Below are 72,089 nucleotides of genomic sequence, written 5' to 3' on the forward strand. Positions count from 1 at the left end.
TGCTTTAGGCACCTCAGGGGCGCAGAGTGGGGCCTCATGCTTGGCCAGGGCTGGCTGTGGGTCTCTGGTGCAGCTTGCAGACTGTTATGACCGTGCTTGAGCAATTTCAACCAGCTGGAGTGGTTCTGATCCTTCAAAAGAGAACTGGGCTTAAACCACGGCAGTGTCCCCGTGTGTATGTCTGCTGACCCCTTGACCAAAGGGAAACCAAGAGTGGTCAGAAGGGGATTCTATCTCCACTGTGCTCTCATCATCCGCCCTCATTCTTTCACATTTTGGAACATTTTCCAATATAATGGAGCATAGCAAGAGTGACAATAGGTAGCGATCTCTTCACAAGTGTTATTCTTTCTAACTGTCCATCTAACAACTGAACATATTTGCATGCTATTATAAAGTCATTATATGAGTATATATACACACAGACTCACACAGTTATATACCAAGAGTAACCAACTTAGAGTTGAATTTTTTTTAAACATCAATTTTCCAAAAAGTTATGATAGGGTGCTTTGTAAAACATGGGGAAAATTCCTAGATCTTACGATTCTAAAACATAACAAGTAGAAATTAAGACCAAGGAAAAAAACTTGCATGAGATCCACAAGTAACATGAAAGTTATTTCGCTTTGGAAATTAACAATTTAACAGATAACCACTTGGGTTTAGGATATGCACTAGCACATAACACAACACTCAAAATATTATATGGCACCAGTGCAGGTCAGATTTGCAGATTCTACTCTCAGTCTAGGGGTCTGAAAGATAAGAAAATTCCAGTTTTCCCCAATTTCAGATTTACCTCTGTGAACCAGAGACTGGAATCTGGTCTGGCACACTTGTCCGTTACAGAAGTTAGAGAAATGCTAACGCAGCCTGATCCCTCATGCTTGTTTCTGCTCTTGGTCTTAAATGTGACAGCAGGGAATTCTCTGCCAGCGCAGAGAAAATTAGGAACACTGGGCTGTACTATGGGTTGAGTGAATAGCCCACCAGAAGAGAAGCTGTGCCCCTGCAAAGGGTTTTCTGGGCTTGGGACAGACAAACTTTCCCATTGCCGTACACACATGTGTGCATGCACACACACAAAGCCGGCCAAAGCCTCAGGGACTTTTACCACCATCCTGTTAATTATTATCAAAGCAGAGCTGTATTTTTTGAGATCTCTGACCTGTTTTGCAGCCCTGAAGGGTTTATTGCAGTCAGTGCAGCCTTGGACAATGTTTGGATTGTGTGCTGACAGCCAGCCAGCTGGCTGTGGTTCAGAGCTCAGCAATACGGAGCGTTGCAGGACTGCCCATTTGTACTTCTTGGCCTCTTGGGAAAATGGAGCAATTCCTGCTTCCATCAGCCAAGGGCGAGTGGGCGGCCCGAGGATGCAGGGCAAGGAGGAAGAAGCCGGGTGAATTTTCCTTGGGTGATAATGAGGTCACATGGATGTTATGGTTGCAAGAACGTGGATTCAGGACTGAGGAGCAGTCAGGTGAAACGGGATGGTCCAAGGAGATCCTCTGTCTTCAGTGGACAGCTCCAAACACATGAAATCTCAGCCTCAAATCTTAACAAGATTCATGCATTTAGAAACTACTTCTCCTAGAGGTCTTTTTTTAAAGCCCATTTATTTTCTTTCTTTTTTTTTTTTTTCCAGGACTCTGGAAGCTTTTCCTGAAGTCTTTGCTGGTTTGTTAAAGCCTTGAACTTCAGCAAAAAGTTCATTCAACCTTGAATTCATTCAAGAATTTAGGTACTGTCCTATTCCTGCTCTCCTAAATAGGAAATAATTTCAAACAAAGGGGAGTCAGAACCATTTTGTCAATCGTTTCGGTTAGCCAGTATCTTGCTGGCTCCTGCATATCCTTTCTGGTTGGTGACTCTCAGGGCAGAAATCTGCTTCAAATCCCATGAAAGTGAGACAGTAAAAAATCCATAAAGAAGTAGAATTAGGAGCACAAACTCAGTAGCCTTGCTGGGTAAGGGGCCTGTGACTAGATAATCTTTAAAGGTCTCTTTCAACCCAAACTGTCCTATGGGTCTGTGAGTCTACAATAAGTGCATGACCATGCAGTCTATTCAGGGAAGCTCCTCTTTGGAACACGTTCCCAAGAGTACATAAATAAAGAGATTGGTTCCTTCTTCTCAGTACAGGAAACTCATGAAAATAATCTGCACCGATTATAAGAAAGGGCACCAGCCATGCCACGTAGAAAGCATCTTCATGGGGTCAAAAGGAGGGAGCAGAGATAGCTGTCTCCAACAGAAGAGTCTGTCTGCCCTTCTGAACAGCATGTTCCCTCTGACTAGCAACAAAGCTGTGCAGGCCAAGAGATTTATTCTTTATATTTATCAAGAAGATGTTAGGAAATGGAAGGATATTTATTTCCCACCATCTCCCCAGTAAAGTTTCAGACAGTTATGTCATATCTCCATACATTCAGATTTTATGGTCCACTGCCTTATGTGCTGCCTACATAAGGCACAGAGTTATGGGTAAGCAAGAGCATGTAAGAACAGCCAGCAAACCCACTATCAACGCCAGCCAGACCTCAGTGAGACCAGACAGACTCACTTGCTGCTCCCATTAGTTAGATTGTTGTAGGAGCTTCCAGAGAGCACAGGGGGTTGCAGAGGGCCTGATCCCGGCTGCTGAGGTTCACGGTTCTGTGGGGCTGGAGCTGATTAAAGGAGTTTGTTTGGTTCCGGGAGGCTGAGTCGCTGCAGAAAACTGTGTGCTGCAATCAGGATGCTATCTACTGTAATCCTTCTTTCTTCAAAACATAGAAAAGTATGTCTTTTTCATGAGACCAGGAAGGGGCTCTATTGATTTTTTGTGTGTGTGTGAAACAGCAGTACAATTTTGAGTCTCCCCTGCTGTCTCAACAGTTCAGATCCCAACGCTTTGCAGAAATGGCAATTCTGTGCAGGATGAAATCACTCGGAACTAACTGGTACAAAGAAGGCTGCACAGTATTGACAAATGCCTCCTCATCAGTTACAGCCAGCTGTCTGGGTGCGTACTCTGAAAACCTTTGAAATTCCGGGGGCTGAGTCACTTTGGTTACATTTATCCATAATCTTCCTCAGCATTACTCAGGAGTCTGCAGTAAGCAAGTTTTACTCATTAGAGATAATGAACATAATTCACATGTAGTTCCGCTCCATTTTACCAACTACATCACAGGCAGTCATCCTTAAGGTATAAAATAAACATGTTCAGTAACAGTTTATTTTACTGCAGTCAATAAGATATGAAGGCACCGTGTGTCCAGGAAAGAACAATTCGGGGAAATTAAGAGCTATTTCATGAATGCAAGAACAAAGCTCACTCCCAGCATCTCTGCTCTGTGGCTCCTCTGGTGCCTAAAAACAGGCAGCATATGTCCAGTGGGGACATGAGGGGTATGGAACCTTCCCCCAGCTGTCACTGGAGCCATGTTTAGACCTTGGAGATGGAGTTGCTTGATGAGTGGAGAGGGGACATCAGTGTGCACTGAGGGTGGTCAGTGGCCACGCACTTCTCTGTGGGTTGTCGTTTTGGGGTCTTCCTGAAGACCAGCAACCCTCCTCTTAGAGGGAAAATGTCCAGTTTGCTCCAATGGGACAGAAAGGTGAAATCCTTGTGAAAAAAAAATCTCTATGGGGGCTGTTCTGCTGTTCTGACTGGAGGAGAGGGTTGTTTTTTTCCAGTAACAGCTGATCTCCTAATCTTCATCCTGTGCAACAGCTCGTGTGTCCTTGTCAAGCTGGTCTAAACAGACAGCTCTGCATCCTTGGCAAATGTCTTCAAATTTTGCTTTTAAACGAACCAGTCCTGGAAGCTGTGTAAACCCTGACTCACCTGGGCTAATGTCTGGAAGGATAACACACCAGCCTGATTCCAGGTACCTTAGCCATTTGCCTTCAGCTTTCACTAGGTTTTGGCACAGAGTCCCTCTTGGCTTGTAGCAAAGCAGAAGATGATCTACACTGCTCTGAACTTCAGAGTGCATGGGGAAAGCAGCTTTACTCTTCCTTTGATATCGATCTGTATGGATGCAATGATGCCACCGGTACATTTTATTAGAGGAGGGGATAGCACAGGATGCTGCATGTGCTTTTCTCCGCCCCCTGAAGGGAGCACTGTAGGTATATCCCCCAGTACACAACATTTCTCCTGTATCTACCCAGCTTAGTTATTGTGCCCACCACGGTGACTAAGGCCAAGAAGGTGACGAGCAATCCAGACAGCTCTCCGGAGCTGCCAGACATTACCTCCTTCATCTGTTGATGGCAAGGCTTAAATGAGGCACTTTGACCAAGCAGCCGAAATGTAGCCCACAGTGTAGAAAGACGGGATAGAGGCAAGTAGGAGTATAAAGGGTGTAAGGGCAGAAAGTAGGAGAACTCATACCAGAGACAAAGGCCTGCTGGGAGAATGTAGGGTTGCAAAGAGCAGCAGAAGATCATGAATGTGAAATATAGAAGTGGAAAAGTCTGGAAGAGAGTGAAAGAAACAGAAGAAAGCACAAGGATTAACTCTGGCAGCAGTTTCCTTTGAACAGGCGGGGTGGAGAAGAGCTGAAAAGAACAGAGAAATGAAGAAGAGATAGCAGAGTCTCTGGCCCTCTGATTTATAGGACCCATATAAATGCTTAGTCACACAGCGCTTTCATTTTCCAAAACGGCCCAGTCACGGTGCAGAAGGCGCTCGTGCCATCGCTGCACAGCCTCGTGCAGGATCCCTCTCGTCTCCAGTGTGGGGTGCAGCGCTCCGGCAGGTACCTCTGCAGACCCTGCCCCACAGCCCCTGCACCGCCTGTTCTCCTGCGGTCAGAGGACACGCTGTAGGCACATGCGGTGCAGAATTTGTACCTATTTAAATTAAGTTTTCCAGACATCTTGCTCTGCATGCAGCTCTTTGTGTATGTCTCGTTGCTAAGGTGCACAGGATTCTTCATGCAGATAATGTAACACAAGGTTGTGGTCCCACATACTACATCTCCCCAGTGGAGATGGTCCCTGGTTGGAGTCATGGTGTTTGAAGCGGGAGGTTCCTGTCCTCCTTATTAGTTTAGTTGACTCAAATCTTTCTTTCAAATTCAAAAGCAAGCCCTGGAAGAGCAATTTCGTGACCTGTGGTCACCTTCAGAGTGCTGAGGCTCACTAGAAGGCCACCCACACAGGATGCTGGACACTGACTTTGCACCAGTATGTGCAAAATGCCATGATTGTCACATTTTCTGTAAACTACCATATGACAGAGTGAGTGCATTGCCTTTGAATGGTGTTAGATAATGTGTGAACATTTAAAAGGCCATTTTTTTTTCCTGAGAGTAACATAACCTGATACAAGAACAACGAAGGTTCACACAATTAAGACATGCTACAAAGTGACAATGGTTGATCAAGCAACTGACTAATTGCATCTGACTGCGGCAAGTAGAGATTCTTCTGTCCTGAGTTGCTTGTAACGAAGCAAGAAAGAGAACTGGGTCACCTAAATGGCGTGAGGCTCAGGCTAGCCAACGCAATCAGTCGCTTCACTCAGTCACCTTCACGGGTGGGAAAATACAGACAGCTCTCTGGTACCCCTGGCATCTTTATCCAAGATGTTGCATGCAAAAAACATATTTAGGATTAGAAGCATTTGGTATTTTGGATGTATTTCTAAAGAGCAATTTTGTCACCTAATCAAGGTATATAGTAGTGTTTTATTACCAAATCTGAAATTTATTACAGTTGTTTTGTGGTTATACACAAGGGCTGAATTAGTGTTTTATTACAATAAGTAACTCATAACAGATATCTAATTAAGGTATCTTTCTATCTCTCTCTTTTGTTTGGAATTGTTCCAACACCAATTTCTTGCTAGCACTGAACAATTGTTACTATTAGTGACTTCAATGCCCTGAAACAAGACCGAATTAACAGGTGGAGAAAACATGATTGCACCACTAATCTTCTAAGTAAGTGGTTTGATCGGTAAATAATACAATAATACCAGTTGGAACATCACAGCTGCTTATCTCATAGACATTACACGATAAAATAAATATGTAGCTGTAAATATATCTTATTATGGTACAGTGTAGTCTGCATGATTTAAATTATCTATAAGAAACAATTAAGCTTCTTTATGAAGTCAGATGTCAGGACCAACAGTGGTCTGTACCCCAACTTTGTGAATACATCATCACAGAAAACACAAGCAAATAAAAGAAAAACATAAGCTAGGTGATTGACCAGATATTATTTTGTGTTTCTGAGTTCCAAGTAATATTTTGTGTGTTATTTTGTGTCTCTGCTGAAAAAAAAATCCTGAAGATAGCTGGAATATGCATGTAAAAGGTGGCCTCACGGCACCAAACAAGAAGGATTTGATCTTGGTGCTAACCAAATGCAGGGCTTTAAGTTGTGAACATAGGCTTTTTTCATTGCCCTTTCTGTGCATTCAGAAAATCACTGGTTTGGATCGTCTTTGTAAATAACAAGGCTGCAACATGTACAAACCCAATCCTAGCAGCAGGTTCCTTTTCCAGCTGCATCTCCCAGGCCAAAACTCTTCCAAAGAACAAGAAATATCCCAACAAGAGCTTGAAATAGTCCCCTGCATAGTACAGCTATTAAATTTCGAGCTCAGGAAGATCATGGTGCTACTATGGACATTGTGCTTCTGAGAGGTGTTCCGTGCTGCTGAAGTAAGTGGGAATCACTGCACAGCACTGCAGCGTGGTCATGTTCTCAACAAGGGGCCTCAGAGTGGACATTGGAGACACTTCATTTTCTATTAGGGATTTAGTCTTCTGGAAAAAAATTCAAAAGAAAATATATGCTCAGAGAACATACAAGGCAGGTCAATTTGATTTTCTTATAAAGAAAGTAAGGAAGAGGCAGGCACTGTGGCATGTCTGGAGTCATAGCTGCAGTAACTGGGGAAGGTGAGAACAGAAGGTGGGTTTCACCCCACGCTCAGACATGGGACCAAACCCAGAGAATCTCTCAAAATTCATTAAGACTAGAAATAAAAGCACCAAAGAATATTTAATCTCAAACTTCTGTTTCTTCCTTATTCTGGAAACAGTCCCACCATCCACTTGTAGATAACTTTTTCCTTCTTCAGTTATAATTGTATTCAATTCCTCTCTTCCTCATCTCTCCTCCCTCCTACCCTAGGACTGGCGAGTGGGTAAGGCAAATGGTGAAGGCCAGTACCTGTCACACAAACTCAGCAGGCACCAGGGCTGGTGAAAATTCCCTGCTCCCAGCTTTTATGGCAGGGTGCAATCGGTGGCTTGTGTTTGCTGTTTAAACAAAGGAGCCGTGGAGTTAGAGAGAAGATCTTCCCCAAGAAGCTGCTGACTCCTGAAACCCAATGTTCTGCTCCTTATCGGGTCAGTTTATGACAGGTTTCATAAATGTTTTACGAGACCCTGATGACTGCATCACTGAGCAGGGTGGTGGCAGCTGCCTCCAACTTTGTGAGTTGTTGACAAAAGATCAAAGACCAGATTTACCATTCTGATAAGATCAGATGGCTAAGAATCCCGAACTGACTTTTTCCCCATTTCCTGCACGGACAAGCACGTTGCAGGAATTATTGACAGAGGCTCAATCCTTAAGACCTTGTTTGGACAAATCTCCTACCAATTTCTACACTCCTTCCCCTAAGCTTAGTGGAGATTCCTTGAAATGAGCAGTAAAGATTGAGAGCATTGTTGATTTAGGGTGAGCCACTGCTTTGCCTGAAAACTCTTCTTTACAGAGTCCCTGGACAGAGGAGGGCCGAGGGGATCATTGGTCTTGGTGGAGTCAGGTTGATGGGAACCTCCGTGCATTGCCAACTGCCCAATTTTTTAAAGCTCTGGTGCACGAGGCCTCCCTCCAGCTGTTGCAGAGCTCTTGCTCCCTCCCATTTGTAGTCCTCTGGGCTGGGATCTGCTGACCAGTGGTGTCCCCAGTGGGACAGCAGCTGGGAAAGTGTGGGCTGTGCGACAGGGGCTGGCCAAGCCCATCATGCCCAATGCCTCTGATTTTAACACATCTGATTTTCTGACAGTCCATTCCCAGGAGGATCCTGGAGTTGATCCGAGCCGAGCCTTGAGGTGGTCCTTGTCCTGCAGAAGCAGACATCTCTCCTGAGCATGTCCACCAGCACCTCCTGCACCAGGAGCACTGATTCCTGGGCTGGACGCTGAGGTCCCAGGACCTAAAGGCTGCAAGGTGAGGGGGCCACTCAGTGCTATCAGCAGAACATCATATCTGCCATGATGTAGGATATTAGATGTGTCAGCAAGCTAAAGGAAGCAGAGGATAAGGCAGGGCTGCAGTGTGTTTCAAACATAACCAGTGATCAGAAGAGTTGACTTCTGTTACTATTTTTTTCTGTAAAATTTATGGGAAAATTGTCAAAGAAATCTTTGCCTCTTTTCCTTGCCTAGGAAGAGAAATATGTTTAGTTTCTTGTCAGAGGATTATTTCATTATTAGTAGAAAAACTTTTTGAGATAGCTAAAAATAAGATACTGTAGAAACACTGGGCTCAGTCATTCTGTGTTTGTGGACTTTCTTAAGCAATGCATGAGCAGAACAACTGCACTGCAATGACACAGAGCATGCCTGTGCCCTGAGGTTTGTTTTCCAGGAAGCCTGACTCCTCACTCAAAAAATGCCCAGTAACACGGGTTAGCGAGACCAAAATATCTCAGAAATTGCCTTCAGAGCCACTTGACCAGCAGAAAGGATGGCTCAAAGGATAGGCTGGCCCACAGCACTTACATACAGGCAACAGCATGAAATAAAGAAAGATAAAGTGGGATCTAAATTTCCATCACTTAGTTCTCAGAGCCAGAGCCCACAGTAAATCAGAGATAATCCATTTCTTCACAGCCTGGCCAGAGAGAGACTGGTGTTCCTTTGCTTGGAGAGCAGGGAAGGAGAACCTGATCTTATTAGGAAAGGTTTAGATTTTTCTCGAGCTGCTAAGTGTCAAACAACAGTTGGGCAAACAAGTGACTCCCCAGGTTTTGCTGGGAGCTGCCATCTGCTTTGTGAGTTACATTTTCTTCAGTTTCACTGAAAATAAAAGATATTACAAAAGCAAATATAGGCATTTTTCTTCTGTCCCTGATGCCAGAAACTTGCTTCTCTGTTGCTCCAAGAGAGATACTTCTGTGGAAAGGTAGGTCTTGGCTGCCATGAAGCAGCCTGTCAAGTGGAGACGGCTGGGCTTTACACCCTCTTTGTGAAAGTATAAGTAAGTCCACAAATTTTGGAGAGTGAAAAATCAAGCCTAGTGACCTGAAATACCCGAGGGACTTTGTGTTTAAAAACAGCACGTGGAAAATTAACATATATAATCTGTCATGGTTTCGCAGGAGGTAATAAGAATAAATATCCTGTTATTCACATAGGTAATCTTTGGCTTCCAAATACTGAATCCCCATGCTTGTTTGCTGTTATGAGAAGTAGAGGTAAGGCTCTGCGTGGGGTTTGGCGGTGCAGTTACCACCTCTGTGCCAGCAGTGGCATTGGCGGAGCAGAGCTGATGGGGCCACCACCAGACCCTGCTCTGCCCCAGGGATCCATCAAAAAGTGATGCCCAGGAGAACCGCTGCTCCCTATGGGCCCTGGGATCCCATTGTCCCGGGCTGCAGAGCACCTCGTGCTAAAAAATATGTCAAGCCCTGATGTTGCTTGGGTCTGCTGCTCCTCCACATGATGTAAAAGCTGAATCCCAGGGGAAAAGCAGTCCGGGGCAGGCGGCAGAGCCAGTGCAGAGGCAGGCAGTGCCGCCTTTTATAGCGAGCGCAGGCAGGTGGACGCGGATCTTTATCTTCTCTGAACTTGTTTTCTAAACATTATCAACTCAGATTACTGTCCACAAATTTCACTCCAAAACTCGAGAGTAATAGGCTTTTACAATGCAGTAAAGAAAGATATTAACTGGTTCGGGGATTGACTAGACAACCGTTTACACCACTCTTTTATCAATATTGCCATAATTTGACACTTCTGAATGGAGGAGGATTGTAAAGCGCCTGCAGACCCTGTAAAACATGTTAAGTGGAGATTAGTCTTACTGCTTAGTTTAAGCCTAGTAAAAGATAATTAAATTGACTGATGCAGCTGTAAATCTCACTTTTATCAAATCGTGCCTCTCTTTGTCCTTATGATTTTACAGCATCATTAATGTTGTTGTGACAATATCATTAATCTCCTCCTGCCATTCAGAAAATGAAAGGCAACAAGCAAACACTATATAAATCTCTCTCCCCTTGCTGGCGTTATCTTTTCTCCCCTCTTGACTCTCCTACAACTCAGACACACATTTCATTCATGAGAAGATTTCATAAGCTGGAAACTAATTGTAAATATACAGTACTGCTTCTTTCACTGCTGCTTATGTGAAAAGGTTTTATAAGATTTTTTTTTTTTGTGAAGAAAAAGGGGATTAGGAATAATTCTTCAGTGTTCTTCAGTGTTTTATTTTGAGGGGTTTTTTTAAATTTAACTCTTTGTTTCAGCAGAACAACATGAGAGACAATCAGGCCCACAAGCAGAGGTAGACTGCTGTTTTGGAAATGCTGGGAACTCCAGCTTACATCACCAGTGATGTATTTTTTTTATTTTTCCAGATTGGGGAGAATTAATTAGACAGGGATGGTTGACTTTGTTCCACTTCTGGTTTCCAGGTGAGGACTGGGACTGAGCTGGGCATAGGGAGAAGGCGATGTGACAGGGAGTTTAGCTATATGGATTCAGGCCAGCCATGCTGCTTGCTCTCCAGGCCCAAGGACCCATCATGGTCCTTTTTATATGCTAGTCTAGATGGAGCCACTGCATATCCCAGGTTCAGGCTCACCAAAGGGAATCTGTCCTGCTGGGCATAGCTACAGAAAGCTGGGGTGGAGACAGGTATGGGACCTCCAAATTCCTATGATGCAGTGAAGAACCAGCAGGCTTTTCAGAGATGATTGATAAAAAGTACTCGTAGAAGTGACCAAAACACCTGTCGTGGTGTTTCACAGCAGTCACCAGAGGCTTTGGGAAGACCCTGGAGTCATGCAATCCTCATGACTGCCTGGGCAGTGTCACGCTGCCTCACCACTGTATCTCAGCTCAGCATCTCCCCAGAACTATTTCATCTTTCTTTCCCCTGTGTGCTTCTCTCCTTCATGATTGCATATGAGCTGTGCAGCCTGAATCATACAGGCTTTTAATTTCTAAACCACTTTGCTCTCCAGAGGAAAGTCACTTGCCTTCCCAAGATGTAACTGTGGACTCTGGGTCATGTGCCTTAGGTTGGTGGGGGCACAGAAAATTCCCCCTCTCAGTGTGAGCTGGACGACATAATCCCACCTTAAACAACAGGAGACTTCAGACAAGTGAAGTTCAGATAACCACCCTGTCTGCCTTCCCCAGGGTCAGCTGGCTCAGCAGGGTTCTGTCTGCATTGTTTTATCTAAGGCATTTACCCGCGACCTGGGACTAAATCCCTTCAAATCTAGATTTCCACTCAGGCACTTCACCTTGGTGGTGGGTCTCACATGACTGAAATTTTGTGGGGTCTTTCTGAAGCAAAAACCAACAAACTCCACAGTCTGAATGCTGTTTGAAGCCAAGTGGCTCCTCCTAACAAAGGATATCAGCAGGCAAACTATGACATTTGCAGCTAGGATATTCTCACTGGCCATTTTCCCTGGCTATCTGTATTTTCCTGGTTAATTCAAGGTTTGAGGCTGTCCTCCAGGTCTAATGTATAACCAGAATTGTGCTGTACTTGGCTGAAGCCAATGGAACACGTTGGGTCTTTTAGCTCACTGTTTATAGGGGAAGAGTTTATGTAAAAAATATTTCAGCGTTCCTAACCGATGTTTAAGTTACAGTGAGGCCTAAATATAGTGCTTTAATCATCAGCAGCTATAATTTCACTCCAGTATTTCTTTAAACTCTGTGGTTTGAAAGTCCAAAAGATAAGCAGCATTTCTCAGCAATGCAAACAGATGCAGAGCACGGGGTTCACCCAGAGGCCATTCCTCCAGCCAGGGCTGTGCTTACCTTTCCAACTCCCAGGTGACTGGGAGGAAGAAAACAAGGAGCTCCTTCCAACCTCAGCTCTTTCAGATCCTTGGGGTGGGCAACGTTTGCCCCTCTGCAAAGATCTAGGGCAGCAGCAGCATCTCTTTTCTGTGCCAACCCTGTAGATAAGCAGCGAGGGCAGTTCAGACGTGGTCCCCAAGCTCTGCAAAGGGGAGGAATTATACAGCAAGAGTACAACAGGTAGCAGTGGTGTGGGATGAAGGGGTGGTGGGAGTAAACAAATAGTTTTGTTTGGGTATGCTGTGTGCTGCGCTTAGCTATGTTCTTACACAAGTATGTATAAAGGGGGATAAACAGTTTATTTCTAGGAGCTGTGTAGTTGCTGCCTGTCAGGGAGTGTTCTCCATGGTTGTGGAGAATTCATCTCACTAGGTGGCTGACTTCAGTCTTGCAAAGTCTTCAGCAAAGACTTCAGTCTTGCAGTCTTTCCCCCTCTACTCTGCCCTGGTGAGACCCCACCTGGAGTACTGTGTCCAGTTCTGGAGCCCCCAACACAAGAAGGACATGGACCAGTTGGAGAGGGTCCAGAGGAGGGCCACAAAGATGATAAAAGGGCTGGAGCACCTCTCTTATGAGGACAAGCTGAGAGAGTTGGGGCTGTTCAGCCTGGAGAAGAGGAGGCTCCAGGGAGACCTGATAGCGGTCTTCCAGTACCTCAAGGGGGCCTACAAGAAAGATGGGGAAAGGCTGTTTAGTAGGGCCTGTTGCAATAGGATGAGGGGTAATGGTTTTAAAATAGAGGGGGGTAGATTTAGATTAGAAATTAGGAAAAAATTTTTTACGATGCAAGTTATAGAACACTGGAACAGGTTGCCCAGAGAGGTGGTGGAGGCCCCATCCCTGGCAACGTTCAAGGCCAGGCTGGATGAGGCTCTGAGCAACCTGATCTAGTTGGGGATGTCCCTGCTCCTTGCAGGGGGGCTGGACTAGATGACCTTTGAAGGTCCCTTCCAACCCTAACGATTCTATGATTCTATGATTCTAAAATGTAGATGTTTAGCCTTAAGCTGATCATCTGAGCTGTCTGAGCAAGCAAGGAAGATAGACAGGCATCTCCTGAGGACAGTCCATCAGAAAGGAGGTTTGATAACCCCCTGGAGGAACCGAACTCTCCCCATTGACTATGCAGGTGGACATCTGGCTTGGACTAGATGCGTGACGTACTCTGGGTTCTGTTCGGTAATGAAACCACCAGGAAAGAGAAACTTGCCTGAGCAAACACAAGCATGACCATGGCGGAGTCCCAGGCGTGGCACAGGCAGGTCCCTTCCTTCTGCTACCTGACAGCGATTTTGATCACACAGACAAGGCCCTGGCTCCCACTGCCTGGGGCAGGCTGGGAAGGGGCCTCCTGTGGGGCAGGTCATTGGGACAGGAGATGGCTTCTTCAAGGCAGGGGTTGGGTGTCCTCACAAAGCTCTCACTGCTCAGAGCTGTCCCCCAAATTCTGGGGGGACCCTCCAGCCAGGTTTGTTTCACAGCTGTTATGATTTCAAAAAATCTCTTAGGCGGGTGAGTAGGTACATAAGCGTGAAAGTCCAAGGGCAAGGTTTTGCCAAAGTTCACCCCTTTATAGGGCACAAAGGTCTGCTGCCACGGCCGGGCCCAGGGGTGAGGCCCTGGGAGCCGTGGGCTGCCCTGGCTCCAGGTGGGTGGTGAGAGCAGAGCCCTCTCTGCTCTGGAAAACATTTATGCCCAAGTAAAGCATTGCATTTTTCAAAACCTACTATAAACCAAGCACCCCTCCACAGCGCTGGGTCCTGATGGCACCGGCGATGCTCAAGGCACAGTCTTGGGGCTCCAGCATCTGGTCCCAAACTAATGACTCAGATTATCTGGAAGCAAAAATTAGCAGAAGATACTGAGTGTTATTACTCCTTAATAAAATTCTCATCATATTTATTTCAAGTTGCTTCCTAATGATTAGCATTTGAAAGAGATGTCAATATTTTTCACTTTCTTTAAACAAAGGGTGATAGGCTTTTATAGCAGAGTATAAAGATATCAGCTGGGAAATCTATGGCCATCAATGGCTTTATTTTTTCCCTTTATCTATTGATATAGCCCTAATTTGACACTTGTCTGTAGAGGAAGCTTGTAAAGATACTGCCGACCCTGTAATGGGAATTAAATTAAATTAGTCTTACAGCTCACTTAAAGCCCAGTAAAGTGATAATTAAATCCACTGTTGTGGCTATAAACCCTCAAGTACCTGGTGTTAGCTCTATTCCTGCCACCGACAATACAGCTTCATTAGGGTTTATGCCCTTCATTAGGGTTTATGCCATCCCCTGCCCTGCGGACTTTCCAGATGTGGGGTGGAGGTGGGCATCTGTCAGACCACACTGCCCATATCCTGCAGCCTCATCAGGCCCATCCAGCCTCGTGAAATGCCCCATCGTCACTGCCACGAGTTGCCTCTCAGCCTTGGCACAAGGCTGATAGGACCACACTTACCTCTAAATTCAAATAAGAGGTTATAATCTGGGCCAAAACCATTCAGTTTGTCAGAAAGAAAAGGTAGCCCTGCCCTGCTATTGGGGCAGACAACAAATAGTTTTATGTTATTCTATCTTGCTTTCTACTTTTAAGCAGCATTAGTTACTTGGGAACTGAAGCTATCAGACTTTGGCCGAGGTTTCATCGCGTCTGTGCTGAGCTCTATAGCGAGGGAGAGCACAGATGCCCCTGGGCTCGTGTTGCCCATGGGCCAAGCATGCCACAGCCCCACAGAGATGGGGCAGGGTGAGCTCAGCCCCAGAGAAAGGGAGCTGAAGGACAGTGTGGCAGTCTGTCCTTCTGTAATAACCAGTTTCTTGGGGCATTTCATTCTGTCTATATCTCTGGCATTGGATTAAGAAACTTGGAGCAGGGAGACCTGGAGGCTGGGAGACAGAGAACCTCACATGTGCCCCCTGGTTTGGAAGGATGCTTCAGCTTGTTTCTTTGGTAGGGAAAGGGATCTAAAATACCTCAAAACTGTTTTCACGGATACCAAAAGGTAAGAATTGCACATCAAAGTCCTTCATGCAAAGGAGAACAGGTTTCGGGTTTGGTCACTGTGACTCAATGGGCGGCTTATGATGAAAATGCTTAAAACACATTCAGTGCCCTTTGCTGTCTCAGTTCAAGTTTTGTCTGATACCTTGTCTGAATTTCAATAATAATTTTTCAGGCAGGCATCAGATCATGTTTTCTTAGAACAATTACTTATTATTTTTATTATTTTCTTGGCATTCATGGTTCCCTGTATCCCTTAATGGATACATTAAGCAGATAAAATTTGGCATACATTCTTCCTGAAAAACATCTAAAACTAAAAAACTAAAGCTAAAAATCGTCAATGAGCAGCAGTTACAGAGAAGCATGTAGCACAAACCGGAGTGGCCACCAGGTGGAGGTGTCTTTCCTGAACCCACGACTCAGTGAGGATGGGATGAATCCCACCTGGTTTCATACATCTGCCAAATGGAGATCTCTGTATATGAACCACCCCCTTGTTTTCCTCGTGTAGTCGTGGGAGGGAACTTGGTTTCTTTCACATTCTGGCCAGACAAGTTGTGCTGAGAAAGCACCCAGTGCCACATCTTCCTTCCCATCACATGGCCTGACCTGTGAATTTGTTACACGGACAGATACTTGGAAGAGGGGTCTGCTGAGGGTTACCAAGCCAAGGGAAAGCCTCTGAGCTGAAAATATAACAGGGGCTGGGCAAAGGAGATATTACAGACACTTGTCTGCTAGAGGCAGGAGGTAGATGGAGTTTGAGGCTGAATCTGCATGACCAGTCTCCAGTTATAATTTTCTAAATTAATTGTGAAACTGGCTGAGTAGCACCCACCTTTGGTTTGATGCCAGCCCAGTGGGATCGTGCTGTGTTACACCCCTGCTCTTCTTGGATGCGAAAGGATAACTCCATCCTGAAGTAGCTACACGGGAGGAGCGGTTCAGTTTTCAACAAAAGTTGCTTTGGTGAGAGTTCTGTTGATGGTAGGTGTGTTACACGCTTAGTGTGCAGGCTGACGCCAAAGTGTAGGTACCTTGATCTTGGGCCAAACGCTTTTACTGTAAAAAGGGGATAACTCATGTGAGTGCTAGTCGCCGTAAAAGTTTTTGGAGTCCGATCCTCGTAGCGAATGCTCTGTGACGCTGCGGAGACTGTGATGCGAGGCACTGAGAGAGATTTACCCCGTTTAGACCACGGCACATAAAATGTTGTTTCTAGAAAGTTGTTTAAAGTTACTGAAATCCAGGGTGGCACCAAAGGAATGCAAGTGTTTGTTACAAGACGAAATCCAGGGCAAGGAAGGGACCACCGAGGCCGGCAGCCGGCGGCAGCCGCTCGCCCCCCGCCGCTCCCGGGCCGGTGCTGCCACCCGGCGGGGAACCGGGCTCCGCTCCCCTCCCGCCTGACGGCTGCCGCCCGCCTTTCTCCTCCGGTTTTTGTTTTGGTTTTTTTCAAGCGTTATAACCCCTGAAAGTCTGCCACAGGGCTGGGCACCGAGGATGGTCGGTATCTGCAGAGCCCCTAAAAGTTGGGGATTAGAAGGAAGAGCATGCCAGGAGACGAAATACGGATATTCAGAACTCGGACTGGACACACAGAAAAGCATTTTTTACACTGAGGGTGGTGGAACACTGGAACAGGCGCCCAGAGAGGTGGTGGATGCCCCATCCCTGGAAACATTCAAGGCCAGGCTGGACGAGGCTCTGAGCAACCTGATCTGGTTGGAGATGTCCCTGCTTCTTGCAGGGGGGTTGGACTGGATGACCTTCAAAGGTCCCTTCCAACCTAAACCATGCTATGATTCTTTGATTCTAAATCACGTTATTTCATATCTTTCAAGTAGCTATTGTGCTGGCCTGCTACTTTGAGTACCAGAAGAAGGAGAGAGTTTGACAGCTGCTGCTAAACCAGGGGTGAAGAGCTGGGCTTTGTTTCTGGAGCAGGGATGCTCCCCCATGCAGTGACCCCTCCGTCGTGCTGCTGCTCCTCGGCTTCAAAGTATACATTGGCTCCTTCCTTCTGCAACCCATGCCTGTGCACCTGGCAAAAGTGAAATGGCCCTTCCTGTAAAAGCTTTTGCATTCCTGAATCATTTTCCCTTTGGGCTTTCACTGCCCCCCATTAGACCAGACTTAAAGAAAGGAAAAAGTGTCCCTGTCTGGTTACTTTATGTCCCATGCCAGGGCAGCTGAAGTTACCACCTACCAATCACGAGGATGGTATCCATAATTTCTGTTTGCACAAATGGAACCGGTGTTCCTTTTTCTCTGTGTCAGGGGCCACTCGGTGAAACCCTTTACCTTCACCTTGTCTTTCCCCTTCTGCCTCTCTGCAGGGCGTGAGGGTCTCACCCCAGCGCTGCGGGGTGGTGGACCAGTGGCCTTTCAGCAGCCCCAGGATTCCCAGCTTCTGCCTCCACCCCTTCTGCATCTGTCTCTTCTTCACCAATGATCACCAAGGAGAAAAGCAGAGGATGTAAAACACCCCAGACAGAGACATTTTAATGAGGAGGGAGCACAGCAAGACATGAGTGCTCTCCTAAAGCAACCTAGAGTTAGACACTGTCCCATGCTATTTGAAGACATAATAAAATTTAATGCATTAGCCTTTCAAGAGTTACCATTGCATCTCCCCTTGGCTACCTTCAGAAACACTTTTTAAATATTGAAAATCCCACTGAGCCTTCACGATGAAACTTTAATGGAGACAGATTCTCTGAGCTTGCTGAAAGGATTTCTTTGCAGAATATATTGCTGCATTTCAGTTAATTTACTGGGCTTCTTTCTCCCCAGCATCTTTCTTTTCAGCATCTATCTTCTGTCTCTCTCTCAAGTGCTAGTTCTGCTCTTTGTTTCATTTTTCATTAAACTTTCTAGCCACCTTTTTTGGTCCCATTTGATTTTAGGCTAGATGTTTTCCACTTTTTCCCCTTTGGCTTTCACTTTGCATCGTGTCCTGGTTTCAGCAGGGATGGAGTTAATTTTCTTCTCGGTAGCCAGTGTGTTTTGGATTTCATGTGTGAAGAATGTTGATAGAAACACTCTGATGATATGAGTTGTTGTTAGTGAGACCAAGGACACTGTCTGGCTTTCAAGTCTCATTAAAGTCTCGTTAGCGTGCAGATGCAGGAAGCTGGGCAAAAGACAGACAGAATAATTGATCCAGACTGGCCAAAGAGAGTATTCCATGCCATAAACGTCACGCTCAGTATATAAGTGGGGGTTGCCCATGGGAGCGGGCATTCTTTTCTGGCATCCATTCCATTTGGGTATCCGTTCGGGCACCCTTGACATCCTTTTCTTCTCTCTTGCTTGCTGGCATCATTCCCTCTACCTTGCTGGCTTGCTCGCCCCCGTTTGCTTGCTCCTCGGTGTCGTTCCTGTGATTGCTGCTCAGGACGGGCTGCGTCAGTCATTTGGACATCGGCTGGTAAGAAATTGTGCATTGTTCATTTTGTATATTTTGTATATATTAATATCCTTATATCCTGTTAACTTTGTAGTTTTTAGTATTTTTAGTGAACTGTTTTTATCTCAACCCACGAGTTTTCCTTTCTTCCCAATTTCTCTTCCCCCTCCCACTGGGTAGGGGGAAGGTGAGTGAGAAACTGTGTGGTGATCCAGGCTAAACCACTACACATCGTCTCTTTCCTGTGGCTTTAGACGAGCTGTTTTTCTTCTGCCTCTTTCTGGGTTTACATATATTTTCTCTGACAACAAAGTGTAATTAACTGAATAGGTTAAAATGACCAGAGCAAGCCGTTCTCTGCCAGATCATTGGAGCTCAGGAGAACATCTAGCTGCTCAGTAAAATGTGATAGGGTGAACATAGGTTATAAGGAAAGTCTTCTAGATGCTGATAACCTGCCTGGACCCCTTTGAGTGATGCTCTTCATACTACTGGTTAGACATCTCCTCTGAATTTAGAGGATTGCAATATGACATCTGTCCCTGAGGGACTTCTCTGACATCCTTTACAACCAAAGGCAAGAAATAGGCATTTTGGGTTATGGTTCATTGGACAGATTTTAGATGTCTGTTTGATGTTAGATGATCTTCTGCTTCCTACCTGACCTATTCCACAGAGCCTTAGGCAGTGACTGTTTAGATTTTCTTGCTGTGGTCACTTACTTCTTGTGGCATTTTCTACACAGATTATTCAGCATCTTTCTTGGGCTGTGGACATTAGACATGAACACAAAATCCAGACAGTGTTTGTACCACATAGGTTCATGTATGGCTGGGCAATTGCGTATTATGGTGTGGTAGATGGAAATCTTGTCACCAGACCATGCCACAGCATGTGAACCTCACGTGGCTTCCTCAGTGCCCTGTGTCCTGCAGCACTGGAGCAGCTGGAAATGGGGAGAAGAGCTCTGGTGATCAATAACAAATCTTCTTTTCTAAAAATGTAGCTATAAAGGAAAGAAGAAAAAAAGAACAACAAAACCATGTAGCAGTTCAACTTCAGTGTCTTCTGTTGTGTCCCCCTTGAGATCTGCCAAGAAAAAGTTGCTAGGTCACGTGAAATGAAGCAGAAATTATCTATTACCCAAATTTGGCCTCTGATACCACATTGTTAACAAGGGATTCAGCTGGAGCCCATTAAGACACATTACTTCTGTGAGACTCCGTTCCTGGCCATCCTCAATGAAATTGTTATCAAGAACAGGGAGTGGGGTTGTGGTGGGTTGACCCCAGCCAGTAGCCAACATACATAAATGTTACTTGGGAAGACAAATGGCATAACAACAAATGTCCCCCTTTCCTCCTCCTTTCCTTGAGTTTTTACTGCAGCAAACAATGTTGTATGGCATAAAATATCCCTTTGATCAGCCTGGTTCGGCTGTCCTGGCTGTGTCCCCTCACAATTTCTGCTGACCTCCAGCTTACGTGTGAGCGGGACAGAGTGGGTGTCGTGGTTTTGTTAGTGACGGGGGGCCTAAGGTGGTAGCTTCTGTAGGAAACTGCTAGAAGTCGCTCCCCTTTGTTCAGGGGACTTGGCCAGGCCTAGGGCGGACCCGCTGCTGGCCAAGGCCGAGCTGATTGGTAGCAGAATGTCCCGTGATAACGCCTCTGCGATTACGTATTTAAGAAGGGGAAAACAGAAAAAAAAAGAGAGGAGAGAAGATGTGAAGAAGCTGAGTGGGGGCAGAGGCGCAGAGGGGGAGGCGCAGGCCTCATGGGCCTTGTAGGCCTCACCCTCTGGCCTCTCGCCAGGCAGCCGACTGGGCCCAACTCGGTCCAGCCCGGCTGCAAGAAGTGGAGAGGAGATGAGAAGTGAATAAGATGTAAAAAAAGATCCTGAGAGACATCTACCAGCCTGTTGTGAGGAACGGCTGCAGACACCAAGGTCAGTTCAGAAGGAGGGGGGGGAGTAATGTGACTTCTGGCCAAGATTCCCCTGCAGCCTGTGGTGACGACCATGGTGGAGCAGGTTGTCCCCCTGCAGCCCATGGAGGTCCACGGAGGAGCAGAGATCCACTTGGAGCCCGTGAAGGACCCCGTACTTGGGGAGGTGGATGCCTGAAGGAGGCTGTGGCCCGTGGAGGGCCCGCTGGGACAGCTGTTCTGGAGGGACTGCACCCGTGGAAGAGATGACCCACGCCGGAGCAGTTCCACGAAGGACTGTGGCGTAGGGGTGGGACCCCACAACGGAGCAGGGGAGGAATGGAATGCGAGGAGTTCTTCCCCCAACCATGAAGCAGCGGCGTGAAATAACATGTGATGAACTGACCACAACCCCCATTCCCTCTTCCCCCCTGTGCCGCTTGGGAGGGGAAGGTAGTAGAGATAATGTTAAGCTCGGGAAGAGGGAGGGGTGGGGGGAGGTTATCTTGTTCTCTGTCTCATTATCCTGCTGTTTGTAGTAATAAATGAATAGTTTTCCCCTAGTCGAGTCTGTTTTGCCCGTGACGGTAACTTTAAGGATTTCTCCCTGTCCTTATCTCAAACCTCGAGCCTTTTTTCCTTATATTTTCTCTCCCTGTTCTCTCGGAGGGTGGGGGGAGTGAGAGAGAGACTGCGTAGTCTGGTCCGATCGGGGCTGAACTACGACAGTGGGAAAAAGAGAAGAACTCAATGTCGTGCAAGCGCTGCTCAGCAATAGACAAAACACTGGTTTTGTAGACTGCTATGGAGAAAATTAACTGCTTCTCAGCCAGGCCCCGTACTGGGAATCAGCGCAGAGGTTCAGCATGTAGGCAAGTGTCTTCCGCTGACCTATCCTCTGAGCTCCCGTGATAGATCAGGGGGTTTCCAGGGGCTCAGCTGACAGGTGGAGGCCCACCAGCCCTCCAGCCACTGTTCCCCAAGAGCACGGGCCTCCGTAAGTCCTGTCCCACATCTGCCAGTCCCAGACAAATGCCTTGGGAACCCTTGGAGGCAAAGTGATTGTGTTACCATGCACATGCAGACATCAGCATCTCCTCCTGCACTGACTCCCATGCAGGGGCAGCTATGCGAGGACCAGGGGGTGGACCCTTCTCAGCGCTCAGTCCAGGGCAGTCCTGTTTGCCTGAGGGTACCTGGCAGAAGGCAGCTGCCAGAGCATCCAGGAACATCACCCAGGGGAGAGGTTCAACAAATCAACAATTACCCATGACACCTTTTAGATCCTGTTCCCTGCACCTTGCATTCTCATTTCCAAGCATTGTTTAACTACCGTGGTTGATATATTAAGCTCTATTTTTAAATAGCATTTGCTATAATTTTATAAAAGATACATTGTATCATAAATTAACCTTTATTTTGTTATTAAAAAAAATCACCTTGCACTTTGTCATTTAAAAAGTAGTAATTCTCTTCAATATCCCCACCATTCATACTTAACAATGCATATGAAATACCATAAATGCATATGAAATACGTCTTTGGGTTTTTGTATCTAGCCAACAAATAAAGCCACTACCACCTTTCTGGACAAATGGTTGACTTCCATGTATCAACACAATTAAGTTCAGTTCACTGATGCCAAATACATCTCTCAGACATAAATTTTCCCTGACAGTATTTCTATGAGGCTAAGAAGTGTTTCTGTAGGGTCACAGTCTGGACGTTGTGCTGATGGATAGAGCTGCTGCAGAGGTGCGGTTTAGTTGTTGTATCAGCTCTGAATCTGGTCTTAGACTGGAAAGTCAAACTTGCCAGAGCTGTTGTGAAGGCACAAAGTAATCTCTCATCTTCCTCAGCTAACATAGCTCCTGATCTGAAGCAGCTGCTGCTATTTCAGTCCTGAAACCACTTCACAGCCTTGTTGAAATGCTTCTAGGCTGCCACGAAGCTTCGTTTCTCATTGAGTCTTTGGAGCCAGCTGGACCAGCATAGGCCTTTTAAGGAGAAGGGGTAAAAATTAGAGGAACTGAGAAAAGAAAGGAAGTGGGTGGAGACTGTTTGGCTCATTTTCCATGGTCTGGACATTGAAGACAAAACAGCATTCCTTCTGCTATTTGCTTCCCTGTCAGAAAGACAGCTTGGAAGGGAGAGGCCCCACACCAGAAGGAAGAAAATCTGTTGTTGTAGGAAAAAATGGAGGCTCAAACCACAACAAAAATTCCTTGAGCATGGGGAACAGATGGATTTAAGAGACATGAAATGCCATCTGCAAACTTTTGATGTTGATTCAAACTGATACCTTGAGAAATAATTAGTAACAAATGGGTATGACAGACCTTTATGCCATCAACCAGTCCTTTTTATGATCCAAGCACCAACTCTTTAAGATGTTTCTTAATTCTGACAAATTCCCCTTCGTTCCCAGGCACGCAGTCAGGCTAGGGAAAAAGTCAAATCACAGGGAGGAAGAGCTCAGTGGAAATACATGCATTTCATCTAGGAGTCATTTCACCAAATTGCAGCTGTCTGGAAGACGGTCACTGCTTCTGGTACATGGGCAAGGAACGTGGCCGAGACATGGAGTGGGAATCTAGAATTGGCTCTTTCTTCTCCTTTGCTGATGAGGGAACCCAGAGCTCAGACCATTGACTTTGGGTGGATCACAGCCTCCATGCAACGATTTGATACCTTCAGCCTATTTGAGTCAAACTTAACAGTGATATGGAGACCTGAAAGGTCTAAATCTCACAAACTTAGTGACGGTCAGTGACTGGGAACTGGAAAGGCAAGTCAGTGGACACAGGGAGGAAAATACCTGTGTAATTCAAGCCTGATTCCTCCTGAGAGACAGCAGCCACCAGCCAGGCAACATCCCCACCGACTGAGCAACCTTTGAGAGAGCTGAGAGTTGTTGCTCCACACCATCCCCAGTGCCTGCTGCCATGTGGGCAGGACATAGAGGAGGGCTGCAATGTGAACAGTGTGATGTGGGAGCTGGGAGGAGACCTGAGGTGGCTGTGAAGGAGCTTCCTCCAAGGAAACCAACCTGTCTTAGTGCCACTGCTCCTGGAAAAGCCTGTTTAACTATTAAGACTTTGCATACGGATAAACATCTGCGTTATTTCCCCATCTCTTAATCACAGTAATAAACCTTTAGGCAGATCTGGTTTGTGCCAGACCACTGTGTCTGGATTGTCTATGAGAATGACTTCATGATATGGGAATAGGTCCATAAGAAGTCATCTAGAAATATACAGCCATAAAATAGTGATTAAAATGTAAATGAACAATCCAGAATGTCCCTGAAGGGATATAAGAGAATGCCAGATGCCTTTCCCCGCATCTCAGATTATCTTGAAGGATTTTGAAATAAAAATGCTAATAGTGATAGTCAAGAAAGGTACCAACTGCAGAATATAAAATTGCTAATAATAACCTGAGCTCTGAGGTAAGTAACATTTTAATAAGGAAAAACATTGGCAGACCTAATTCCAAAAATCCCTTCATATTAAAAAAAGCAGATTAAACATATGGGTTATGCAGTTTAAACAGGAGCAGAGACAGATTTCTCTCTTAACCTGCTCCCTAGAGAACTAGTTCCTTCTGATTTCCTTACAGCAATCATCTTCATCCACAGTCTGCATCCAGGACAGTGTCTTCAGATGATGATACCACCCAGAAGATGGGCAGATGGGGCCACGTAGCTCCATTGCTACATGTGACATCTGTAAGAAAATTTGTCATTTGCCGAAGACAGGAGGTGGTGCTATGCCTTGAGGGTGTGAAGAACTCATGTAACTTGGGAAACGCCTGTCCTCAGCCTGGATCTAAGCCCAGCTCCTCCTGGACTTCTGCTGAGCCAGCTCCTGTGGTCTAATGTGCTCCTATATCATGGTTAGTGTTATACATGCCTTCGGGGAAGAGTCACATTCATAAAAATTTTCTCATGTTTCATGTAAGAAAGTTTATGCTAGAAAGACAGTTATGGTTGAAACATCAAGTGCTCAGAAGTTAAGAAATGCCAGAATTCAGACTGTCTGAAGAGATAATCAGTCTGTCCCTGGGATGGTGCAGCTGGACCAAAAGTGATCTTCTGGATTTGGGGATCTGAGATGGTCCTGTTAGATACCGAAGGTTGAAGGCAGCTTAAGGGCCAAACAGAATTTAAAAATCACCTGAGTATGTATTTTAACTTAAAAGTGTGTCATTTTCATTTTCTATATTTCTAAATAATAGACAAGATTACATCTAGCAAAAAGCACTGAAGGTAGAGATACAATGAATGGATACTGTCCCTCTTCTGCATCCTAAAAAAGCAGTGTTTTACTTTTTACAGGACTTAACGTAACTGAAAAGTACATAACCTCTGTATTCTTTTATTTTCTACCTGTAGTTTCCTAACTTTTAGAAAGGAAACCTGAATAACTCCACCTCCTGCCACCCCACAAACTGCTATTATTTCCGTTTTCCGTATGCCTATGCCTTTCTGATAAAGTTTTTAATTACATTCAAATGGCCACCAAAGCAAGTGAACAAGGTTTTGAGTAAAAACAAAAGTTTTCCCGATCATCCCCCAAATACTTGGTAAATCCCTTGACTAGCATGGAAGAGTCTGACTGCCCCACCGGCCAAGAATTTGCAAGTTGTGAGTGCAGTACCGAGTGAACGTAAGGGTTTATCCTTGCCCTGAAATTTCTCCTTTCTTCCTGCTCATCCAGCTGTGGTTTTACCTCCAGGTTGTCCAGACTTGCTTTGAGGTTTGGAGCATGCAACAATGAGAAGTGTTGCCTGCTGCTCGGGGCTGGAGCTCCCGCATGGCCAGCAGCGATGCATAGAGAGCGGTAATTGCATGGAGGTCGGGAAGCCACTCGTGCCGCTCAGGGAAGAAGCTGGGAAGCCTTTGTAAGCCAGACGTGTTTAACCTTCTGTGCTAATCAGGAGACTTGAGAAACTAGTTATCTTTTTCTGCATGTGGCCATCAGCCGCAGCACAGGGCAGAGAGACATAAAATAGAGTGACATTTTTTTAAATGGTGATTGACATTTGGGAAGTAAAAATAGGTCCCATTTCCAAAGGAGACATGTCTGTTCCTTGTATTTCATGCATAGCAATGAAGCAGAAATCATCACAAAAAAATGCAGCCTGTGCCAATTTTTATGTACCTGAAAGAAGCAGGCTCAAAATAAATGGAAAAAAAAAATCACACTTTTTAACTCCTCATTTTATTTGTTTTCCTCTTAAATTATTTTTTTTTTGCTTGTGAGGGCTATCGAGCTCTTTTATGTTTGCTTCTAAAAAAAATTGTAATTCTCCTCAGAGTAGTTTGGCAGCGTGTTATCTCTGGACAATCTCTCTGCACTAGAGTGAACCCCAGGCATCAGAGAGGCTGCCCAGCATGGGGCTGATCGAACATCTCTGAGAGCAATGAAGTGATTCCCACCTTATATTCTGGGAACAAATCAAGCTTGTCACACACAAGTAATTCCTGATTCTAGAAACTTTATCTTCTCAAATCATAACCTGTAGCTCAAGACAGTTACAGATCATTTTCTGTTCACACCGGTGGTAAATAACAGGGATGGTTTTTCCTTCCATCAAGGGTTTTTCTGAACTGAAACAATAGTTCAAGTACGAACTGTTGAATCTGAAATTGTTCCTTATTTTCCTGCTGTTTCACAGGAGCAAGTAACACCTTGCGATGGAAAAGCTCTGCCATCTCCCAGCTAATGCATAACTTATCCTCCATAAGCATTTTCTAATGTTCTTGAATACTGTAAAAGTCCAAAGATGTGAATGATGTATACCCAGTATGTTTTTATGTCTTACCTTATTTCTGATACTTCAAGTTAAACGGTCCTCCAAGGCCTTAGGTTTTCCCTCCCTCATTCTGTGTACACCTTTCAACTGATATTGCAATATCCGCTACCAAGTTCACCATCATGTCTTTCAACCTGCGGTAATTTTGCTTTTGCAGCTGGATATTGCTCACAGAACAGCAGCCTTCCATCACTGCAGCGCAGAAAGGGTGAAAGTCCTCTCGCTGGTCTTCAACCACCGATAGTGGCTGGGTTGTCACTCGGGCTTCCTTCAGGGGCAGTGACCTATTTTTTGCCCTTCTGCAGGGTACTGTGCTCCAAAAGTGCCTGTTTCTTTCCATAGCTATGAAGGGAGCATCTTTCCACCTAAGAGCAATCACTCCTTTGCCGCACATGGGGAGCACCCACCGTCAAGACCCCCGGACCACGTTCAGTGCTGCCTTATCCTCAGTTTTCACAAGTATCCCTCCCTCCTTATCTTCCTCCAGGTCCTTCTGTGTCCCCTGGCTTCTCCCCTGATGAGAGTGAGGTCCTCCATCCTGAACAGCCCAAGAAGGATGCTGAAGGGAAACCTCAACCAGATCACTCCCAGCAAATCCCAGGTGATTCTCAGTCCCTGATGTGTGTGGTATTCACTTTGCCTTACAAAAAGGATGAAAACAATGGGCATCCAGGCATCTGCCTCCTGAACAAACATCCTCACTCTAGGCGTGGGGCCATACTTACATTCTTCCCCATTTCCCCCTTGAGGACACACCACCACCCGTGGTGATCTGCAGTTAGTTGCCCAAGTGCTGGGCAGTGTTGTTGCAAAACCTCCTGCAATTTGGGTGAATTCTCAGTACTGCTGAATGATACAGGTGCTGCACTGGCAAGGATGACCGCTGTGGGGGCCTGGGGTTGATTCCCCCCCACCCCATCCCAATCTATCTTTTCTCCACATTCAGTAATAATTCAGTGTGAACCAAATTCTCAGCTGGTCCAGACCAGTCAGATGGCACTGTCCCAGATGGCAGTCAGATCAAGAAAAGCCATATCAGGCAATGTTAGAGCTTTGCAATGAAAGACAAAAGTAACCAGACAGCGATATTAAAGCACATCAGGTTTCATTATAGCAAGAGTTTTAAATAGAGATTGACTTCTTGCGAAACTGCCTTTTTTTTTTTTTCAGGCACTTCAAAGGCTCTGCCACTAGATGTAGCAAAAGCTCTCTTAAAAGTTGTCTCACGTACTTTGCTGTATTCCTTTTTCAAAGGGGAAAATAGACTAAAAGTCAGCGAGTCAGGTGAGAATGACCTTACATAGAGAGCAAAAATGTCCAGAAGAAATAGCACTGATGGCAGGCAGCACCACATAGGGCACAAACGGTCTCGCCATTAAAAAAAAAAAAAGATGCAAATGGGATTGGATCATCATTCATGAATGCTCCTTGCTTAGAAAACTCTCTGCGCACCAAATTCTGCTCAGCCTTCTCTGAAGTGATCCCAAGTGTTTTCTTAAACCTGTAGATGGGAGTTAGCAAAGGGGAGTTCAACACCCACTCCAGTTGGTAACTGAAATGCCAGGGCAGTTGGGAAGCTCAGGGTGTATTACTGTCAGTTCTTCCAGGAACTGTGCTATACTCCAGAAGCAGTTATTTTTAGACAAAAAAAAAAAAAAAGAGAGAGCAGGAATCAAATATATTGAACCACAAATAAGGTAATGTGGACTAAATAGGACTAAACAAACTCTAAGATTTTCCCCAGAAATTATCTGCATGAAAAAAAAAAAAAAAGTCAAAAAGAATCTTTTACATTTTTTTTTTTTTAAAGAGGGTTATTATGGTTATTTAAGCTTTCTCAGTGTCAGAAATAAGGTACCTGGAAAAATAAAGCATCATAGCTTAGCAGTACAATTAAGGAGGCAGCTATGTCAGGCTTTTCAACATCTAAATCCAGTATTTCACCAAGGAGTTTATGATGGAGTGGAGACAATTTGAAAAAGAAAAAGAAATCTTTGCAGTGTTACCAAAGAAAAATATGAATTGAACAGAGCTCACTGGGAAATGATAGATCTGGGAATGCAGCTGGTGGGAATTCAAACCAGAAGTCATCTTTACAAGGCAGATATGGTACACAATGGGTAGGGTTGCTCCAGCCCCATGGGGACGTGCACATCTGAGCTGGTCACCCAAAGCTGCTTTCACAGACAATAGAGTCCACAGTGTGTGATTCATCCCACCCTGGAGCAGATAGCCACACTGACCTGACAAATCACACATCAAAAATGGCCATGTCTCCTCACTGAGCCGTGGAAGGAGCCTGAGCTGAGCAGTTCAGCAGCAGATAGATTGCTCATCACATGGATCCAGAGGAATCTGGGGGACAAATCCTATCTTTTCTATCTACTTAAAGGAAACCTGATTCAAGCCAAAACAAACAAACAAAAGCTGAAACTTTAGCTAACAATGTTGTATTATCCAGGAATAGGTGGAGCCATGGCTATGAAGTGTGTGATCCACACTGGAGCCCTGGAGCCACAACACAAACACGGGAGAAGATGGTCTTTGCTGGCTGCACAGGGCCCTGCATCATCGCCTGCACGTGCTGACCTGGCTCTGCCCAGGGCTTGGCCAGTTCACCCTCTTCTTCTCCTGCTAGCTTTTCTCAAAAGCAAACTCTTGTTTGGACCTTGAAAGAACTTGCTCCAGTTTATGAGTTCCAGTTTGGTGAGTTTTTATTTGAAAGCAAATCCTCTCAATTTAAGGCATGACTCTGCAGCCCCTGCTCGCCCTGCTTTCCCGGTGCTACGCAGGTTACGGTGAGGAGATGAGCTGCTTCTCAGCTGCTTGCACAGTGGGTGGTTTTTAAAGGCAATCTCAGAAGACAGCATGAGGATAAATTTTATTTTCCCCACAGGGGGATGGAGTCAGCTGAGCAGGGGAGTGACAACATACATGTCCATCCTATCATGCTTTACTTCTGAGTAAAAGCAAACTGGGGACCTAGATATCATTTTTTTCCCCTAAACTCAGGTAAAGAGGAGTGTCGTTTTTCCAAGCACCAACAGGTCTGGATCTGCAGACTGAGGAAGAGTGAGGAAAAAAGCAACTTCTCTCCTAGCACAACTAAAGTAGTGCAGGTCCCTGCAGCATAGGATGCAAAAGGAGCTTCCAACTCTGCTCTCAAGGTCTCCTGGCAGGCAGCCAGTCCAGGCTCCGTGGGTCTGGCCATCAGCTAGAGCAGCCAAGAAACCATCTTTGAGAAGCTAGTATTCATACTGTGGTTTTCCCATTGTGACGTACCCTAAAAGAGCAGATTAACCCAGGCTAGACATAATCATTAGGAAACAGATGGCCACGGTGCAGGAAAGCAGCTCTTGTACTGATGGAGCGAGGCGTACCCGACTCGTGGGAGCACCTTGAAGAGAACAGGAGCTTCAAGATTTACGAGGGAGGTCAGGACAACTTGTGCTTAGAAAATCCTAGGAACATATCAGCAACATTACACAGTCTCTCAAGGGGATTAGACACACAAATGTATAATGAGGATGATTTTGTATCATTTTCACCATTACTCAGATTTCTCATCGCTTTTAAGCTGAGCTCCACATGCTCAGCTTGTCATGCCTTCCATGGCAGGAACTGGAAAGAAAGCTAACAAGGTGTTACAAGCTATTTAACTTATTTACCTACATAGAGTAAACTTATTTAAGTCCATACAGTAGAAAGCTCATCAGATAGCAGGTTCTACTACGGATTCTATGGCTCATCATCTCATGTAACCCTGGGAATTAATTCAAAATTTCCTTGCAGAAAGACAGCCTTTCAGAGAAGGCAGAGGACTGGACACCAGTACCGGTGTTGTAGAGAGCAGGCACCGATCTTTCAGGTCTGGGTAAGGGAATAGGGGCTCAGAGGTTTGAGAAAAGCTCCTGGATTGTGCTGCTAGGGGTGCAGGGACAGGATGCACCCCAGCTCTCAGGGGAGGAATGAAGCCTTGTGATGCAGCACTGCGAGCCTTCCCTGGAGGCATCTGGGTCACCCCATTGCTTATGGGGTGCCTGGCCCATTGTGCAGCTGAGCAAGAGCAGGGAAGATGGGTCAGGGTTTACAAACCAACAGAACCACCAAACATGGCTTGTAGAAAAACAATGCTAATGTCCTGCTGCACTGTTGCTTATTGTTCCCATGTCAGATTTCTAGCTCGAATTCAGGAATACTCATATTTGCCTCCTTCCTACAGGGTAAATAGATTGCGTCTTCAATAGGATATAAAAGTCATTACTTTAATGGAAATCAAGAACTGTGTAAACACAAAAGCAAAAACTGCCTTTATATGTGTCTAAAAAATCCAGCAGAGCTCATAGAAGCACACATGGAATGCAAAGTCTGATTTTTTTTCAGGGTTTTATTTCCATCCTAATGACACATCATAATTCTTGCCACAAATGCTGTAGGAGATCTTCAAAATCTGTTAATCTATGCAAGCAAATAGAAATAAAATGGTTTGTGCATTACTAAAACGATGCCAACATCTATGGCTGTTCAACCCTTATTAAACAAGGAGTCCTGGCAGTAACGTGGAATAGCATGTGGATGTCGCTAATAATGTGCCTGAGAGCTGGTTGTTCATATGAATTACAAATGGCTGGCATTTTTAGCAAAGGGTTTTAACCACTCAGGGGCAATTTTTCCTTAAGTAACTATCAGTTTCTCCAGTTCATCTTTCCTCCTACAACCAGTCAGTGTGTGTTGAGGTTAGGGAGGCTGTACCGGATGCTGCTGTGTGCAGATTTATCCCTGACCCAGCTGCGTTGGAGCTATTTCATGTTAACGCTGCTCCTGAGTTCATCTCTGCCACACGTGAAATATCGAGCGGCTTTCAGGCACTCACTTGTGCGGAAGAACATGTATGGACTTATCACTTTGTTATTGCCTTCGTTAAGGTTAATAGCCCATAAAGATTCTCCACCTTCCATCCTCCCCATTAACCAACAGTGATACTTGGCCTATTAAAAACAGGGAGGGAGAAGAGAGGAAGTAAAAAAGTAGCATGGCCTCTGGGACAATAACACAACACTGATACCATCCCTGGAGTCCAGCAGAGATGCACAACACATGAAGTGGGGAAAACGCTGAAGACTCAGATTTAATAATGTTGTACTTGGTTAATTGCCTTGCACATGTCCCACACCTGCCTCTGCCTCTGCCTCTGCCTCCTCTTCCCCAAAAGCTATTTTGTTTTCCTTCCTGCTTCCTTCTGTGATTCCCCCCATATACCCCAGTGTTTTGTTTTGCTGTTACGCTGCATTTTCCCCTCCCTGGCTGTCCCTGCTCTTCCTCCGCTGTAGCCTCTCTGCCCCACCATGGACCCTGCCTGGGGCAGGTCAGTGGCTGTCCTGACAGCTCACAGGTCAGACAGCTCCAGGATTGGAGCACTTCATACCTCTCGTTAGACTGGCAAACGGAGGCTGGCTCGTCCTGGCCAGTGACCCACATTTTGCCCACAGGCTGCGACAAACAGGCCACGCAAGGTCGGCGTGGGTGGAGCGAAGTCAGTCTGCAAAGCTGATTTTCAAAATGTTGGCAATCATGCAAGTTTGGTGAGGAGTATTTTTGCAAACATGAAGTAATACTCCTTAGTATTTATGCAAATGTTTGCACCTTCTTGCACTAGCAGGGGGTGGTGTGCTCATGTTGGCGCTTCAGCAGAACCTCACATCCTCACAGAGTATTTCCCCTTCACTTCTTCCTCTTTCCACTGTGAGCTTAGGAGGACTGAGTACAGTTCTGTGGTTATGAGGTATTGTGTAACGGGGTGAGGCGGGAAGACACTGGCACTGATCCTGCCCAAACTAGTTGAGGTGCCAGGAGCAGAAGAGTTGCATTGGCACTGTGCTCTGATATTTCCCGCCTGAAGGAAACCATGACCAGAAGCAAGATATATTGGTCCCAGTTCTCCCAAGCTCTCCAGAAGCCCCTCTGCATCCAAGATACTGCCATTAATGTTAGAAGAGCTGGATTTTGTTCAGCTGAATGTCACATTAACAACTTTATGGACCCCTACAGAACACAGATATCCTCTTTTAAATAAAGTAGAGATGAGTAATCCTTAATGTAAAAATGCAGTAAGTAAAGAAAATGATCTCCTTTTTTTCCCTTATTTTTATTTAATTTAAATACAGATATTTTCTAACAGAATATCCAGATTCATTGAGATTTTTTTTGAAGGTAAAAGGGTGGAATAATGCCCTTGATTCATGTGTGGGATATAGAGCTGCTATAAATCCTACTTCATTCTTTTGTATACCTATCTAGTCATTTAAACAGAAAGATCTAAATGCAAATACAGGCAGTTCGTTCTATAATGTTAAGTAATGATGGCAAACCAGTCTCTAGAGACATATTGTACAATCAATCTGAAAAGTTAGTTATGAAAAACCCATTGAGACTCTCCAGTCTTTCCCCTCCAGATGGAGGGTTTCGTCCCCTGCAACGCTGATCTGATATTACATTTGTCACTATTGACTTTCTGTGCCAAGACAATTCCACAGGGACGTGTGCTATTAAGCTTAGGGATGGAATTTTATCAGTCAGGAAACTATGTAGTGAAGTACTTTATCCATTACATTTTTATTTATCTTAAGCATAAAAAGAAATGTGCTCACTGCCCCGCAGAAAGCATGTTTATCAGCAGTGCCTTGTCCTGCCACCACTGTGAAGCAGCACACAGAGCGTGATGACTGGCCATAGCCTGACAGCACAACAGGATGGGAAAGAGAAGGAAAACGGCACTCACACCATGCTGTTACATGCTCAGACTGGGCTGTTCTGTTCAACCAGGGAATTGGTTTCCTCCATCTAACTCTAAGCTACATCAATATCTTAATAAAAGGAGAAGGGATTGGACTCAGGACGAGGGATTAGTTTAGGATCTTACTCTCCAAACTGTACCCTTAAAATTCCTGTGAAGTTGCCAACTCACCTGCAAACATCTGAATTGTTTCACCTGACTGCACATGCCTGGGTGCTGGCCCTGGGCTGCCTCAGTGTGCCCAATGGAGACCAACAGGCATCACCAGTGGAGTTACTTCCCATTTCTCTTGGGATAAAACTAATCCCTCCTGGAAGTGCATGTTCCTCTTCACTGGTTTTAGAAATTTGTTGGCATGATTGGCTTAGATGTAGGCAATGGACTGAGTCTCTGAGTTGGGTGAGATGATTCCCCATATAATTGTGTGTTCCTCGCAGGTGATATTTTGTTCCTAGCAGCACATTTTGCTATGGTCTTGCTGTCCTGCCTTGGTGCCCTCAGGTTGCCCAACTTAATGTCTGTCACATGTCCAGGCCCTGTAAGAAGCTGTACCCCACTGTGCTTCCTCCCATAGGTACTAGGCTCCCCATAAAATGTGACTGCTGAAGATTTCTCCAGTGGTATAAATCAGGATTGGAAAATCCACCAAATCTGAACCATAAGGGTCACACACTTCTCCAGATTAATCTCACTTACCTTTGAGAGAGTCTCACCAGTACAGAGAAATGAAGAGAAATTGCAAATTTTTTTTGGTGGTGTGATTAATTTTCTCCCAAGACAGACATCTGAAGGTGATCAGGCAAGTTGTCTATTTCTCCTCACTGACTGTGAAGGAAGCCTAAAGCTACACTGAGAATATCTGCATTTAGCAGTGTGTGAACCATAAAATGTATGCATATGTAACACATGTGTTATACTGAAGAAATTCACAATGATTTTCTTTAGTTAATAATTCTTCATAAAATAAATGAAAGCTGGAGTTTTGTCAAATTTAACCTTACATTCTAGGCCTTTGGCTGATTTTACTTTAAAATGCATTGCTTAGTATATTCATGGAAAAATAATGGCACAGCAAGTGATCAGTAGCATCTGTGACTAATTGCAAACAATCACAACATGAAATTATATTTTCAAGTCTTTAATTAGCTGGAGAATGAGTCTCTTGATTATTTCTGGTATGCTACTGTACTGCCTGACCTAGCAGAAAGAAGCCACAGTTTTCTCTCAAGGTCATTAGAACATTTATTCCTCTACTGATCCCACAAACTGCAAAGCAAAGCAAGCTATTTGTTTTCAGCCTATTTCTTGCCTTAAGAAACCTCTCTCTCCTGCCCAAAGAAAGTGGAAAATTGTATATGATACAATAACACATCCTTACATGCATTGCAGATTTGGCCGCAATTATTGGGCTGTTACCTTCTGCTTCTTGCTGCAAATCTTGAATCTACCTTCTATGAGCAAGGCATTAGTCACAATTACCGAACATTACAGACGGTATAATAGTGGCATGCCATAGCTGGGAAACATTTTATTGTGCATCTTGTCCCAGCTGGTAATTCATCTAAAGCAGTGGCTGCAGCCACAGAAATGTTTAAAAAGCAAAATGAACCAGTAGCTTCAGCTTGAGGTAGGGATTGGGTTGCTGATGGCTGTGTCCACCTGACTTCTGCAGGTTATACCAGTGCAGGAGAGTTAGCCTTGGGGTCATCCTGCAACACAGCAGATCTTTGGACCTGTACTGAAGATGGTTGAGAAAAAGCAGGTAAGGTTGCATAATTTCAACGTCTATCCTGAGAGCAATGGACATCATTGTGTCTGACAAGTAGTATTACCACAGTCCTGGTCATGTCACAAAGTTTCCTCGACAACAGCCAGCAGCAGCAGAGAGCACATCTGCACCAGAGGAAGTCCCCCGGAATGCTCTGGCTGGTCTCTGAAGGGATGCAGGCCAAGCTTTCATCTCAGCTACAGTGGGAGCTGCATCTCTCAAAACCAGCTCAGCAGCAACTTTCACTGAGACCTATTTCTCAAACTAGGGGAGAAAGGGCTGGACATCACTGTGCTATTTTTAAGCTGGGAGATTTGAAATGTTTTCAGTCTGCCAGGTCTTAGAGATCCCTCCACTATAATCTGGCCCTTACCAGAGCAAACTTGGCATACACCAATCCACTCAACCACCATGGTTTCCATAGGGAGGATGGGGACACAGAGGCAGGCTGGAGCTGTTGAGCAGTTTTTTTACCCGTAGAAACAGTCAGGATTTGAGGAGGGCATTCCCTACAGTCTGTTTGGGCCTTGGTCCTAGTGCCCAGCAGACATCTCATCTCACAGATCCCTTGTGTATGGCTATGAACCACAACAAACTTCAGTCACATCAGCTGACAAGGAGAATCTATCCACATCGTGGAGAAGAACAAGGCCAAGTCACGTCCTGCAGACGGGTACCCACCAGTGCTGAGGAGAGAGACAGACCCTCTAGTGCCGCACTGGAAGGAAGTCTCTTTGCCTCTTGCACTGCAAAAGCAATGTCAGAAAATGATGCTGAGGACATGTGCTGCCTTCTGCAGCCAAGTGCATTAGCGCCTGAGCAAAGGACAAGCACAGAGATCTTGAATTCAAAGAAAAAAGCCCCATAAGCCATTTTAGGAATACATCCCTCCTCACCAGAACAAAACATGTCATGTTTGCTTGTTTGGCTGGTATTTTTCCACTCTTTTTTTTTCATTTAAATTTCTCTGCTTTACAGAATATGTGGCCTTGGTCCACTATGCCATATGGCCACTGCTAAGTGTATTAGGAGGCTCATTGTGTTTGCTCACGCCTCCAGCAAGGATGAACAGCCGAAAAAGAAATAGATACCACTCAGCCTCTGACATGTGCGGACAATAGATGTTCCAGAGCAACAGAGTATGAGCTATTTTCAGATTATAAATCAGACATTCATAGTCTACTATTAAAACCCTAGATATTATTAATTTACTGCTATTAGATGCTATTAGTACACGCTGTAGGACATTTTCATTATTAAGCACTATTAGTAGGTAAGGGCTTGCATTAACTGTCTTCATTATCATTGTGATCTGTGCAGGCTTTTCTGGCGTATCGGACTTTTCAGCTCTTCCCCGTGCAGCAGAACCCAAAGAGTCCTGTTTCTGTTGGATCTCTGTTCTCTACAACCTGCAGCTTCCCAGTCCAGTAACACCGGCTCTCCCTCAGACCATCTATCGCTCACACCATCACAACATCCTTGCTTTCTGCTGCTGTGCATCCCTACAGTGTGTAAAGCTTCTCCCTGTGCCGCCAGCCCCAAGTCACACTGCTGTTTGCACCTTTCCCCATACCTCCCTCCCTTCGCCTTCCTTCTCCTGGACTGCTCAGATGTGCTGGCCACTGCCTGGCAGGGATGAGTGTATCAGTGTGCATACCATGATAACTTTTGGAACCATTGGTTAGTTATAGCTCAGTTTGATTGTGGATCAAGACACCCAGGTTTCCTCAGATGTCACACCTGAAGATCCTGGGGAGGTGAAATTCGAAGGTGTCAGAGATGGTGCAGAACATCTGGATGCCCAGTAGATGAGCTGTGTGGCACACGTTGCCCAGATGCACAGGCAGCCCATTCAAGCATCAAATGTGGCAAGTCTTGAAGTGCTGGACGTTCATGCAAAGGTTAACAGCCCAAAGCACATGCAGAAGGACAGAGGCGTGCAGACTACGCCTGACACTACCCTCACCTGAAGGACACACACATTCAGAGCAAGTCTAACAGCACTTCACTCATCAGTGCCAGAGCCCTCACACAGGAACCCAGGGACATCTGGTCTTCTACAGACCACAAATTCACCACCCTCTTCATCCTCCAGGGTTCAGCAGATGTAACAATACTGTGAAAGAGCATCAAATCTGCTCCTGGTGTACCAGCTCAGTCTTGAGTAACAGAATAATAATCTGCTTATATTTCAAGACCAAAGGAAAACAGCTGAAACGAAGCTCTGTGCAACTCAGTGCTACATCCATATATGTACTAAGATATGCAAAAGGCTATGGACATAGCACTGCAAAGGAAAGGGAACAGCATTGCAGATCCACCACATCCAAGCAGTGGTCCTGGGCCCAAAGCAGTGTGTAAACCCTCTACAAAAGTCAGGAGCCATTGGCAGTATTTGCAGGGGGTCAGATTCAAAACCCAAGTGTTTCAGGAGTTTGATGCTTTTTTTTTTTTCCTAAGCCAGTTATTTCTTTAAGATTTTTAAGAAGTCAGTAACATGCCTTAGGCAGTACACAGTATCCAGTGTTTCAGAAGCAGCCTGGGGTCAGTGCCCCATAGCTCTGCATGTCCCACCGCTGGTGGCCCCGCAGACATACGAGTACATAACAGCACTGGATCGGAGCTGCTTTTGGTACCTCAGTAGGGGGCTCCAGAGTATCTGAGCCATGTCCACCTATTTTGCAACCACCTTCTCTGATGAGCCACAGCCAGCACAGTGCCTGGTTTAGCCTTGCATTTATTTTATGGATGCTCTTTCCTGGTGCCTACTCCCCCTTTCCACGTGTCTCTGCAGAAAACTCTGCTCCTGCTGGGACATCCTGGGGGAAACTAGAATGCTTCTAATGATCTTGACGCATAATTTCCCATCAGATTTATGCTGGAAGTAAAAGGCGTGTATCAGCCAACATTTTAAACTGAGAGAGGAGATGGAAACTCTGATCCAGAGACACGGAGGCAAACCTGGAGCATGCATGGACACTGAAGGCTGGAAGGTCTCAGGAGCATCTAGCTCTAGAGAGAAAGCATTTTCATCACAAAATCAGTTCATTGCCTTTTTTTTAATCCATCAATGCTCTTTAATTTCCCAGGTGACCTTGGGCAAGATGGTGCATTAGCATTACTGTTAAAATGGAAATGATACCGTTCCCCCTTTGCAGTCCATTTTACCCCGTGAGTCCTGTGGGTTTGGCGAGATGCCACAGTACCTGCCACAGGGACAATCCTCATCTCAAATCACTCCTTTAAGCATTCTTGTAGCACAGTTATCACAGAATCTGTATTTACCATCTAAACCCACAAGTAGTGCATTTTCTGTGCATTAGTGTCACTGCAAGACAGTGATTTATTACCTCAGTGAGGAGATGCTTTCTCTGCGGGGAGAAGTTCATTTAACCCTCATCCAAGCCCTGCCAGATGCCTCTGGTGGGGATGAGGAGGAGAGCTATGGTCTGTAGCATCCTGATGCCTGGCTTTCGTACAGTACCTGCCACTCCCTCCTGCAGCACAGGGAGATCAAGCCCAGGACATCCTGGGACCTCAGCCTCTCAGCACGTGAGCTGAATCTAAGCCAAATACAGAGGAGCTTTGAAGTGCTGCCTGGTTTTGAGAGGGTCAGTTTAATAGAAGGTCTCACTGCACTTGTGCGTAGCACGTGTTGGGTGACACACTTGGCGTATCTTTGGCACATGGCACATTCATTCTGCCACTGAGGGACCAATGTTTGTGTTACGGGTCTGAAGGTACTTGATCTGAGGAAAATCACATGATATATTCCTCATCATGCTTTCCTGCATTCAGTCTTTGGAGAAGGCAAAGGCCAAGGTAAGAGCTGGGACAGTGAACTTACGTTCCCAATAAAGCCCTATGGTCTTGCTGATGAAGTAGTAGACACACCTGAGTTTATTATTTTCCATGCAACTTTCATGTATATTTTAAATTATTGATATTTGTCTCCTTTTCTTTTTGGGGGCTGTTGGTCTTGTGGCTACACAATGCCTTCTCTTCTGAGAGGGAGCAGGCTGGGTTGGGATATGAACAGGAAGTATGAATTGTGAAAGTCTCTCCAGGCGCAATTCCTGTGCCCAAACTCTCATTTTTCTCTTTGCACATCCGGGGACAGAACATTACTTTTGGGAGTGTAGGGTCAGAGGGACACTGGCATCTCATTTTCCAATGTAAGGACCATGGTGTTCTCAGCCTTCCCTTGAAAGGAGCTAGGATAAGAAGTGAATCAGACACCTACTGAGAAACACTCTCCATGTGTTTTATCAAATTTAATGACTCATTCTTATAAGCCAATAGTGAAATAATGACTTTTTTTTTTCTCACCAAGCAGATTCTAAAGATACCAAAAGACAAGCCTGAAAATATCTGCAACCTAGAATATGAAACAGGGACAATTGGCAGCCCTGCATATAGCTAGCTGGCAACCCATCCAAGATGTTTGCCTTCTAATAATAGAAAGCTGAGAGAGGCATATGGAGAAATTGAGCTCAAAGACTTTTATTTCCTATGTAAAAATACACTGCAGTCACAGATGTCTCTGAAGCCTCAATCTGCCAAGACCAAATGCAAGGAATAGACCCAAAATGAAAGACACCAAAAAGTGTGGCATAGCAAGCTCTCCATGCTGAAGGGTTTGTTCACTTTCCGATTGGTGGGTGTTTAAAAAACTCCACCTGCCAATCTGAAATAAACAGAATGATCTATTAAAAAGCCAGGTTTTCTTTACATCGTCCTTTTCCATTAAATCAGAGTGTTGGTGCCTATACTACTAAGGTAAGCTGGGTGTTGCCAGGAACACATGTCTGCTCATCTCTTGGGGTCCAGAGAACACTGTTAGCTCTATCAGAAACCCCTCTAAGAGGTTTGAAGCACAGTGAAAACAATTGTTGTGGAGGTAAAATCTGTTTTTACATGTATCTGGTGACACTCAGATCAGATCCTTGCCCTGTTAACTGAAACTTTGAGTTCTAAAGGACAAAAATGTAATTTTCTTGCATGTCCCATAAATAGAAATAGTTAAAATTATTGGCATTTACATTCTCCAGCACTACAAGCAGCATTTTTACACGCCAGACCAGCTGGTAACCTGTAAGTCTTAGAAGATAATGCCTGTGATTGATACTCATAAAATCTGCGAGGGGAACCTGTAAGTCCCAGGAGAGCAATAGACTGTCTACGGCTTTTACAAGTTCTGCTGTAGCAGGAGGTTGAGATTGCAATTGCCAGGAGAGAAATATTTATGGGTCATGAACCTTCAGGCTGTGCCAGGAGAGCCTTCAGCTATTGTCAGGAGCATATATAAACTCTGCTGTTATGTTACCCTGTCATCCACCCATGGGCAAATTTAATTCAGGCCAGTGCTGCCAATATATGGTGAACGAGTTGTAATTTTTTGTGTGTGTCACTTCTTTCTGATGCATCGGGCAGAGTATGACAGGTTTATTATTAAAGTCATACAGGAGGCGGAAAGGTTTTGTTCACTTTTTCTAGGGAAATCAAAACCTTGTACAACCTAGAAAGTTCCATGAACAAGTGGGAAAATTAAGGGAAAGGTGGTCAGACTAAATAAGGAGACCTTTTTTACCAAACAGATTTCTTTTTTAACTTCTTTGGAATTTGTTCTTGCAGGATGAAGTGGGGGCTCTCTCTTTTCTCCAGATATTTAGGATTGCATCTTTTCCATTGCTGGGAAGCAAAGAAGCAACCCAATGTCCATCATTTCACTAGTCTGTGGCTCCCTGCAATAAGCAGAAAAGCTTTGATATTCCAAATAATTTCAGGGAGACAAATTAAATAATGAAAAGAGTACTTTCTAAAAGAAGACAGAAAAACAGAATTCATACATAAGGTTTTAAAAATATCTTGTTCCCTTCTGTAAATCTTCCAGTAATTTGTGAAGCCTTTTGAGACAATTTGTATTACATTGCAATAAAACTGGGAGCTATTATGACAGCAGGTGTCATTTGGTGCAAAGGAACATATATAATCAGCCATGAAACACCTTCCTGCTGAAAGAAGTCAGCCCTCAATTAAAGAGCAAGGCTAATGTCATCGCTGAGTATATTTATAAGGCAGCAACCACCATCACAAGAAACGGCACAATTCAAACCAATTTCCAGAGTGCCTTGAACAGACTCCTTCTGAATTGTAAGAACATATTGATTGATAAATGAAGCGCGGTACAGTAGAAATGCAGCTGTGAGAAGAGCTTGGCCATTTTTTCCAGTGATATCTGTTTTTCTAATAAAAAAAACCCACACTACCTCTTGCTCCAAACTCCTGCCTTTCGGAAACCATTCCTAGAACCTATCTATACTATTTTTAACTAAGGAGTAGCAAATGTCACGTAAACCTTCCCCCAGGATTTTTGCTGTTTTTCTCAGGCACTGCAATTTGGCATCCGTTCTGCCTGCTAAAACGCCAGGACAAAAATCAGGTCTGCTTTGTCCAGAGCCCCAGCCTGACATGCATAAAACATCTTTTCCACTCCAGCAGCAACCTCTGCAGATCCTTCCTTACCCCCGTGCCTGGATCTTCTGCAAACCATCTGTGAGCCCTGTGAAAAGATGGGGACCCTGATGCTGCTGCGGGAGGGATCGGAGCCTGAGTGCTGTTAAGTGCCAATGCCACAACGTCCCTCTGCTACAGCTGTTCCCACTGACTGAAAAAAATTTTAAAACACCAAAAAAAGCAGTGCAATCTCATAGGTTCCATCATCAAGCAGCTACTAAAGAGACACCAGATTAAGATGCTGACCTCGATGTGCATAAGCATGTGCATCCCTGCTGCCCTTTGGTCCATGGGCAGGCTGTGGGCTGTACGGCAGCATCGGCATGATGAGACGGAGACGGGAATGTGGAGCTCCCAGCACTTTTCCTTTACCTGTCACACAGGGCGCAGGGGTGCCGCTGATGAGGAGCCCCGCTGCACACTCCATGGGGAGGCAAGTCACTGGAGAGGTGATGGAGAAATGGCACTTTCCAGTTGGCCTGCTGATGTGGAATATGTGTCTCTCAAAGGAGTTAAATATTTTTTTTTCTATGCCCCTGCATGATCCAGCTACAGCATATGTTTTCAATTCTACCCAATTAGCCACTGGAATTAGCATTATGAAATGTGAAATGCCAATTATTATTATAATGTATTTTAAGAAGAGTTTATGCTAAATAGCAGGGCCCCCTTGTTCTTGTCTTAGGAAGTGTTTTAAGACCCATCTCTTGCTCTTGCCACTTGCCTCATCCCTTGGCTCCTGGGCTTCCCCCTGTGCTCCCTCTCCTTGCCCGTGGCAGTGCAGGCAGAAGATGCCCCAGTTGCTCTCCTCCCTTTCCAGGAGCTGCTTTTCGTGATGGCCATTGCAGCTCTCTCTAAGCAGCTCCCTGCTTCCCGCACAGGCAAGAATCATCTGGTTGCAAGCGTGAGCGCTGGGTCGTATTCCCATTGAACCCACTTGCCAAATCCCCTACAACTCCTCTAAGAAGAACAGGGCTGCTTTAAGCATTTCAGAAAACCCTCTCTTTGTAGCCATAATTTCATGAGCAAGTGTGAGAGTGGGGATAGTTTAATTCCAGCCTGTTCAGTGCCTCACGTCTTGTCTCGGTCTCCCCTCTGCACTGCATAAGGGAGTGTTGCTGCCCTCCCAAGGAGAATCCGCAACGCCCCCCAAAATACCCTCGACTTTCCGAGCATGGGAAGTGCATCTGCAGGAGCTGTGGAGCTTCTCCCCACTGCCGACAGGCCTCGCCCCATGCACACAAACCCTCCGTGCTGCACCCATCCATAGCATGGGATATCAGTGAGGGGCCAGAACAGCATGAACTATGGGGACAGCATCCAGACCATCTTGCATGGCACAGCAAACTGGTAATCCTGAAAAGCACGTGCATTCACAACCCACCCCTCTCTCCAGCCAAGGTTCTTTTAAATATATAGGTATATGTAGTGTTGTGTACATATGCAATTTTCTGTGGCAAGAAAATAAAGTGTTTCCAAATTCTACACCCTCTGCTGCAGAAATAGTTTCTCTTTCTTTCTCTTTCTCAGTAACTGGAAACAAGAAAATACAGCCCATCTCACGTGCGAGAGCTGAGCAAGCCAGGTCTCCTTTGCTTCAGACCTGCCACTCACACATAATTCAAGCTGCAAGTTACCAACCCAGGGGCACACAAATGCTGTTTCCACCCACCACATCAACCTGCTGTGCAGAAAATCACATGCGAAATATTCACTTCAGGTCTGTTAAATTCATGGCCAACCCCCAGGGTGCAAAAATAATCTGATTTTTCCCTTATTTCAGGCTCCCTCACCAGAAAAACACATGAGTCTGTATCAGTAATCAGGAGGGTTTGCAGAGACAAAACCCGAAGGTGGAGCAGAAGTGAGAAGTCTCTTGCCTTGTATGCAGGGAATCATAGAATCATAGAATGGTTAGGGTTGGAAGGGACCTTCAAAGGTCATCTAGTCCAACCCCCCTGCAAGGAGCAGGGACATCCCCGACTAGATCAGGTTGCTCAGAGCCTCATCCAGCCTGGCCTTGAACGTTTCCAGAGATGGGGCCTCCACCACCTTTCTGGGCAACCTGTTCCAGTGTTCTATAACTTGCATCGTAAAAAATTTTTTCCTAATTTCTAATCTAAATCTACCCCCCTCTATTTTAAAACCATTACCTCTCATCCTATCGCAACAGGCCCTACTAAACAGCCTTTCCCCATCTTCCTTGTAGGCCCCCTTGAGGTACTGGAAGACCGCTATCAGGTCTCCCCGGAGCCTCCTCTTCTCCAGGCTGAACAGCCCCAACTCTCTCAGCCTGTCCTCATAAGAGAGGTGCTCCAGCCCTTTTATCATCTTTGTGGCCCTCCTCTGGACCTTCTCCAACTGGTCCATGTCCTTCTTATGTTGGGGGCTCCAGAACTGGACACAGTACTCCAGGTGGGGTCTCACCAGGGCAGAGGAGAGGGGGAGAATCACCTCCCTCGACCTGCTGGCCACGCTCCTCTTGATGCAGCCCAGGATGCGGTTGGCCTTCTGGGCCGCAAGGGCGCATTGCCTGCTCATGTTAAGCTTCTCATCCACCAGCACTCCCAAGTCCTTCTCCTCAGGGCTGCTCTCAATCCATTCCCCGCCCAGCCTGTATTTGTGCCTGGGATTGCCATGACCCAGGTGCAGGACCTTGCACTTGGCCTGGTTGAACTTCATGAGGTTGGCACGGGCCCACCTCTCCAGCCTGTCAAGGTCGCTCTGGATGGCATCCCTCCCTTCCAGCGAGTCGACGGCACCACACATCTTGGTGTCGTCGGCGAACTTGCTGAGGGTGCACTCTATCCCACTGTCCACGTCGCCGACAAAGATGTTGAACAGGGCCGGGCCCAGCACGGACCCCTGAGGGACGCCACTCGTGACCGGTCTCCACTTGGACATTGAGCCGTTGACCACCACTCTCTGAGTGCGGACATCCAGCCAACTCCTTATCCACCGAGTGGTCCATCCATCAAACCCATGCCTCTCTAGTTTAGAGAGAAGGATGTCGTGCGGGACAGTGTCAAATGCCTTGCACAAGTCCAGGTAGATGATATCTGTTGCCCGTCCCTTGTCCACCGATGCTGTTACCCCGTCATAAAAGGCCACCAAATTGGTCAGGCACGATCTGCCCTTGGTGAAGCCATGTTGGCTGTCACCAACCACCTCCTTGCTCTCCATGTGCCTTAGCATGGTTTCCAGGAGAATCTGCTCCATGACCTTGCCAGGCACAGAGGTGAGGCTGACCGGCCTGTAGTTGCCCGGGTCTTCCTTGTTCCCCTTTTTAAAAATGGGGGTTATGTTCCCTCTCTTCCAGTCATCAGGCACCTCACCAGACCGCCACAACTTCTCAAATACGATAGCCAGTGGCTTGGCAACTTCATCCGCCAGTTCCCTCAGGACCCGCGGATGGATCTCATCAGGACCCATGGACTTGTGCACCTTCAGGTTCCTCAGATGATCCCGAACCTGCTCTTCGAGTACAATGGGCAGTTCTTCATTCTCGCAGTCCCTGCTTGCACCTTCTACAGCTTGGGCGGTGGGACAGGAACTCTTGTCGGTGAAGACTGAGGCAAAAAAGTCATTGAGAACCTCAGCCTTCTCCATGTCCTGGGTAACCAGGACACCAGTTCCCTTCTGGAGGGGGCCTACATTTACCCTGGACTTTCTTTTGTCCCCTACGTACCTATAAAAGCTCTTCCTGTTACATTTTATATCCCTGGCTAGATTCAGTTCTGCCAGGGCTTTGGCCTTCCTTACCTTATCCCTGGCCACTCGCGCAGCTTCTTTGTAGTCCTCCCTGGCTACCTGTCGCCACTTCCACCCTCTATAGGCTTCCTTTTTCACTTTCAGTTGATCCAGGAGCTCCTTGCTCATCCACGCTGGCCTCCTGGCCTTTTTTGCCCGACTTGTTTTTCATCGGGATGCACCTCTGCTGAGCTTGGAGGAGGTGGTCCTTGAATATGGACCAACTTTCCTGGGCCCTTCTTCCCTCCAGGGAGGCCCTTCTTCCCTCCAGGGAAAGCAGCGTGGTGGGCAGGAGCCAAGGTATCGTAGTTCAGCCCCAGTCGGGACCAGGCTACGCAGTCTCTCTCTCACTCCCCCCACCCTCCGAGAGAATAGGGAGAGATAATATAAAAAACACGCCTCGAGGTTTGAGATAAGAACAGGGAGAAAATCCTTAAAGTTACCGTTATGAGCAAAACAGACTCGACTCAGGGAAAACCATTAATTTATTACTAAAAGCAGCAGGATAATGAGACAGAGAACAACAACACCCCTCCCTTTTCCTGAACTTAACGTTATCTCTACTACCTTCGACCGTCCCCAAGTGACACAGGGGGGAAGAGGGAATGGGGGCTGCAGTCAGTTCATCACACGTTGTTTTATGCCTCTGCTTCATGGTCGGGGGAAGAACTCCTCACATTCCTCCCCTGCTCCATTGTGGGGTCCCACCCATACGTCACAGTCCTTCGTGAAACTGCTCCGGCATGGGTCATCTCTTCCACGGGGTGCAGTCTCTCCAGAAAGGCTGCCCCAGTGGGCCCTCCACGGGCCACAGCCGCCTTCAGGCATCCACCTGCCCCAGCGTGGGGTCCTCCACAGGCTCCAGATGGATCTCTGCTCCTCCATGGTAATCACCGCAGGCTGCAGGGGAATCTTGGCCAGGAGCCTTATTACTCCTCCCCCTTCTTCTTCACTGTTCTTGGCATCTGCAGCCGTTCCTCTCGCAAGAAAAGTTCTTCACAACAGGCTGGCAGATGCCTCTCAGGATGTCTTCACATCATCCGTCTTATCTCCTCTCCACTTCTTGCAGCCGGGCCAGGCTGACTCGGTCCCAGTCGGCCACCTGGCGAGAGGCCAGAGGGTGAGGCCTGCAAGGCCCACGAGGCCTGCTCCTGCCCCTCTGCGCCTCTGCCCCTGCTCAGCTTCTTCACATCTTCTCTTTTCTCTTTTTTTTTCTCTTTTCCCCTACTTAAATACGTTATCGCAGAGGCGTTATCACAGAACATTCTGCTACCAATTGGCTCGGCCTTGGCCAGCAGCAGGTTCGCCCTAGGCCCGGCTGAGTCCCCTGAACAAAGGGGAGCAACTTCTAGCAGTTTCCTACAGAAGCTGCCACCCTAGGCCCCCCATTTGCTAAACAAAACCACAACACAAGGAAATCCCTGGTGGGGAGCTGGGAGACGTGAGCCTATAGCAGAGCCAGCTCGGCATTGAAAACTAATCTGTGCTGAGTGAATGCATCAGAAACAACCAGGAAAGACGAAGAAGGGCCGCGGGGCTGGGGATGTGCTGAGGAGCCCTTCGCAGAGTGGCTCCAGTGTGGGATGGAGGTGGCAGGGAGCAGAGGGATGGAGATGGCAGAGGGCTCTGCAACCCTGGGAGGAGGTGGCTGCAGCCGCACGCCATGCCAGGGTATCCTAAATCACTTTCTCTGTATAGTGAACCTTAAAAGGCTTATTATTGGGGCAGATGCTAGATTAATATTAGCGGGAGAAGCTGAAAAGCTCAGCCTCTGCAGTATTCCCTGAGGAGGCAAAAATCCACAGTACACGTGAAATCACCGAGACAGTAAAAGGAAACCCAACTATTGTTACAAAGAAATCCCCGTAAATACCCTCAAATTAGATCCTGTGCGTGAAGTTGAAGTGCAGGTGCTTCTCAGGTAGGTCTGGTGGACACCTCCCAGCTTAGATGACAGCAGTTAGTGCTGGGGGGTTTTGTGCTTCAGCTGGCTGCGGTAGCTTCTGCCTGAACATGGCCACTGGCTTCCCCAGTGACTGGTAGAGGTAATGCAAAAAAAAAAAAAAAAAAGGCTTTCTGTGGTCACATCTTGTAACATGCAAAGAAAACCACATGCAAGTGAAAGGGCAGTGCTAGAAACTGCATTCACGCAGAAGCCCGTATTTATCAGTGATTTTAATTGCATTGTCTGTTCAGGTACCTTTTAGTACTTGCTGTGAAGTATGTTTTCTCCAGTAATGTGACAGATAATATTGAAAAGCACAAGTACTGTCTATTCATCCTGCTCCTTTCCCCCAGCTAGGTTTTATTAGGGCTATTGCTCAACAGCATAGTAGATAAATGCAATAAATCTGTTTATCTTGACAGATAATGCATAAATAAAAATGTGCCACTCCCTCCAAACACACACCTGACTTTTTTTCCAAACTGTGGAATAATTTAGGCTGGATAGGGCTTGTGGAAATCATCTGGTCCACTCCCTACTCAAGTCTGGATGCAAAACACTTCAGCAGCCTTCTGAATCGTCATCCTGAGAGGTGAGAGAGCCCTCTCATACTTGCACCCCGAACCCTACAGAGGTGAGATTTAAGACGTGTATCTGTCTTCAGCATTTTGCCTGCTGTCTGACTTGGGCAAAGCCAATGATTTCTAGTGCCCAGGCATCCCCAGAAACTGTACAGGGAGGCAAGGGGTGGTTCATCACGTGCATCATTTCCTAAGCTATCCAGAAAAGGGGCAGAAATTTCCCAATGATCTTTGGCGTAGTACACACAAAAGCAGTTGGTGAAGGATAATACAATGGAAGACAAAAATTGAAAGTAATGCACATGGGAAAAAATAATGTTTCTCTTTCAGACAAAGTGATAAACTCCAAACTATCTGTTCAGGAAAGAGATCTTGGAGTGAGATAGTTTTGTGAAAACAACGGCTCAGTGCTCAGGAGAGGTGAAATGGGAGGTTAGAAATGGAACTGGGAAAAGCACAGCACGGGACATTGTGCTGGCTGCCAGTGTATCATGTATGGTATTGTTCTCTTCATTTCAGAAATGAAGGGGAACTGAAAAGGATACAAAAAGAGGGGACAAGGATGGCTGAAGTCTTCTGTACAGTGACTGAACAGACTAGTACTCTTCAGTCTGGAGAACACATTGCTGAGAAAGCAGATGAGAGAGCTCCTTAAAAACATGAAAGATGTGGAGACTTAATAGGAAATTATGTTCACTAATGTAGGCACCACAAAACATCTAGGAAATTTACCAGGTGACAGATTCAAAACAGTGGGGAGGGATGCAATGCACAATAAGCTGTGGAGCTCCTTGCTGCAGGACACTGCAGGTGATGAGATTTTGCACAGGTCCAAGGAAGACCAGAAAAAGCCAAAGAGATATTTCTTTCAAGGAGTAATAAATATAATGGTATCACTCCTGACTTGAGAAGTCAGTGCAGGTCTGTCCTCTTCCTTTTATCCACTTCACCACTCAAAAGACATTTGTCTTGGCCCATGAATACGATAATTACATGCTTGTGGTCATGTCTCAGACCTATAGGTTCCAAAAGAGAGAAGAGATGTCTGGAAACGGTGGCTTGCAGAGCACAGCATCTGGTTCCATACTATCAGTCCTCTGACAGATCAGCCAAAGCTTCAGGCTGGCACAAAGTTGCTGGGTGCAAATTAACCCATTCCAGGTTCTCCAAAGGCTTCTAAAGAAGCAGAGCGCTGAGAAAAGCACCTGACACCATGTTGCTCTGGCTTTTTTGGTCCATGTCAACAGCACTTAAGCAACATTTACTATATTCTTGAACCACAGCCTCAGCAGTGCTGGTTAAACAGGATCTGTGACGTGACCTGGCTGAACAAAACATTTGTAAAGGCAGAATTTTCTTCTGCCAAAAGATACAATTAGTCTTCTTAAAATAAGTCACCTCAAGGGTCTTCCCAAGGCACAGAGACACAAAAGCCAACCAGCCCAGTCTGGAGGGATGAAGCCTCTGGGGAAGCATGAAATTCCTTCAGACACGGGAACATCTTTAACTGCCCCGCTGCCAAGGGACATGTGATGGGGAACGGCCCCTGGTATTACACCACCTTACTCTTTTTTTGGTCTGCACTGATATATTTTCCACACTGCTTACTAGATCCTCCACGCCCAAGAACACACCTGCCTTGTTTTTTACTCAAAGCCTGAGTCAGAGAAAAACCAAAAATATCTTTTATTGAGCTACCTGCTATGGCTTTGATTAAGAAATGTAACACCCCAAGGTGAGTTATTGGCCCAATTGTCACCTATGAAATTTGTGCTATTGGTGACAGACTGAGGGTGAATATTTGAGAGCGCATGATATGTCTGTACAGCTTTCGCAATGCCCAGAGTCTGATGTTTGCAGGTCCTCCACCTTCTCATCCACGTGTGGTACAGACTCCCCCTGACTGCTGGCTCCCTGCAGCCTAGAGAACACCAGAAAAACTCAGTTTGACACAGTTTTAATTAACATGTCTATGATTTTGCTTTTTTTAAATGAAGTAATTTATGGGTTTGAGAGCCCTGGTGCCATGAATATGAAGCAAACCTTCAAGACAGCCCACACAGTTCACGGTGTAGCGTCCATAACACCATGTCAATCACCACAGCTCTGCACACGGAAGGCTGTGGTGGCACTATTAGATTTCAAATAAAGATCACTCATGGGAGAACTGGATAATTTCTCTGCATGGAGCTGTCTATTTCAGACACCTGAAAGAAAAAATGGAACTGAATATTATTCATTATGTTTAACTCAACTGATTTTTTAAAGAAGAACTTTGGTTTTAAATGTTCCATGGCTTTAAAGCTCCTCTCTCTGGAGGTCTGGGTATTTTCAGTCATCTGAACCCAGGAGGGAAGGATGTGCCATTTACTCTCCAGTCCTCACTTTCAATTTCATTTCTAAAGGATGAAATGCAATTAAAAATATCTCCATGTGAAGGCAAGTCTGTATCTGTGATCATCCAGGTGCCAGGCTGCATATTACTGGTATCACAAGAATTTCCCTTCATTTGCTGCCCACCAAAATAAAGGCTGTGCACTGCTTCCCTTCTGTTCTCCTTGCTGTACCAGCAGACTGAGCAGTGACCATCACCGTAACAGTGCCCGTTAGAGCGGGGCTTTAACATCTTTAACCCCTGGGCACTTAGCCCTAAACTACATCTTCATTGCTGCTGCAACCAAGGTAAGAAGACAGGGCATGCCTCTCTGTTTGGCATGCTGCCTTTTCATTAGCACATCACCGACAATTAGCTCAGGAGTGCCAAGACCCAACCATCACCTTCTCACTACGGATGTACGAGGCTGTGCAAGCTCATGGCACCTCAGAGTAAAGACTAGCTTCTCCAAGCTTCTTCCATATTGCATTTAAAGCACTATCAGGCATCAGGCTGCAAGCAATAGCTTTGCCCCATCGTGAGGATATTCAGGCATGTTCAAGCTCTCCATAAGCCTCGGAGGAAGTGAGGATGCAGTGTGCACCTGGGTATGGAACAATCCCAGGCACAGACAGGCTTAGGGGCCCCTCTGAACCATGTCCACAGGCCAAGCTACAAATTATTTTTGTACAAGTAGCTAGAAAATGCAGCAAAAAGATCCTTGCAGAACTATGAATGTCCATCAGAGATCATCAGGGGATCCAGCAAGTCGGGAAAGGGAGGTTAGAGTCCTCGTAACCGCACAGCTCCAGCTCCCTTGCTCAGGCTTTTCCTTCAGTAACCTTTTAAAGCAGAGAGGACACCCCATCTTACTTCAGGTGCCAGACATCTGCGACAGGATGAGCTGAGCTGCACCTCCGAAGTTCCACTTCTCTGTTGGGAACCTGGAATGACCAGTTCACAATGTCAGTTTTTACTTGGTGGGCATCTACCCAGGGCAAACCCACCCTCTCCCCACCAGCCTGGACCTCTCCTGATTGCTCATCTGCTTAAAAGCCAGAGACCCAATTCACCATTACCTGTAGGCAGGGATAGAGAGGCACGTCTCTCCTGAACATCTCCCAGCTCCTGTTGAATCTTACCTGTACTATCTGCTACTGCCTTATTCTGATTTATCTGCAGGAATCAGGACTTGTGGAACTCAGAAAACCTTAAAAGGGAAAGAAAATAAACCCCCAAACGAGGCTGGTCTATTCTCTAGCTAAAATCCTTTTTCTGCCCCACCACAACTTAGGAGCTAGGTCCAGCACAGATGAGCACAGACCATCTCGCCTCATTCCAGCAAGCTCTGTAAAAGTCCTCACCTGAGCTGAGACGATGCCTTCTCTGGGAAGGCTGGATTTCCCCCTAACAGTCCGGTTCCTGGTGTAATGTTAATGTTTGGGATTTCTATGAAAGGGCTTCGATATACTATACATACTGCATTTGTAATGGCCTGCCATGAGAATTGTGTCTGATATCAGATATAGCTCAAATATCTGGCTATGTAATGTGTTTCGCAAAGATGTAATTAATTGCGTGTTCCAGGGCAGGGAACCTAAGCGACTATTTTAAACTCTAATTTATATTAAAGCTAGTAAAGTTAATTGCCTGTCCATAAGAAATGAAAAATAAGTATGTACTTTGGAAGATCGCCACAGGTCTCCAATCGATATAAATTTAATGTGCTTCTGTGTATCTCAGAGTAAAATTGCTTTTCAGTACTTTATTGAGTATTCTAGGAATTCCTTGACAACACACTGCTAGGAAATCTGGGCACTCACAAATGCCCGCTGACGGCGTAGGAAGGCCAGGTTAAATGGAATCCAAAGGATACACATCATCATCCCATGGCAAAGTGATAACTTATTTCTTGGGTTTATAAACAATAAGGTAATATGAAAAATAAACATCACATGTGTTACATATTTCTTTAGTAAGTAATAATTAATATTTTAACCTTTATAGCCCAGCTACGTGCAGAAAAAATGCATATTGTTTTTTCTCTACCATTTCTTACAGCACTGAGACTTTTTGCAGGAATAAGAAAAAAAACCCACTCCGTTAAGTTTGAACTGGAAGATCAGGCCAAATGTAAGTGTTTTACAAACCTTCTGGGGGACATGGTAGTGAATCTTCTGTCACTTTCACTTTCAATCACATAAAACTTTTACCTCTGATATTGGGTGCTTGCAAGAGAACACCCAAATGCTCAAGAGCTGTCAAAATCTTTTTTGGCTTGGAATTCTCATGAGTTTTGGCTTCTGACAAAATTTTTACTCCCCCTTGGGTTTAGCTGAACAGAAAATATACTTAGAAAAGTACATTGCCTGATATCTCTGCAGTCGTGGGCTCACCCAAAGCCACACCCTTCAGAGGGAGGCTGAACTGAGTTAAGAGAGCACAGGATTTTTATTTTTATTTAGCACAAATATTTGTCACTTTTGAGAAAAAAAAATGTATTATAATAGAACTTTGCTATTTGGGAAGCTATACACGTTCAGGCAGTATAAGACTGCATCGTAAAACTGTTGTGACAGTGGCACAGAATACATTGAAGCCAACGGGGAGGTAACAATGGGCTTGCCCCAGTGTTTTCAGTGGAACTTGGCTTCTCTACGCCATCTGGATGTTCAAGCTGTGAAAGTCTGCTTGGCACTACTTACTAAATTCTGCCCTTACATGACAGCACACAAAATAGAGTAGCCAAAGGCCAGGAAATATTCTGGGACTTGAACCTTACTTTCCATTGCAGGGGAAGTGTTTTGCCTGCACTCTGTTTCAGTGCCTCCTTTATGGAACATAAACCTTGTTTCCTCAACCAGCTCGTAAGAGTAAGCCCCAGACACACGAATCCCATCTAACAGGATATGGTACATCCATGCAGGTGTTCCACCTCCTCTCACTGCTGGGATGAGGTGTGTAGACAGCCTGGCACAGCTCTTGTAAGAATTAACTCCACTGAAGATCATGTTAATATTTAATGGAGTCATGGAGATAGATGAACAAGCTCAACAGCACACAAGCTGTTTGCACAAAATGATCACTTCTCATAAAGTGATTTCATAAAGGTGAGTTTGATTATAACAGAGGGAAGAAGTTGTTCCTGATTCTGAATTATGTTTCCCCAGCTCAGCCTTTTGAGATTGCACAGGTGAAACCAGAAGGGGAAAGACTATCCAGCTGAAACCAAATATCTCCATTACACAATGAACAATCTCTGATTATAGCACAGTTGTCCATAATTAATTAGAATCCATCGAGCTAGTCCATTTCAATATTTCTAATTTTATCATTTGGTAATTAATCTACTTTTGGTGAAATAGTGCTTACTGTAAAAAGAAACTACTGTCCACTCTCAAGCCTGTTAGACAGAGAAGGACCTGAAAAATAGATGACAAGAGGTGCATTGTACATTTATTTTTTAGCAGTTGAGAACACTTTGAGGAAGAGCAGGCATGCAACATTGAAATGCCTTGATTTATATTCATTTATTTTAATATGCCTGTAAATCAATGACACTCTTAATCTTAGGCATGTTTTTGCATATCATGAATTGTTACTTAGATTTTTCTTTGCACAGTATCTATCAGCAGATCCTAGCTCCATTTACAGGTTTCTGAAGAAGAAATGTCATGCCAATAGAAATAATAATAACAATTATTATTGGCAGGAGGAAGGGATGGCACTGAAAGCATGAAAAATTGTGTAGTAAAAATGTGTTCATCCATCACAATAGTCTCTCAGAGATGAGATTGTCCCTAGAAAATTGTTTCATCATCCCTTCAGAAAAAGTAGGTATAAGTCCTTTCACCTTATTTGGCACTATCCCCACTACAGCAGGGTGAACTTGATTGTTTTTTGTCCTGCACAGTTGTCTTTGGTATTCCATCTGAAAAGATTTCGGGTGCAGAGATATGTGTCTCCATACATATGAGTGACAGCTCTCTCAACCTCCTTGACTCATTAGTCACCGTTCCTTGATCATCTGTGATGCGTGGCATCCCTGACACCACCTCCTTTGCATCTCACAGGAGTGGTAGCAGGGCTTACTGGAGGTCCAGAGGAGAACTGAGGTTGTTCCAGCAGCTTCTGCTATCTCAAAGCATAAAATACTTGGCCAAAATCATTGCTTACTCTAGCAGCTCTTCTATATACAGCAACCACCTAATTGATCAAATATCTAATGGTTCAGATGCAAAAACAGCAGCATTTTTGGCTAACATAAACCTCTTCTGTAAAGCCAAAGGTTTTCTCACTTCTTAAAGTGTCTGCAGAACTGATTTGTTTATCAGTTTTTAAACAATCTCTCTTCTTTGTGCTTGCTACCCACAAGAGCAATTTTCTTCCAAATTTTCGTAAGTTTCTCAGGGGCTTGCCAAAGATCAGTGCACAGACAGTATCAGGGTTTGAAAGAGGGCTTGCTTATTGCTTGTTCAACATAGCCCGGAGAAGATGGGAAAGCCGCAGTCTAGCCAAGACTGGGCGATACACACTCCACCCCACTTTGCAATCCCAGCTCAGCCGTGCCAGACCCAGGCATCCCTGACAGGTATGTAGAGCTCAGTCCCAGCACTGGGATTGATGCACAGGAAGTAAACCTCTTTGGTAACTGGAATTCAGGCACAGAAAGGGTTTTGAGCTCACCATTGTTCAAGGTAAACTCAGGGACTTGACCTAGAGAGAGAGGTAAAGGGCAGACTTTGAAGGACTGACTTTCTTTCTGCCAGGAACAATCCCTCACAGGCAGTTTTCATGTAGCCATCCTGTTTTGGAGACTGAAAGAATTTATCAGGAGGATTTCCAAGCTGAGCTAAGTTCCAGAGGACGATCTTCAAGCTGTTTAATTTTTGAGTGTATGTGAAGCCAAAATGTCCTGCTGTATTCTCACTTCCATGAACCATGGCCATGTAACACCTTGAGAAGCAGAGCCTCTCCTTTTCAGTTTGACAGCTCTTTTGTTACAATATATTCTAAATATACCTTTGAACTAGCAGGTTTACTAAGATTGTCACCTTTTTCTTCTTCCTTTAAATCTCAGGTTCCTTTTCTATGGTAGCTATTAGCTTTGCGTTGAGAAATACAATGAGGAATGCTTCAATGACAGCAAGATGCAGCACTAGGTGCAATGCTATATTCTGAGTAAATGATACCATTCAAAGGACAGAGCAGAGCATGAATAGCGTTGATTTCCAGAACAGCTATTTCAGTACTTAGCAAAGTTTGATCAGGCTGCTCTCCTTCACTGGCTGAGCTGTTAAGAGGCTGCGTCCCACCCTGGCAGGCAGCAATAAGGCCTAGGCTAGATGTGACTTCATCACTTTCTGTGTTGGTGCCAGCATTGCATTACACCTGGGCTTGCCACCCAAGCCTCATGGAAAACAACAACATCTCACACCACCACTGTGGGCTAAGGTAGGAGCTTCCAAACTGCACTTCACTCTCTATAAGGGCTTACGGAGCAGGCTTTTATCACCAAAGCACTCTGTGACCTACTCCAGGGGTGTCTGAAATCACCTGGGCTCCAAGAATGAAGGCCTGACTGGTGGCTGAGACCCTCCAAGGGTGAAGCTTCCAGGAGAAGACTCTTTGGAGCCACTCCAAACCACTGGGATGCTCCTTCAGCCCTTCAAAAACAAGAGCAGCAGCATCACTTCCAGAGAACCACTTCTGTAACGGATTTCATCTACCTCAAGGTGAGGTGAACTACAGCTCAAAAGTGCTGCCTTCTTTGCTTTAACTGTAAGTGGAGTCTAGAGGGCCAGCTCAGGTGTTAAAAATCACATCTACAAGTTAGCACAGGCAAATCCATCTCCAAGCAACTAGCTGTGCTATGCCCACCCATAGAAATAGCTGTACTAATGTCAAAAGATTTGCAGCCATAAATTTACATCACTTTTTAGAGTAAGTTACACAAAATTGAAGTAACCACATTTTGTGGATGATTTGAAAAGAGAAAAGGACCTATTGTTTGTTTAATTCTACTACTGTATAAAATCTATTCTTTATAGATTTTAAAGCATTTTCTATTTAATATCTCACTTTACTAAAACAGCTTTCAGCCATTTTACAAGCACAAATGTGTGAATAAGCTGTGGTCTCATTTGAACGTCCTTCATCCACCTGAATAACTCCGTATTGGCAGCATTTCAGAGCCCAAATCTTGGCAGAGGAATAGCCTGGCTATATATCCAAAACTATCACTGAGCACACTTTTCTGTGGCAGGCTAACCTTGCATACCTTGAGTGCGTGAGTATTTTAAAAAGGCTAAAATGTTGCTGCCAGTTTGTCAATTATTTCATTTCACCAATGACCACAACACAACTTAACGTGTCACAGGTCTCCTGAAGCCACTGTGAAATTACAAAAGGGAGAGGTGTGGATCTACAGAGCCATTGAGGGAGTGAGAGTCCCTGCACCAGACTGGAGGCTAGAGACTTGTTTACTTCTGTTTTAGCCTGTTTACTGAGCATTGAACCGGGAATCTTGATTGCTGACCAAGGAAAGACATAGAAATTGTTGCATTTTTATACTGCTCCTGACCAGATCTGCAGCAACACCTCTTTCCTCATGGCCCACCTCATCTACCCACGGATGTAAGACCCTCAGCAGGCACGCAGGCCTGTCTTTACAATCACAGCAGTTCCCACAGCGGCTGTGCTTGCCAGGGTCTGGTTCATACCTCCTACCATTTCCAATCCATCATCCCTTCTTCCCTGCTCTGCCACTGTTTCTCTCAGCTGCTTCTCGGATGGGCACAAGGCCATTGCTCCAGCACAGGTCCCTTCCTAGAGAAAACCCTTCCCTCACACATCATTCCTGTGCTAATGTTTCATATACAGCTTGAATGTCCTGCTCATCCCCCAGCACTTGCCCTGCATCACCCCCATCTGCTCATCTCCTCCCTGACTCTGTGTTAACTTGCCACCCAGTAAAGCAGCACGAGACCAGTAGAGTTAATTATTGAATTATCTACTTCCAATCCCAGCTAGTTCCTTCAAGGAGCAACAACAACAACAAAAAAGACCAAGAACACAGAAGCATGAAAATGCCTTTGCAAAGGTTGAATACTGATGTTTAGTTTCTTGACATGATGAATTTACCCAGAAAAGCTGCATCTCAAGCGTACAATAATCTGTTAAGAAAAAGATACTGCAAGTAGGTGGGCAGACAGCGAGACATTGCAGCAGTGACCATGACCTCTCTCAGGTAACATTCTCATCAGAGGCAATGGGACTGCTTTGCACATGGGGGATGCAGAACCAGCCACCGAGCAGGCAAATTCCAACTCATTTCATCAGACATAAAATAAATTCTGTGTCCATCAGTGCTTGTGTAGAAATGAAAGCTGGTTTATGACTGATGCAGGAGAAGAAAGTCCTTCAAACGCACACTTTAGTGTTTTCTGTTATTTCTTATGCTTCTGCCTCTTTCAATCCCTTTAGCTTTTTGCTATGAGTGCAGTTTTAGCAACAACAGGAACAAGGAAGTAATACCAGCAAATTGGCTTAGCACCACATGTGAATTCTTATTTGCAAGCTACAGACAGCAGCATTTTTATCCCTGGCTCAGCTCTAGCTGAAGCCAGCCCCACACCTCCAGGCTGAGAGCAGGCAGGGTACAGCCCCACCTTGAGCCCCGCTACCCTCTCCTGAGACTGGATAAGTCCCACGCCACCAATGCGGTCTGGGTATTGCCGTTGATGTCTCACCGCATCAGCAGAGGATCAGGGACTCGCTGTGCACCAGTGCGACCTTCTGCTGCCCAGGCCTCTTCTTTTCTGATTGACGACCTTCCGATTTTCTCACCTCCCCCGTCTTACTCACATGCCTTCAGTTCTTCTGTGTCTCTCTATTGCATTTATACATAGCTGGTTACAAATATCACCACAGGAAATAAAGCAATTTGGCTTTTTTTTTTTTTGGTCTAGCTGATTTTCCTCATGTGGGAGGGAGGGAGGGAGGAGATCCTGCAAAATCCGTTATCCTTTTTCACAGATTTTCTGCAAGGTCTCCTGTGAAGCAATGTCAGGTTTCAAATCTGTGCATTTTGGCAAGATTTTCACTGGTTTAATTTGAAATACATAAGGAGATAATGATATCTTCATGATTTCTTTTTTCAGAATATTAGATGAATCACACCAAGCTCACTCCAAAATGATGGGGGATCCTATTTATCACTTCCTCTTCAGCCTCCATCATTTGTCCTTGCTGTTGCCCCAAAACACTTACAGCTCTTGTAATATCTCTACCCAGTGTACTAAAATACAATTTGCCTGTTGCTATTGCAAGACATCAAAGACCAGATGAAATGATTGATTTTTTTCCTTGAATCCGGGAAAGGGAGTCCCAGGAGCATAACAAGAAAGTATAAATAACAGCCACTCTGGTGCACCTGACAAATACAAGCCATAAAAAAAAATGCTATAACATGCTCCAACAAACTTAGGATCTTTCATATAAAAGGCTGAAAGCCTCTTGTGCATTCACAAGAAAAAAAAAGCAAAAATAAAAAACACCCAAAAGCCAGAAGAAATGAATGGTATAATTTTTCTTAGCTTTATGCAGGAACTTAGAGTCTATTATGTAACACAGCTAACGTGACCCTAAAAGAGACCATAAACAAACAAACAAACAAAATTTAAAAAAAAGAATTCATAGTGCTTGCTAGCTTGATCTGAAGAAAAAAACTCCTTCCTGATCCTAAACCTACTGACTGGACCTGGGACGGACAGTTATAAAGGCTGGGGTTATGTGAAATATTAGAGGCTGTGTGTGTCTAGATTTCAGCCTTCCCACACAACAGGATATTTTGGGATAAGGGTTTTGTTTGTAATGTAAATCAGGCACGTGCTTCTATCTTACCCTACGAAAGCTTCTCTCTATTCGCTTAAACTAGGCAAACATGGCAGTGTGACTAAGCTGCGATTCCTGAATACATTTCATTTTAGTGAGAAAGTCATTATTAGCATGCAGAGATCCTAGGGTTAGTCTGTTAAAAATGGGACATTTTTGAAAATGTCACAGCAGGAAAGATTTTATTGGGGAATCTGAATGCAAGCACTTGCCACGATTTATCTGGAGCTCCTCTGCGCACATAGGAAGACACCCAGCAAGTAATCTTCCATCAGTAACTTCACAACTTCTCTTACACCCTTTCTTAAGCCAGGGGAGAAAATGTGAAGTTACTTGCTGGAAGATTTTACAAGAGGTTTATCCAAGCTGTCAGATATTCATGGAACAAAATCAAGAGCTGATGGAGAAAAACTCCAGTTTGGCAAGACCAAGGGATTTTGCATAAATGTATTTATTTCAAGAAACCTGCAAGAAGTCCAAGTAAGGGTGGATGATCTAATAAAAGCCAGAGAGAGAAAGACCTCATCTGACCTGCAAAAACTGAATCCTGCTTGTTCATCATAACTGTTCAAACTGAAAAGGCCTGTAGATGCCATGTCAGAGAGAACTCAGCAGTGGCCCAGAATAACCGGTAATCAATGTGGCTGATGCAAAGCCCTGCTTTGTGTGCAGTTCCAGCCCTGCTTGTGTCTGAATCAGGGAAATAGTGATTCCTGTACGTGGTGCATCCCAAGAGAGCGCTCTTGTCATTATGCATCTTATCATTCCTAGTGAATGTATTTCAAAAAGTTTGCAGCTTCATTTTGACACATAATGAAGCCAGATTTCAGAACTGCAACATTTCTTCACAAGATGGAGTTCTTGTTTTCCAGCCCAACTGAGCCATAAGCCTTAGCTTTCAATGCTTAATGTAAATAACTTGGAATAGGAACACTGAAAGGCCTGGACATACTGTGAGTGTGAACAGGTTGCCCAGAGAGGTGGTTGATGCTCCATCCCTGGAAACATTCAAGGCCAGGTTGGACGGGGCTCTGAGCAACCTGATCTGCTTGGAGATGTCCCTGCTTCTTGCAGGGGGGGTGGACTGGATGACCTTTAAAGGTCCTTCCCAACCCAAACCATTCTATGATTCTATTATATGATTCTATTACAAATCAATAATCATAAAACATATTTTTAACTCACTCCCTTTCCCATAAATCTAAACTGCACAAAAGCAAAGTAAAAATCTTCCTACAAATTTGAAAGCAAACCACTTGTAAATCTCCTGTCACCCATTTAAATTATGCTCAATGCCATAGACAGCGTACCCTTTAGAAGTAACAGATGATTAAACAGCCTGCTTCACCTGTAAATAAGCATGCAATTTGTGTTAGATGTGTTACATGAATTACATCTACTAGTCAAGCTCAAGTCTTGTGACTATTTATTTACCAGAGAGGCTCCAGCTTTTTTTCTTTTGAAATAAATGCCAAATGCCAAATTGCTTTTGACTTCAGGTTTACAGAAACCTAACTGCTGCCCACACACGTAAGCCTTTTGCTGGGGAGCTGTCTGCAAGCTAAACAAAAAACTCTAACATTATTATTCCAAGCCAACGTGAAATACTGCAAAACACAAACTCCTAGTTTCACTCCTACCAATGTGCACACAGCATAAGGCTTAAATAAAAATGTTCAGCTGTGAATATTTATGTCTTATTTTTAGCCTCGTTGTATTTAGAGGTTTAGTACACCTCTGGTTGCCTCTCATTTCCTAAGTAAACAATAGAGAAAGCCATTTTCTTTGTGGCAATTGCAACCTAACATCTGCAAGATAGAAGGAACGTAACAAAATATGAGATTTCCTGTTGTTTGCTGCATTTCAGTGGGATGTTTAAAAAGTGGGAAAAGTTTTACTGCTTGCAGAATTCACTTTCCAGAACAAGCAGCTTTCTGACATATGGTAATTCTAACCTGCTCTCTCATGCCTTCAGCCAGAATTGTAGCATGTGGTCTCTAGAAATCTCTCTGATGTTTCACTTGCGATTCTCCACCCATGGACACTCGGCAAATCGTGCAGTTCATAGAATCATAGAATCACTTAGGTTGGAAAAGACCTTTAAGATCATGGAGTCCAACTGTTAATCTAACACTGTCAAGTCCACTACTAAACCATGTCCCTTAAGCACCACATCTACGTGTCTTTTGAACACCTCCAGGGATGGTGACTCCACCACTTCCCTGGGCAGCCTGTTCCAATGCTTGACAAGCCTTTCAGTGAACAAATTTTTCCTAATATCCAATCTAAACCTCCCCTGACACAACTTGAGGCAGTTTCCTCTTGTCCCATCACTTGTTATTTGGGAGAAGAGACCAACACCCACCTCCCTACAACCTCCTTTCAGGTAATTGTAGAGAGCAATGAGGTCTCCTCTCAGGGTTCTCTTCTCCAGGCTGAACAACCCCAGTTCCCTCAGCCGCTCCTCATAAGACTTGTGCTTGAGGCTCCTCACCAGCTTCGTTACCCTTCTCTGAACATGCTCCAGCAACTCAATGCTTTTCTTGCAGGGAGGGGACCAAAACCGAACAAAGTATTCAAGGTGCAGCCTCACTAGTGCCAAGTACAGGGGCACAATCACTTCCCTGCTGCTGCTGACCACACTGTTCCTGACACAAACCAGGATGCTGTTGGCCTTCTTGGCCACCTGGGCACACTGCTGGCTCATGTTCAGCCAGCTGTCAATCAGCACCCCCAGGTCCTTTTGTGCTGGGCAACTTTCCAGCCTTTCTTCCCCAAGCCTGTAGCGTTGCATGGAGTTGTTGTGACCAAAGTGCAGGACCCAGCACTTGGCCTTGTTGAACTTCATACACTTGGCCTCAGCCCATTGATCCAGCCTGTCCAGATCTCTCTGCAGAGCCTTCCTACCCTCGAGCAGATCAACACTCCTGCTTAACTTGGTGTTGCCTGCAGACTTACTGAGTGTACGCTTGATCCCCTCCTCCAGATCGTTGACAAAGATATTAAACAGAAATGGCCCCAGTACAGAGCCATGGGGAACACCGCTTGTGACCGCCTGTCAGCTGGTCAAATGAGCAGCCATTTTCTCCAGGAGAATCCTGTGGGAAGCAGTGTCAAAGGCGTTACTAAAGTCCAGGTAGACAACACACACAGCCTTTCCCTCATCCACTAAGCAGGTCACCTAGTCATAGATGGAGATCAGGGTAGAAGACAGAAGGATATCAAGTAGGACCTGCCTTTCATGAACGCATGCTGACTGGTCCTGATCACCTGGTAGTCCTGTGCATGCCATGTGATGACGCTCAAGATGTTCTGCTCCACAATCTTCCCTGGCATCAAGGTCAGGCTGCCAGGCCTGTAGTTCCCCGGATCCTCCTTCTGGCCCTTCTTGTAGATGGGCATCACACTTACTAACTGCCAGTCAACTGGGACCTCCCCAGTTAGCCAGGACTGCTGGTAAATGATGGAAAGTGGCTTGGTGAGCACTTTCACCAGCTCCCTCAGTACCCTTGGACAGATCCCATCCGGCCCCATAGACTTGTGTGTGTCTAAGTGGTGTAGCAGGTTGCTAACCATTTCCCCTTGGATTATGGGGGCTTCATTGTGCTCCCTGTTGCTGTCTTCCAGCTCAGGGGGCTGGGTACCCAGAGAACAACTGGTCTTACTATTAAAAACTGAGGCAACCGTTGTGCCACATGCTTTTGTCTAATTTATTCTCTGAAGATATAGGAAAAAGCTTTCTGAACCTCCTCATTACAAAAAGCCACTATCTGGCAAATCCAACATATCTCTCAAATATATCCCACAGTACTGTGCAGTGCAAGGGCTTACGTTATTAATGGCAATGAAGGAGAAACCATGCCTCTCACCTGCCTTTCAGACACTAAAGTAGACAGTCATTATTACATCTATGAGCATAACTTGGAAAATCGCATAAGCCCAGCTGCAAACAGTGCATAGTAATGAAATAAACTAGTGCAAAAGTGATCTGAACAGTAAAAATTGATTATAAAAGCAATAGGTGACTGCCTTTACTATTACAATGCTGTTAAAACTGATGGTTGCAACAGCTCTACAGTCACCAATAACTAATTCATATGGCACCATCATAAAACATTCTGCACTAAAGAAGATGCAAAATAGCAACAATTAGAAAACTCAATGTGCTCCAAAATGCAGAGACTGAATGCAGAGATGAATCAAGAAAGGAAGGGCTGTGTTTTAGCAGCTATGTTCTTTCTCTCTGGTTCGGATTTAAATGCTGTCTTGTAGGACACAAGTGTTTAGGCACTGGCAGTTAATGTGCATCTGATACAATTAAAGAAACTGGCAAACACAATTTCCCCCACGTGTCTAACCGTGAATCTTTGGTGACAGTGATCAAGGTACGCTAATTATGATTGCACGGAAAGAAATGAGCGGAGACACCAGGGCTATCCATCCTTCCATCAGAAGTATTACATCTGTGCCTTATCACTACCTAGCACTTCTACGAACCTATCTATCTTTGTGACCTTACTCGACTCATGAAATCTAAAAGAAGATTTTCTGAAAGGAAAGACAAAGCTGTCAGTGTGATCCTAGGAGGATTCTTTTCCATTGTCATTTGGCACGAGGGCTGTGATTCCTTTCTTGACTGATCTCTCTAGACTAACTCACAGTTGTAAGTGCCACACAGCTCTGGGGAGCTGTTTGCCCAAGGCACTGGCAAGGTCCCCATCACCAAATGGGATTATCCAAATGGTTCACAAATTAACATATTTTAACAATTTTAACATCTTTAACCTCATACTATCCCCATTATTTCACTGACTATTATACAGAGGATGAATTACAGCACAAAGAGTGTAACGTCTAGATCCTAGAAAAAGGCCACTAATGATAAATGGCAATTAGCTGCCATTGCAATGCCTGACTTTAGCATCCTGGTCCTCCTAGTGCTCTGTGGGTCTGGTTGCTTGGATGCCTTGTTCTGGGATGCACCCTAGGCAGCAGGGAGCTGCCCAGAGGCAGTGAATAGCAACCTGCTTCAAATCCTGACCTCTTTCTACGGCAGCAGAGACATCTCCAAGCTTCCCTGAAGGCGATGATAAATGCACACTGAAGAGAAATACCAAGAGATCTCTGTAAGTTGAGTAGATGAGTAGCTTTTCAGAGAGCTGTAGAGAGCAGTGCTTTGCCAGATCCACCAGCCTGGTTACAAAGCAGGAGGTGGTCTAGGCATGTAACCTTCTGTGTCCTTTGAAGGTAAAACTGTCATATCTTAGGAGGAGAAGAGATCTTTAAGGAGTTAAAACAAGCTGAACCTTGACCATGCAGCTAAACACCAGCCTTTATACATGTACTTGATACTACTTATAAAAAATTAATCTCAAGACTTTATCACTGCAAGTAAAAACAGATATTGGGGCAAAAGGAACTGTTAGATGCTCCAGTATGCATTCCTTTGTTTATTACAACTCTGTTTTGTCCATGATTACCCCTGCAATTGGCCCAAAAGTTTAGTTTTGTTTAAAGGAAATATTAGGACAAACTGTCGGGGACATAAGAACAGCCATACATGGACAGAGTAATGGTCCATCCATGTCCTGTCTCCACTCTCCACTGGGGCGAATAGCAGGTGTCTGGGGAAAAGCACGACAGCAGGGCAGGCACCCATCAGCACCTCTCCTGATCATGCTCCCAGCCTCCTGCAAGTTGTGGCTCTGGGACCTCATGCACCAGGCAAAGCATAAGCTGAAAAAAGTGGCACAGATCAATATCAGGTAAACATCCAGGATTAAAGATGCCCTTTTTATTTCCTACTGTAAGCATTTTCTTCAGAAAAAAAAAAAATATATTACTTTTTTTGCAACCTGTACAAAATTTTATTTATTTATTTTTTTAATTTTAAAAAACATGAATGTATAAACTGGGTGCAGCCCTCAAGTACCAACCCTACTAATGCTAAGTGCAGAGTTCAAGTGCTTTTCAACTCAGCAGTCTTTTATTTATACACTTCCTGACCATTTTTGCTGTAGCAAAACCATGATTTCATATTCAACTGAGATTCTTAAGCTTGTATCAGCACCACTGTTTTCCTGATATATAGCATCTGTTTGACTATACTTAAATACAACTTTGTGCAACGAGGTCAACTTATCCAGCACTAGAGACTGCTCCATAGATCTGCCTCCTGATGCCTATGAGCCTTTCTACAGTTCTTGTGTGAGTTGCGAGTTCTATTCTGGCTTTGAGTTCAGTACTAAAAACATTGAGTAGCACTGGGTCTTGCACAGAGCCTTGAAGACTCTCGTGAGACACACTTTAATCTGGTGAAGATTTCCTGTGACAAGCTTCTAGACTTGTACAAATCCACAATATAAAGTGTTTCTAGGAATATTTCTCTAAAGATACATCTCATACTCTACTCACGTCTTGCTTTCAATATGCAATCCGGAGTTGTATGCTGGAGAGTCTGGCCTTAAAAATGGCTGTCACAAAACCAAAATGGACCAGAGTGTGGTATGTAGGCAAACAAAGTGAGCAGGTGTGTGAATGGGGTGGGAGTAAAAGCTTTTACCCAGGCAGCGAGTGCCAATTAACAGACAACAGAAGTCTGTGTTAGCGTGAGGCAGACACTCCCAGCCCACTGCCCGCTGCAGGCTCTGCACTTCAGGGATTAGAAAAGCAAGTCAAAAGCAGCTGGAGCTGTGGAAACCGGGAATACCAAACTGAGATTATCAGGAATAGGGAAAGAGGGCAATGAGGATGGTGAGGACATTGATTTGGTGTTCTGGTCTGTGGGCATAGTGTGAAAGAAGAGGACGGAGCCTCGGATCCAAGTGTGCAAAGGACGGGTGATGCAGCTTCAAGGATGTGGCACAGCAGGGGTGGAACCCCCTTATATGGAAAGACAAAAGCTTTTCCTCATAAATAGTTACAAATCTTTCCCTCTCCCTTGTTTTTGAGTAAATATGATTCTTTTCAGGCTCCATCAATTAACTGGCTATTAATCTATTTAACATGTACTTTCTTGATAACGTGTAGAGCTATCACTGCAAGCAAGATGTCAAGTGGCAGATAATACAAACGCCTCCCAAAATCTAAAGAAACTGCATCTGCTCTGTTCCTTTCGTCTGCAACATTTATAATCTCAGCAAAAATGAAACCAGATTTGCTTGATGATAGGTAGCATGAAACACTGAAATCCCCCTCTTTTTCCCTGGCTTGTCAGCCAAATAAATCACAGGCCGCTTCATACAGCACCTATCTGAATACGTAAACATGACAGGACAGCTTTGGGAACATCTAATAAATTGCATTATCACTTCCACTGATAGCGTAATAATGCGTTAAATATTTTCTGGCTGCCACACTGCACTCAGAATCGGAGTGCCCCTTTCCTGCTTTTTGTAATGCTGCACTTTGCACCTATAAAAAGGAAAATCCTGTAACAGTTTTGTTTTAAAACACCAGCTCACCCTGCAGGTTGTATATTTTCAAAACCCAGCTTTTCTCACTCTAGTTTTTGGGACACGTCATTCTTTAACCTTGGACCGCTCTCCTGACAAGGTGAAAACTCATTAACCACCTCTGCATAATTTAAACACACAGCTTTGTTACTGTGCTGGCACCAGCCCACGGGGACTTCTGGGTTCCTGTAGTGATAGGTTGTTCTTGTGGCAGGTATGTCCTCAATAGCTTTCTCTGGGACAGAAGATAATTACCTTCCCGCTGAAAGAATCATACTACCAAAAAAACCCACTCAAATGCTGTACAAACTTGTACAAGACAAGACCACATCCCCCAGGACTGTCACAGAGAGGGGAAAAACCTGTCTATTCTTGAGGCTCCCTTTTCATGTTATCCTAACAGTTCCTGAGGGATTGACTCCTCTCCCTGTCTCTCCCAGTACCTGCTGGTACGAGGCAGAACAGCACACACAACTCTTCCAGCTCTCCTGTCGCTCGCATTTCTTCCCCCAGAAGTCATTTCAGAGGTAGGCAGATTTTCCGAAATGCCTGTTCTTGATAAAGAAATTGAGAGCAATTTCAATGCTCAGTATCTCTGATAATTTATATCAGTGTGCCCTGTTACAGGGCAAGAAACAGAAACGTCACTGCAAGAACACTGGGGAAGGGGCAGCTGGGTTCACACGGCAGAGGAAAAGCCCCACCACTGTGGAGCCACCTTTCTCAGTACCATGGTTACATTAAGCTCTTCCACTTCCCTGATCCCTAGTTACCTTTGCTTCCTCTGGACTCCTTGCAGTTACCTTCCTCTGCCAACCTCCCAAACGTTGCCCAAGGCCTCATGTCACTAGGGAGAAAGGCTCCTTTGGCGAGGATCTCTGGTTCAAATTCAGTTTGCAGGACAGGCTTTTAGACCTGTTTATTGCTCTAGTGACCAGGTGGATCCAGCACTGGCAGACTTCCAAAGTCACCAGAGATCCACCAGTCTCCAAGATCTTGTGGCAGCCACATCCAACAGCAAAATCGGGGCTGCATCATTTAGTTTACAATAGTGTTAGAGAAGGGGTGTGAGAAGCTTAGCATCGTAGCCACGGGGTGAACGTGTCGGCAAATGAAAGCCATTTGAATCCTTATGTCTGACTTCCCCATGTATTTTTATTTCTAGGCTGAATGCTAAGTAGGAACTGTCTACTTTCCAGCTTTGGTTTGGATGATGCCAAAATCTTTTGAGCACAACCCAAGGAAGTCAAAGTGGAAGATATTCATTTCACTAAAGAAAAAGTACCCTGGAAAGCTCTCTAGAGTGCAATAAAGGACCACATACAGAAAGCCCTGAGCTGTTGTTTGGCATTCACGTTGACAGAAAGCCTCCAGCATTTGGTCAGTCCCACAATCAGCCGCTTCCCACAACATCTCAGGTGCCACCTGAAGCTGCTCACCGTCTACTCTGATGAAGATACAGTGGTAGCCCAAAGGTAATGGCAAGAAAGCAAGGAGAGAAATAAGAATTAACAATCTAGCATTTCAAGAGTTGAAGTCACCAAAGTTTTATCTATGTAATTAAAATTATGGCATGGGATGATTTTGAAAGGCTTAAACTACCTTTTTCTTACTGCTCGTCTCTGTCCTCCTAACAGCCTCCTTCATCCCAATTCTCATCACTCTCCACCACAAAAGAACTGAGACTTTGCGTGTTCTCACCCTTGCACCGGAAGGTTGCCCAGAGAGAAAGTTGATGCCCCATCCCTGGAAACATTCAAGGCCAGGCTGGATGAGGCTCTGAGCAACTTGATCTGGTTGGAGATGTCCCTGCTTCTTGCAGGGGGGTTGGACTAGATGGCCTTTAAAGGTCCCTTCCAACCCTAACTATTCTGTGATTCTATGATTCTATAATGTCTCTCACCCTCCTTTTCTAAAAACTCAAAATTCTGTTACTGTAAGCAGATCCTTGAAAACAGCAGTGAAAATGGCTTGCTGTGAAGAATCCAACCTGCAGAGTTCTAGTTCTACGGAAATTACCTAAATCTTTACCACTGTTGCAAATCACTTCCATTTGTTGATGTTTTAATCCTGCTCAATCCATAAAATTTCATTATCATTGCCTTTGTTTTGGAATATTCCACATTGCTGCATTTGTTGCAGAATGAATTTATTAAAAAGAAGCATGAAATTTAAAGAACTTTCGCTCACAGATAGCCTGAATAATACTACATTAACATTCAGCAGTCTTCACTAATTTATTCTTGCTCCCTTGTAATAAGCATGCAGACACTGTGTAAACAGGCACTCTATCAGAATGAATGATGCAGAGTTTAACGTTTCCTTCCTCACGCACAATAGACAGACTGTCACTCCATAAATTGTTCCATTTGTAAATTGTCTAGTAGCTTAACAGATTTTAGAGCCTGAAGGGACTTCTGGCATCATCTAGCCTGTGTTACTTCTTGTGTAACCACTGCATGCTGGCAATTTTGTCCAGTGATTCCTGGCGAAGAAGAAAATATTCTCCCAACCTTATTGCAGTGGGAGATCTTTGAGGGGATTACTATCAATGACATAGAGTCTTTTGCCCTTAAGATTACTTTTAAAGGGAGATTTTCTAAGTGTATAAATCACTAGCTGTTAAAGACAGAATAAATTTATAATAAACGATATATGTTATCAAAGTGATTTCAGGCTTCTCTCCACAAAGGCCCTTAGGAGCTTTAAACTTGTGAATTGTCTGGTAGGTCTTCATGGGACCACTTCTGGGCTTCCATCAGAGCTTGTGTCTAAGAATTTTGCAAGCTTAACCATCGCAAAAGCTAACCAAATGCATTTATAAAACAGCAGCAGAGGAGCTTCAGTGTGAACTAAGGCTCTATACCAGTAACAGCTGCACTGCAGCAAAATGGCTTCAAGGCAGATCTGGAAACATTACAGTGTCTATACATAACACCAAGCTGATTTCCACTTGTCTTTGAGTATGATGATTTCCTGCTTAAAAAAAAAAAAACAAACCAGCCTTGGTATGTAACACTCCCACTTGAAAATCTTCAATTTTTCTATCAGTAACCAGAAAATAATGCTCATTTCTTAAGCATAGGACAAGAAACAGTTGGTGTCAGTGGTACATACTGAGCAAAGACTGACTTTTAAGTGGTGACTACAGCAGCTGTAGATGTTTGTTTAGCTGAAGCCACCTTCATTTACTTTCCCTTGAAGACTACAGCATTGTCACAACAGCTGTGTCACGTCATAAACTCAACCTCAAAACAACATTAATTGGAATCCGTGGGGAGCACCTGATACTTTCAGGAAAACACAAAATTATGTCAAAGCACATCAAAGAAAAGTAAGTTACACGACAAGAAAATGTCAAAAGAACATCAATGTAGACTAAGAAGATAAAAGATGAAATGCAACAGACATTATTTCCAGCTTTTGGAAATAACTGCACAGTGTCCAGGTGATTGCAAAATTAATTGGGACACTGGGAAAAAAAAAAAATAGTTCATTGGCAAGTTAGGTATGAGGTAGGAATATAACTAAAATTAGCAAGACAAAATTATACAGCTTCAGGGTGAATCTGTAAACTTTATAGAGTCTATACAGCAGTAAGATGATTTCAGGATATTTCAGGTAGACATTATCCAGTCTATACTTTAAAGAACATACCTTATTTCTTTGATTTGTTCCACAGGTTTGTCCCCATCCCTGATGCTAAAGATTCATTTATCATGAGGTCTGAATCTATTAATTAAGCCTCTGAAGAGCGCAAGTAAAATTCTGACTAATGTTCCTCTCAGTGCAGAGTTAAGCCTGAAAATACTGTAGTACTCTAGCAGTACTAATGACAAAGATCCTACCAAAAAAAAAGGAAGTTTTATTTTTCTTTCGTCCTCTCCTACCATGGTAGTGAATGGGATACTTGCACGAAAACTCGTGGATAAGACTTCTCAGTTAATAGTTTTGTCAGTTGAGATAATTCCTTAAACCTCTAGTTTTGCAGCTGTAACTTGAAAAAGAAATTACATTCAAGATGGAAGACATCTAGGAAGGTTTGTTACAGGTTGTGTAGATGATAAAGTGATGCTTACATGTGGTATAGTGAGGACTAAAAGGAATGGATTCATAGAGTGAAACAGGACTGAAGACCTGGTACCACACCACAAGCAGCCCAGTGCATGGGGGTGCTCCTGGGGGGCATCTTTTGGTTTAGTTATGTTCAAAGGGAATCCAATCTGTGTGCTCCCTTTTTGATGTGAATCAAAGCATGCTAAGGGGACAATTGCTCCTAAAGCATACTTCTACTCTGAACTAAAGTATAACTGGTACATTTCCTGCAGGCACTAGTATGCTTTGCTGGATTCAGAAATGGAGTAGAAAGTTAATGCTTCTGGCAGGAATTGAAAACAGGTTTACTAGGGCTCTCTGGGATCTCTAATGTAAGTTCAATACCCTGTTACCAGAGGGGAAGATCGGCCCTTCAGGTGTTTTACTATAGAGAGATGCTGTTGTGTTCTGAGTGCCAAGGCAGTCGCAGAAGAGTTCAGCAACACGTAATGGAACTGGAAAGAGAAATCTGTTGCCTTCAAGATTCTACAGAGACTGGCAGTTTCATAAACGATCTGAGGTAGAAAATTCCTTCAAAAAGGAATAGTGCAGTTTGAGATTGAAGGATATAGACACACCCAAAAAAAAAAAAGGAAACTCGGGAAACCATACTTGCTCACCATACAATTTCTCCTTTGCCTTCATCAGAACTTGGAGGACTGAAATCTTTCACTGAAGTATGGAAATACAGTGAGGCCTGGAGGTGGGAACAATCATGAGTGGCATCCTCTGATATGTGAATCCCCCAAAAAAGGATCATTAACACAGAAAAGAAACTTCTCCAGTAACAGTAGGTCCTACTTACAGAAGACTCCGCTCTCCCCTGCCCACATCTGTTTCCTGTTCTCCTGCTTTAAGTTCCTATTTTGCCACCAAGCATGCCAACTGTCCAAGCAATTGTTTTAGTCCAAACTCCACAGTCTAGGCACAAAAGGGGCTACACAGTTTTTTGCTTTTTGTAATTTCGTTGCTTCTAAGGAAGCTTTTGTCTGGTATTGGAAAGACTAATTCACAGGCAAACAGATGAGTAAAAAAGACAGGTAAGAGGAAATTACAAGGTTATATGTGTGCTGTACTCAGCTCAGACCTGTAACTCCAAACACGCCAGTATTACTCCTGATGTATCAGACTCATCTCACTCAAAATTTCCTGCCAGAAAGTCTCCGTTCCTCTCAGTTAGCGAAGGTGCTGCTCCCACAGTCCCCTCACACCGAGCTATGAAGGGAGCTGAAGCGCCAGGATGGCCCCAGAGCCTGTGGTGCTTTGCTGCTTCCTCATTCCCGCTCCCTTCAAGAGCTCGGGCACACTCACTTTTCCTGCACAGCCTGCCCTGAAATGGCTTGTGTCCCACTTGTCTACCTTCTCCCCAGTTTCCTGTACCAGGACAGATACTCCACATATGCTCCCCACGCAGCTCTTTAATGGGGGATGAAAACAGTGAATTTATATGGCGGGCTTCTAGCTGCAGCTGTCTGAGAGACTGCGTTTTCAGGACGTATTTTCAGGTACAAACTTCACTCTCCTACTCTGGCTGTTGGCAACCTTGAATGTACCTTAGCAACACAACCAAAAATGAGAAGCCTCAGGCACCCAGAGAGTTACCGTGGGGTGACGAGCTGCTGTGTGTCAGCTGCCTGGCAATGTCGGTCTGCGCCGATGCTGTGAAATGTCTGCAATGAAAGACTTG

The sequence above is a fragment of the Chlamydotis macqueenii genome, chromosome 1, assembly GCF_036417535.1.
Source record: "Chlamydotis macqueenii isolate bChlMac1 chromosome 1, bChlMac1.mat, whole genome shotgun sequence".
In the NCBI taxonomy this organism is placed as follows: Eukaryota; Metazoa; Chordata; class Aves; order Otidiformes; family Otididae; genus Chlamydotis; species Chlamydotis macqueenii.